The following is a 72089-nucleotide window of genomic DNA, read 5'->3' on the forward strand; positions in this document are numbered from 1 at the left end:
CTGCAATAACTGGTGTTTTGACAGACATTTTTTGAGCGTTTCTAATAGCAGAAGAGCAAATCAGACAGATGCATTAAATCAAGCCATTTTATGAGGGCCGTTACTGAGAGACCTGCTAAAACCAGACAGGACGATCCGTCTTAGACCTCAGGGAGGAGAGACGCAGACATGAAATCTCTCGTTCATCTGAATCCTGCATGTGGTCTTCCTTCTGCTTCAGATGATTTAGAGAGATCATGACCTTAAAGTGCTTCATACCCCTTTTAAGGGGTTTTGGAGGTAGTGGAAGTCGGCGAGAGCATTGTGATCCTGCCGTAGACCGTGAGTCACTCCTTCAGAACAGCGCATGAGTTCGTATTACATGAGCTGGATGTGTAAGTCAGGAGATATGATAGTAATGCTGCTGATGAGGCCTGGCAGACATCTTCAGACACATCATCCGACCTCGAAGGACTTCGACACACTGCAAAAAGCACTGAATGTGTTTCACAATACTAGTATGAGACTGTGTTTGAGGTTTAACCCTTAAAGAGCAGTTTTTGTGCTCTACTAGAACAGGTTTTCATGCTTGAATTTTCCTCATATTCTCCATTGTTGCAGCTCCTCTCTTCTCAGTCTGTCAGTAACACTGTTTAATTGTTGAAGCCCATGAAGCCCCTTTGAAATGAAGTGTGCTCTGATTGGTCAGCTGGACCAGTGTGATTGGTCAAGCGCTTCCAGCATGTTTGGGAAATGTCCCGCTCCTTACCATAACCATGACTGTGTCCAAAATTGCATTCTCTTTTGAGTAGGTACTTATTTTGAATAAGTATACTTATTACTTTCTCAATGCATGCTCCAGGTTTATTGCAGAAAGTGTTTCTAAAACAGCAGCTGTATTTGAAAACCAGATTATTTTTTATTCTCATTGTGTCACAGAAATGGAGTTAAAATAGAGTTTTAGTCTGGATTGCTGCATTTATTTATGTGAGGAGGAAATTTCAAAGTCATAAAACAATCTCCGAACTGAAACAGGACCTGAAGGAAAACTAAACGACATGCTCAGTGTCACATTTCATCATATTCCATATTACGGCATAAAAATTCTGGCATCAAGAACATATTGTGCAATTATGTGCATTATAAACTGCAGTTTAGATGAGCAGCTCAGACCGCTGATCATAAAGTTCACACTCAGTTCATGCAAAAGTGAACTGTCGTGTTTAATGGGAAAGCCTCCCCAAACTTTTCTTTTGAGTTCCAGAAAAAGAGTATTATTGTTTTGCAACAACTTCAGGGTCAGTACCTTTATTTTCTGATTAATTATCCCTGTTAAAGTCAGATGTACTATTCAATTCCAGTTTTAAATTATTTGATATGATAGAATTTAGTAATGCAAGAAATATACAAATATTTCACTACACATAATGGGCAGTGCTATTATAATATCATTAAGATACTAAAAATATAATAGTTTTAATTAATATTTTGAGCTAGTCTTTATTTCTTTTATATCTTTCATTTTCATTTTATGAGTTTATGTGTAAATCAATACAATATGATTATCAATGAACTGACAAAAACATATATACTCATTTCAGAGTTGACACATAAAAAACAAAAAAACAAAAACAAAACAGATTTCATACAATATGTTAAACTTTATAGCACATAGTCATGAATAACTTTTCATAAGTCAGAGGTCAAAAGTCAGATTCTTGGTAACTCTGGTAAGGACTGATTTGTCATTTGTGATTGACAGCTGCCCTCTAGCGGTGAGATCTGGAATCACTGACACTCTTCACACTACTGAGATGAACAAGTAAGTGCTTTATCTTGTCAACAGGGGGCGTTATAGTACATAAAGAAAGTTTGCTTATATTAATCTAAAAAGTAGTTAATTATTTGACTTATTGGGTCTTTGATTATAATTTTTGAATCTGAATGATTTTCATATTCATATACCCCAATGATACTTCCAGGTATTTCGAAGATCATGGTATGACCATAGTATAAGTCCAAAGTGTGTGTGTGTGTGTGTGTGTGTGTGTGTGTGTGTGTGTGTGTGTGTGTGTGTGTGTGTGTGTGTGTGTGTGTGTGTGTGTGTGTGTGTGTGTGTGTGTGTGTGCTTTATCATTAATGACCCAATGCAAACCCTGTGAATCTGTTTTACTAGTGAAAGTCTTGTTAAAATAAATATACCTCCACTGTAAATGAGACGTTTTACACGAAAATAGTGTAAATTTCATCTTAGAATAATATAATCAGCAAAACAAACAAAAAAATGAAAGCACAATTATATTTAAACTAAGGCTTCAGTGTGTATGTTTGACCCCATTATATATTATTATAGATATGATGCCAAAGATTCTTTGCCAACAAATCCCAAATGAATGTTAACAGGAGACACAACATCCTACCGGATAAACTGAAGTTCTTGAGAATAATAGCATTAGGCCTACTTTAGGGTGTTTTGACAAGTGAAATAAAGAAAATAAACTGCTAAAAATAGATTAAATTATTCTAATATATATTTTTCTGCTTAAGAATACAAGAATTTAACTGATGCAGAAAATTCATATATAAACAAATTCAATATTTCCAGTTTAAACCAAAAATCCATAATTAATTAGCCTACCTAATTTAAAGTCATAAATATACCCTAAAAGATATTATGTATATATGTGTGTGTGTGTGTGTGTGTGTATATATATATATATATATATATATATATATATATATATATATATATATATATATATATATATATATATACACATCCTTTTTTAAAAATACTGAAAAGTGAAACGTGAGAAGCTTTTGCAAAACTATTTCAGCGTTTAGCATCACAATATTTAAATCTTCACGCTAAACACAAAGACTAAAGCGACTAACGCAGTTGTTTACGTTACGCTTGTGATTGACAGTTGGGTCGGTGAATGTAAATCTCACATTTGATTTGCTAATAGAGCCCCACTTTGAGCATGCTGGCCACGCCCCCCGCTCACTTTCACCCAATGGCTGAAGAGCGTGAAAAACACTCATTGTTTGGTATAAATGCCGTGAGCAGCAGCAGGTTCACAGTAAATAACACACGGACGACCCGCTGTGCTCTCTGTACTGGGATCTTTAACTTACCATTATTTATTTAGTGTGTACTGTAAAATTTAAATTAGTGATTTATTCTGTACTATGGGAAAAGAAAGTTTCTGGCTGCTGGTATTGGGATTTTCTCTTATTGCGAGCGAACCAATTTCCAACTCTACTGAAGAAGTGTTTACTAGTAAGTATTGGAAATAAGATAGATACTACTATTTACATTCGTGTTTAATTTTCAGTTTACATTTGTATTGTACATTTGCATATATATATATATATATATGTGTGTATATTATATTATTTTTATATTATATTATATTATATATTATTATGTATGTATATTATTTTATTTATTTATTTTTATTTATTTATTTATTATTTATTTTTTGCAAGTAACTGTAGTTAGATAAACCTTAATCTTAAACATTTGGAACAGCATGTGGAAGTGACTAAAGCACAGGTCCGAGATCAGTGTGTTCCTATTTCTCATGGTCTACTTAATCTGGTCATTGTATATACCCTGATTCTGGATCAGTGTGTTCACAATGCACATTGTTCCTTAGCAGCTGTTCAGAGATAATGGCTTACAAACCCCAGTAAGCACAGCAAAGCCAAAAGCGGTGAGGAAAAACAAAACAGTTTTGGTGGGATGAGGAAATAACTTTGGGAGAGACCCATCCTCCTCTGCCTATAAAGACTATAATAAGGGCAAAATAAACTTCTGAACATTTGTAATTAGTCACATGCTAAATGGTGATAAATGCATAAATATTGATTGTTTCAGGTAACTCCACTGAGCAGACAGTGGACTACAGTGACATCCAGTCCAAGTTCTCCATCAGGAGCACAGAAATCCCTGACGAGGATCTTTGCTACCTTGTCCCAGGAAAACGGGACTCTATTTTGGACTGCAACTTCAAAAATGATTCCCAAACCTTCCTTATTATCCATGGATGGTCGGTGAGTCGCTGATGCCAATTAGTCAGATGGGAAAAACATGCAGTCTGTTTTCAGTGCCATTGTCCACTTGTCCACTTCTTTTTCCCCTATGAATCCCAGGTGTTTTATGTTACTGTTACTACATTTACTTTGCTATATTACTATAGTACGTTAAATAATCACACCGATGTTGAATGTCACCTGTAGGTTGCAGGTCTGTTTGAGAGCTGGGTCTATAAGCTTGTGACGGCTCTGTTTGATCGTGAACCCAGTGCCAATGTCATTGTTGTGGACTGGCTGGATCGGGCCAACGAACACTACCCCAAATCAGCAGAAAACACCAGACTGGTGGGGGCAGACGTGGCCAAGTTTGTCAACTGGTTGGAGGTATGCAGAGAAACACGCTGTTAGCATTGTTGTAATGACCGTCAGCTGAATGTGACCCTACAGCACTGCTGTTGCTCTGGGGCTGTAGTGTTTTTCTGAGCAAATCTTACAAAAAGCATTTTCCAGATCAAAAAACTTAAATGACAGATAAAGTCAATCTGTCCGTCCATCCATCCATCCATCCAATCCAATCCATTCATCATTTCATCCATCCTTTCAATCCAATCATCCATCCCTCCCTCCCATCCATCCATCCATCCATCCATCATCCCAATCCCATCCCTTCATCCATCCATTCATCATCCCTCCTTCCCATCCATCATCCCAATCCCATCCCAACCCTCCATCCATCCATTATCCCAATCCCATCCCATCCCAACCCTCCATCTATTCATTCATCATCCCATCCCATCCATCCATCCATCCATCCATCATCCCAGTCTAATCCCATACCTCAATCCATCCCATTCCAGTTCCATCCAACCATCCATCCATCCCAATCCAATCTAATCTAATCTATCCATCATCCCAATCCCATATATCCTATCCAATCCATCCATCCATCATCCCAATCCAATCCATACCTCCATCCCATTCCAATCCCATCCATCCATCATCCCATCCCTCCATCCATCCCAATCCAGTCCAATCCCATCTCATTCATCCATCCATCCATCCCAATCCATCCTATCCTATTCTATCCTATCCTATCCTATCCTATCCTATCCTATCCACCCATCCATCCATCCATCCATCCATCCATTCCAATCCAATCCCATCCCTCCCATCCAATCCAATCCATCCATTCATCCATCCATCCCTCCCATCCAATCCAATCCAATCCATCCATCCATCCATCCATCCATCCATCCATCCAATCCAATCCAATCCAATCCATCCATCCATCCATCCATCCATCCATCCATCTTATTCTATCCTTTCCTATCCCATCCATCTATCATCCCAATCCATCCATCCATCCCAATCCAATCCATCCCATCCATCCATCCATCCATTCATCCCAATCCAATCCATCCATCATCCCAATCCAATCCCATCCCTCCCATCCAATCCAATCCATCCATCCATCCATCCCTCCCATCCAATCCAATCCAATCCAATCCAATCCATCCATCCATCCATTCATCCATCCATCCAATCCAATCCAATCCAGCCATCCATCCATCTTATTCTATCCTTTCCTATCCCATCCATCTATCATCCCAATCCATCCATCCATCCATCCCAATCCAATCCAATCCAATCCATCCATCCATCCATCCATCCATCCATCCATCCATCCATCCATCCATCCATCCATCCATCCATCCATCCATCCATCCATCCATCCATCCATCCATCCATCCATCCATCCATCCATCCATCCATCCATCCATCCATCCATCCATCCATCCATCCATCCATCCATCCCAATCCCATTTATCCATCCATCCATCCCAATCCCATTTATCCATCCATCCATCCCAATCCCATTTATCCATCCATCCATCCCAATCCCATTTATCCATCCATCCATCCCAATCCCATTTATCCATCCTATCCCATCCATCCCATCCATCTATGGTCATGGCAAATTTGATGTTTCTTTGTCCCTTCAGATCTGGTCTCGAAGAAAAACTTGCAGAGTCTAAGTTTCATGTCTCAGAAGTATTTAACTTTATTGTCAGGCAACAAAGTGAGATGCCAGCTCCGCATCTGAGGCTCCCTTAGATGGGGCACAGTTTTATACCTTTTTCTTATCTCTTAAAAACACACCAAATTAATATCATTGGCTTTTTCTTATCTCTTAAAATACACCAAAGTAATATCATTGGCTGGTAATTTTCACCCTAACAGTTATTTTCCATGATATCATCTACGGGGGCTCTTCTCCCACACCTCCTTCCCATGTACTCCCCAACCTTTCTGCCATAGACACTTCACTAATATAATTGCAGGTGTTGCTTATGTAAGAGAATTTTCTTAGTAAGGGTGACCAGCTTCCAGCTACTGTACGTCTTTTGACTTCATTTCTCATGGGCCTTCTGGCAACTGATGGTCAACCCTTTTCCCACTGGCCAAATGAAACATTGTATCAAAACAGTCAACACTCCCCAGAGGCAAGAAGCCTTCATGTGACACCCTTAATAATGGTCTTGTTCATTTCACAGCCACCTGTTGTCTGGTGGAAAATTACCAACAAAATATGCTCAAGTAAACTTGTCTGACCCTTGCAGTTACAAAGGCCAAGAGGGCCTCACAACACTTCTAGACTTTATAATAAGCAAATAAATTCTACAATTGTTTTCTATTGGATGGATAAAATACTCCATCACTATCCATCCCAATCCATCCATCCATCCCAATCCAATCCAATCCAGTCCATCCTATCCTATTCTATCCATCCATCCATCCATCCATCCATCCATCCCAATCCAATCCAATCCAATCCAATCCAATCCAATCCAATCCAATCATCCATCCATCCATCCATCCATCCATCCATCCATCCATCCATCCATCCATCCATCCATCCATCCATCCATCCATCCATCCATCCATCCATCCATCCATCCATCCATCCATCCATCCATCCATCCATCCATCCATCCATCCATCCATCCATCCATCCATCCATCCATCCATCCATCCATCCATCCATCCATCCATCCATCCATCCATCCATCCATCCATCCATCCATCCATCCATCCATCCATCCATCCATCCATCCATCCATCCATCCATCCATCCATCCATCCATCCATCCATCCATCCATCCATCCATCCATCCATCCATCCATCCATCCATCCATCCATCCATCCATCCATCCATCCATCCATCCATCCATCCATCCATCCATCCATCCATCCATCCATCCATCCATCCATCCATCCATCCATCCATCCATACATCCATCCATCCATCCATCCATCCATCCATCCATCCATCCATCCATCCATCCATCCATCCATCCATCCATCCATCCATCCATCCATCCATCCATCCATCCATCCATCCATCCATCCATCCATCCATCCATCCTAATCCCATCCATCCATCCATCCATCCATCCATCCATCCATCCATCCATCCATCCATCCAATCCCAATCCCAATCCAATCTAATCCAAATCCCAGTCCAATCCAATCCAATCCATCATCCCAATCCCATCCATCATTAAAATTATTTCACTTGGATATATGTCACAATAGTGAAGCAAAGACGATCACAACTTCCACTTCATGTCGACTTCTCATGTTTTGGAGTCTCATTTTATGACCCAGACATGTTGTTTACAGGCTTCATGAGATTAAATGTGATTGTTTGTGTGTTGTTGTTAAGGAGTTGGACTATCCGCTGGAGAAAGTGCATCTTCTCGGCTACAGTCTCGGTGCACATGTGGCAGGCGTCGCAGGAAACCTCACCAACAACAAAGTCAACAGAATCACAGGTGGGCAACCCTTCATTTAACAGTGCATCTGCTCAACTCAATCTCGTTTTCTGTCCCAGAAGTATCTTTGTCAGATGTTTGTATCCTTAGTAAAATCTAAATAGACATGAATGAGTCATACAGTAAAAATATAGAGTTATAAGATGCAGTTTGGTGCTGTTTTCTGATGGTTTTGCAGGTCTCGACCCAGCGGGTCCCAGCTTTGAGAATGCCGAGAGTCTGAGGCGTCTGTCACCCGATGATGCCTCCTTTGTGGACGTCCTGCACACAAACACCAGAGGCTCACCCGACCTCAGCATCGGCATCCAGAGACCCGTGGGTCACGTGGACATCTACCCCAATGGTGGAACGTTCCAGCCCGGCTGCAACATCCAGAACACTATGAAGCTCATCGCCACCTACGGCATTTACAGTATGTTTGAGTATTACAGTGTTTGCTTTGTATTACAGTTTTTTACGATTGCTTAAGCACAATTTTGAAAACAGGGCCCGGTTTGTCATAACACTACACACAATTAACACAACCCTACACTGAAGTAGCACAACACTTCAGATCATTTGCAAAATGAAACACTTCATTCAAAACTTTACACTAATTTAACAAAACCCAACTTTGACACCGTAAGGAACACACATGGTTCATACATTCTGATTCTGTTTGATTCATTTACACACTGCTGTGCTCAGTCTTAAACACTTGTAACTTTTATACTTTTCTAATTATATAGTCTGGGTTTGATTTTTTTCAGAGATATTGTTAGAGTAAAGTACATGAATATATATATATATATATATATATAACACAAGATCAGTACTGCACATTGATGAAAATATTTATTTCTCACCACACTGTAGAACGATTCAATACATCAATGCCTTTCCAAAGGTTATATTTTGCACTGAAAATTAGAACATATTCTAAATATAATATATTACACAAACAAAAATATTTGTGGAGACAAAACACCAAAGCATCATCTCTTGGCCTAGCTGGATCTGGCCATAGCGCTTCATCCACATCTCAGGCGATGTCCTTTCACGCAAGACAGCGAGGGAAGAATCTTTCTTGAAAGGTGAATCCATCCTTGCACAGATCCTGCATCAGTTTGGTCAGGCCTTCTCCATGGCTTGAATGAGGCACATCCTGACATGGGGCTGGAGATTGTCCATGCCAAAAAAAACAACAAACAAACAAAAAACTCCTCAGTGGGTTTAAGGAAGGGACTGTATGGTGGGATGTATTGGAATGAAAACTGTGGATGCTAATGAAACCAGTTTTTTGACCAGGGCAGATTGACCAGGTGGAAATTTATATTGTCCCATATGACAATGTATCTCATCTGCTCTGCATCCATTTGGTCTTCTGCTGTGACGATTTTATGCAGTCTGTCTAAAATGGGAATATGTGGACCGTGTTGTAAGAGCCTAAGTTAGCATGCAGGTGGAGGACCACATTCTGCATGATTGCAACATACATTGGGATGCGTTGGCCCGGGACATTCAAAATGATTCAAAATGATGTTTCTCCCTCTCCCTCTTACTGCAACATTGCCTTTCATTTTGTTGAAGACTCATAAACTCACATTTTGCCTTTTTATAGTACTTGCACCTGATAGTTGAGTTTACAGTGAAGCACCTGAGTGTCTTCACACCTGACGGCTGTGTTTGATCAATTGGTTTATAGGGGTGGTATTTTGGAAAGCAGTGTCTTGAAATGGCAAAGAAGTGATTATTATGTTAGATTTCTGTGTCTAATGTAGAGAAGTGTGTTTAGTGTTGTGCAAAACAATGTGTGTAGTGTTTTGCAAAAAGTGTGAGGCTGAGAATGTGCTTATAGTTGTGCAGATCTAGCCTTGTGTTTTGCTCCTTGAGTGTAAGGTTTTGCTAATTGTGGGAAAAGTTTAATTTAGTGTGTAAGCAATCGTAAAAAACTGTATTATAGGATCTGTTAATATTTTGATTTAGCTTTATTTTTATATTTTCAGTTTTCATTTTAGTTTAGGTTTAAGGTTTTTGTTTGCTTTTGTCATTTTTTTTTTTTTTTTTTTTTTAGATTACAATTTAGATTTATTTCAGTTTTAGTCATTTTAATTATTCAACTTAAACTTATTCCAGTTAGTTGAAAAGGCCATGTTTCTAGTTTTTTAAATTTAAGTTTTCCATCTAATATTTTATTTTATTTGAGCCAAAAATGATTTTTAATAGTTTTAGTTAAAAAATAACAACACTGTTCCTAAAATACTAAATCTATTAAAATTTGTTTGCATTCATCATTTATGTTATTTTTTGATATTTATGTATAGTTTTGATTTATATTTATTTCAGTTTTAGAAATTTTACACTGTTAGTAAAATGTTCACTCTATTAATCTATGTGAATTTTTTATTATTTTCATATTATTTTTATATTTATTATTAATTATATAATAATTATTATTATATAAATATAATATATTTATTATATATTTATATGTTATTTTTGGTATATTTATTTCAGATTTAGTAATTTTCATTTCAGTTTATATTATTTTTTTTTATTTCAACGTATTTCAGGCAAGTTTTTCAAGTTTAAGTTTAAAATGCTATTAAAATAAATTTTATGTGCTTCTGTCATTTTTATTTTTATTTTTTATATTTCTTTTTTGTTTTTTTTTATATTTAGTTTTTCATCTAATATTACATTTTATTCTATTTGGTTACACTTTATTTTAAGGTGATGTAGTTACATTGTACTTACTTAAATAAGTAATATTAATTAACTACACGTATTTACTAAATAGTAACGGTTAGGGTTTGGTTTAGCATTAGTTACTATAGTAATAACAGTACATTATGGATAATAACAAGTAAGTGCATGTAGTAATGTGCAAGTACATTACCTTAAAATAAAGTGTTACCTTTTATTTCATTACTGAAAATGATTTTTAATGGTTTAAGTTTTCAGTTAACAATAATAACACAGTTAGTAAAATGCTTACTCTGTTCAAATCAGTGCGTGTGTACAGTAAACAGTAAGACAGTAAGCCGTCAGCTTAAACCCTCACCCTGTGTTTTTTCTCTAAACATTTGACCTCTCACCTCCCCCTTGACTTTTGTCAGACATGGACCAGATTGTCAAATGCTCCCATGAGCGCTCCATTCACCTGTTCATCGACTCGCTGGTGAACCGGGCGTACCAGAGCTGGGCGTACCGCTGCAGCTCCAAAGACGCCTTCAACAAGGGCCTGTGTCTGAGCTGTCGCAAGAACCGCTGCAACAAACTCGGCTACAACGTCAACAAGATCCGCAGCAGCAGGAGCGCAAAAATGTACCTCAAAACCCGGGACATGATGCCATTTAAGGGTGAGCGACCACCTACAAACCTGCAAAAGATTTTGTAAGCATATTGCGTAGTTGGAGTCGATTGTTCTATTTGTGATTACATAATGAAACATGCCAACATCATTTTTGGCCAGGCTGTTATACAAAGAAATTATGAACACGTGAAGAGCTTATAAAATGAGTCTGGTGATTTTTATATTCATCTCTCTTGTTCTATTGCAGTGTTTCATTACCAGATTAAGCTGCATCTTTTCAGCGACAAAAACGTGACTTTACTGGAGCAGCCAATGAAAGTGTCTCTGTTCGGGACGACCGATGAAAAGGATGATATCTCTGTCATTGTGTGAGTTTAATAAGTTTACTAATTCAATGGCCCCAAAATTATTTGGAGACTGACGCCACACTTAAAAATGTCTGAAATGATACAAAATATCAAAACAATTTTAAATAAAGTTAAACATGGCTGCTAAAACATGGACACTAAAATATGATCATATGTCCTGTCTTTTGCAACCATGCAGGCCCAGCCTGATCACCAACAGCACCATCTCCTTCCTGGTGACATCTGACAGGGACATCGGAGAGCTGCTGATGCTGAACATCCACTGGGAGAAAGACTCGTATCTTTACGGCTTCTTCAGCACCAATCAGTTCATGATTCGCAGAATGAGGATTAAATCTGGAGAAACACAGTCCAAGTGAGTCATTTTAGGCTGGATTTGTTTTTTTTGTTTTTATTTAGCAAGGATGCATTAAATTGATCAAAAGTGACATTTATAATGTTACAAAAGATTTGTATTTCAAATAAATGCTGTTCTTTTGAACGTTCTATTTATCAAAGAATCCTGAAGCATCAAATCATCTTATCAGAATGATTTCTGAAGGATCATGTGACACTGAAGACTGGAGTAATGATGCTGAAAATTCAACTTTGATCACACATTTTAAAATACATTACAATTGAAAATAGTTATTTTAAAATTGTAATAATATTTCACAATATTACAGTTTTTTCTGTATTTTTAATCAAGTAAATGCAGCCTTGGTGAGCAGAAGAGACTTTAATAAGAGACAAAATCATTAAAAAAATCTTACTGACCATGTTTGAATGGTATTGTATATACAGTAGAGGCCAAAAGTGATGTATTTATTTTTAACGACCCTATAAGTTTGATTAAACCATCAAAATTTTGGAAAATATTATATATATATATATATATATATATATATATATATATATATATATATATATATATATATATATATATATATATATATATATATATATATATATATATATTAAATATAAGGGAAAAACAAACCACTAAACTTGGTTAAGGTATTTATTTGCCAAAATTATTTGGTAAAAAAAGGCTACCGGTTTCATTTTACTAACTATAGAAAAGGGGAAAAAGCATACATTGACTTCAATATTATCAGTAATTAATTAGTAATTCATATTTGGTTGAGTCTCTCTTGTTTTGTCATGTGTTCATAATTTCTTTGTGTGACAGCCTGGCCAAAAATGATGTCGGCAGAATTTGGCATGTTTCACTCATTATTATCAAAAAATAAAACAGTCGACTCCAAGCACAACTATGCAATATGCTTACAAAATCTTTAACAATTTTGTAATAATACTTAAATAAAAGGGTGAAACTGCAAAACATACAGTGGTTATTATAGTGAAAATAAGACAAAAACTGATGATTAATAATTGAAAATGAATAATAATGCAATATTTTTTTCTTTTGTTATGCAGGATAATATTCAGACCCAAAGCAGGAGAATTTGGTTCTCTCATTCAGGGTGGAGAACCTGTTGTGTTCGTGAAGTCCACTGAATCCCCTCAGAGCAGGAGAGAGGAGAGGTAAAGCCAGCTTCACTTTCACTGAAAATTAGATATCAGGCCTTCATATACAAAACTTTCTGTCTCTCTTTCCATTTCTGGATTTTCAGGAAGCACAGACTGAAACATCACGGAAGCTTCTTCAAACAGGGCGTCAATGAAGCAGCCGCAGATATGAGTAAAGAACCAGCGTCACTTCATAATGAATCGACAGAGGTCATGACAGAAACCACCACAAAACCACACACAACTTCATGAGGTCAAAGAGAGAATTAAAGGGGCTTTATGAAGAATTCAGAAACCCTTGTTATTAGCGACACCGGTGGCCGTTACGTGAACTGCAGCCAGCAATTTACTGCGTGTTCTCACACTTTTGCACACGTAATGCAATGGTGACGTTCTTTTTCACTCTTTGCTTAGAAGTAAAGAGAAGTACCTTTGCAGTGATATACGAACATCCAGATGCCGTTCACGCTGCTGAGAGCGACGTTTAGATGAATATGTAAATATGTGCTGCACGCTTTCCTCTAAATAAGAAAATAAACACAACAAAAATGACAGCAGTGAGAAAACAGCAGTTAAGAAGACATCTGATCGTAATGATGAATCACACCGCCATCATGTCGACAGATGAGGTTACACTGTTATGATAGTAGATTATATAGTATAATGAGGCTATAGACTATTTATATCTAATAATCCCTTTTCTTTGCATGACACATTGACATTATAGCTCTTTCGGCATTATCCTGAACATTGTATTCATCTCATGTGTCAGTGAACAGAAGAAAGTCTCTCGGGAGCATAAATGTCACATCTTTTTGATTTTCCCGGCAAAAACGTCCCGAGTCCTTTATATAAAAGTTTTGTTACAAACTGTTCACAATAAAAAAGTGATTAATGCATAAATTCTTACATATAGCCCCTTTAAAATGTTTTGTGATTTTATTTATGCTATTTGCACCAGATTTATCTAAAAGTACTAATTTGATGAGAATGTAGGCTTGTGAATTTCACATCACAATTCATCCCAAAATCAAAAGAAAAGAAAAAACTATATATTCATGGATAAAGATGATATAAAAAATCTTGCATATAAAATTCTAAATGCTCATGACTGCAATGCATTCAGAATGATTCACATTACTGTTATACAGTAATTTTACTTAGATTTTATTATGTACATCAGCATAAATGAAGAGCATAAAATAATGACAATTAAGCATTAAAAAAAAAACAATGTTCCTAAAAATAGGTTTCCGTGCAAAAAAATACAATTTCTTATTTCTTTCTTTTGATTTCGGGGGAAAATAGCAGGTTTTGTGATTTTCACCCAAACATAGATGATGTTTAATTTTTGGCCTGTAGACATATTGTGTGTTAAAGAATATTTATCTTCAGATTTAGTAGAATAGATTTTGTAAACATAAAACACAAGTCAAGATCAAAATGACTAAAAGTGAACTGAAGCGAAGCTGTAGATGAACAATATCATCAGTGATCTGTAAAGCTATACTTCACTCAGATGAAATCAATAGAATTTAACATTCCAGTCAGGGATATAAAATTGCCTTTGAATATATTTTCTCCTCAACATATCAATGCAATTTGTATATTTTGGTGAATACCTTTTGGTTATTTTTATGTTTTCCTTTTATGTTTTTAGTGGAGGGTTCAGTCAGTTAGTCCAGACAATAATTACTAGATTTAACCTGGCATATCATCTACAAACTTTAAAGGAAAATGTTTAAAGATATTTTTATTGTGCACAAACTGAAACGAAATCTCTGGGAACACACAGGTCCACATTTGTTCATTGGTCTTTAGTATTTATATATGTCATGATCACACCAGGCTCTCATTCACGCTCACCAGAGACTACATTTCCCATCATCCTCCCTGGCAGTCAATCACACAAACCTTACATTCATCGGACACACTCAGTCATCATCTGAAGCTACAGACCTCTCACCTGTTTGATGGTCCTGTTTACCATCAACACTAAACCAGTTTCCTCGTCCAAGTCAATCTTCAGTCAACTACAAACTCACGAGCACCTCGAGCCGTTCATCAGTCTTCCCTTGTTTTGTGTGTGTGTGTGCTCTCCACTGAGTCTGTAATGTCCATTCTCTCCCTCAACAATCTGCAATATTATTACTTACCTGGTTAATGATTGTGTTCCTGTTAATAAACACTTTGTTTGAGCTTTAACTTGTTTGCTGGTCTTTATGGAAAGTTTTGTTTTTATCCAGTTTTCTTAGAAGACAATGTGTATGTGTGTGTGTGTGTGTGTTGTTCAGGTATTTGCTATATGTTATGAGGACAAAATTTCATTTTTTGGTCCTTATGAGGAAAACAGCTTATAAATAATTCAGCATGATGTTTTTTGAAAATGTAAAAAAGTGACGAGTAGTTTTAGGACAGAATATACAGTTTGTACAGTATAAGAATCATTATGACTATGGAAAGTCCCCATAAAACATGGAAACCCAACATACGTGTGTGTGTGTGTGTGTGTGTGTGTGTGTGTGTGTGTGTGTGTGTGTGTGTGTGTGTGTGTGTGTGTGTGTGTGTGTGTGTGTGTGTGTGTGTGTGTGTGTGTGTGTGTGTGTGTGTGTGCTTGTGTGCACACATACAGTAGAGGGGTAAAGTAAGAATGCAAGGTATTGCATAGCCATCATATCTGAACACGCATACTGTACAGCGGTGGAGTTGCTGACATGCCATACGGCAGTAAACAGTATGAGATTTTAGTAGATGAAGCTGGAAAGAAAAGTCATGAATGACATTTGGATTATTTCTCCTCCACATGAGTTCATAGTTATCTGGTGTTCTTATAATGAACACATCATAATATTAGCTCAAAAACGTTATTTACACCATTAATGGAACTTTTTTTTCTGAAACATTTTAACTCATCTACTGTTTTTTAAATATTACAACTTTCAACAACAGAATTTGCATAAAAGTAACGTTTCCATAATGTTTGAACAATTATCAAATGCAATGTTCCCTTTCGTATAACCAATAAAAACGTGCACGTTCAGGGAACATTCAAAAAAAAAATAATTTACAACTTAATGATAACGTTAGTTCTACTTAATGTTCTTTTGTTAGCTGGAAGTCAGAGATCTCAATAATGAACTCAAACATTTCTCATCACATGATCCGAACTGCTGTTCACATTCATTTTACAGCTCTACTGGATGACATACTGGATGCTATATGGCATCAATGTCTTTTTAGCTGTTGTATCTGTGCCATAATATAACAAGCCATCCAGCTTTGTTTTTATCATTGATAAATCTGTCATGTAAAATGTGATCAATCAATTGCATCTAATAAAGCATGTAAAAAAAAACATCACACAATGCAATAATGTCTTTAGCAGTTTGATTTCTTCATATTTTATCAGAAGTCACCATCTCTGCAGTTGGATATAACTGGAGGTACAAGCAGAACTAGTTTTAGTTCTACCTGATCACTGTTGATAGTAAAAAGCCCACCTTCAGCTCTTCAGTGAAATATTTGCTGATTTTTATATAGTAAACATAAGAATTACTTTTATATTGTTAGTAATATTAGTAATAACTTTAGTTATTTTTTAGAAAAATCAAATGTGAGTATATCAAATATAATCATCAGGCTTTTGCGGAAATTTTATTTGTTCATCTCTCAATCATCATTGTATTACATTACATTATATGTTTTAAAACTAAAGAGCTTTGATCCTAAACTAAGCACTTAAATATAGACATATTATTGGCAGATATAGAGTGACTGATATTTATATGCATTTTATGTCAGTATTTTGTCATGGTATACTGTTATAAGATATAATTTATTTACATTATTATCAGAATTTTAGCTTACATTTTGGCCATATAAATATGAGCATCTGAACTAAACTGCATAGTTTTGCTCAGTTTGTGTCTCTGAATAAAATTAAAGTGTTTTTCCTCCTCGAGTTTGAGCTTCATATTCTCACTAAATCATCACATATGCAAAATTATTTTATTTTATATTTTGTCAAAAGTTCACTGTTCCATTTAAAAAAAAAAAAGAAGATTTTTCTGACTATTATTTCACATGTCAGGCTTTACAGGGTTAACAAACATAGTTCAGGAGCAGTGTGCAACTTGAGAGTCTGTCAGATGATTTTGACTGGCGCACTTTCACATAACGTGCAAGAAGGTTCACGCAAACGCAAGGTGATATTTTGAATATGTGTCTAATTTTAGTGCAAAGGCCGTTCAGACGATGCAGCACAGTCTGTTGCTCATAAATCAACACAGGCTCTTTCCAAAACCTGCTGTCCTGAAAAAAAATCACCAAAAAATCAACCTCTCATTCACAATTAATGAATTCCTGCCATTTATTCAATGCAAAACAATACATAGAATGCATATATATTTTGGGTGAAACAGAGCAAAAACTACTAATTTTTGTGATACAGATATTAGAAAAATGGACATTTGTTCAATGATTTGCATGTCTGTTCTTTGTAGACACACAGAGTTCACGAGACTGAGGTCTCAGTTCTGTATTAGGAAACCAGGACAGAACAGCAATAACTCACACCACGAGTCTGGAAACAAGTGAAGAGGTTAAAGAAGACAGAGAGACAAAGAGAGACTGTGAACAATGTTATGTCCTCTGATGGATGTCATGTGTCTCTGTCCTCCTGTTGGTGATTGGTCAGATGAAGGGGTGTTGGTGTGACCCACAGTACACTCTGAAAATAAAGGTTCTTTATTACGCTTTCATGAAGAACCTTTAACATCCGTGGAACCCATTATAAGGTTCATTATAAAGTGGAAAAAGGTTCTTCAAATTTTTAAAATGTTCTTTAAGTCACCATGAATTTTTTATGGAATATTGCAGTATTATCATTATTTTTGGTTAAATTCATGTTCCTCTTAATCTTGAATTAATATCTTCCCATCCCTCTTGATACATCTCTTCTCTTCTGTTATGATGAGGGCGGGGCAACCTGTCACTCACATGAGATCCACCAATAGAAAACCACAACAATCCAATCAATTCCTCACACTAAATCAAGCCCCGCCCTACATTTGTTCTTGTTTGAGAAGCCACTGTTGTGATAAATTGGTGCTGAAACCGGGTCTCAATTAGGACCCCTTGCGATCCCATTATTTAATCCCCAAATGACGCACTATGTCCATTTAGTGTGTGAATTGTATAAGGTTATTTTGTCATTTAACATTTTGTCATTGTGTTAAACTAAGTGTTAAATGACCAAATATTTCAGTTATACTTAAAAATCAATGATGTTTAATTATTCACTTATTATTATTATTTATTAAGTTAATCAAGTGTAAGAAATTGCATTCAGATGGTTTTATTATGCACTCATTTGTTTTCTTACGCATTCTGCAAAAAATGCTGTTCTTACTTAGAGTTGTCTTGTTTCTAGTCAAAATATTTTAAAGTTCTTAAATCAAGAAGCATTTTCTTGACAAGTAAAAATTATTTTCTTGTTTTTAGAAAAAATAAGTCCAAATTAAGTGAGTTTTTCCAAAAAACAAGCAAAATAATTTGCCAATGTGGTAAGCAAAATAATCTTATTTCAAACCAAAAATAAGATATATAATCTTGTTTTCAATTTGGATTAAGATTATTTTGTTTACCCCATTGGCAGATTATTTTGCTTGTTTTTAGGAAAAACTCACTTAATTTGGACTTATTTTTCTTAAAAACAAGAAAATAATTTTTACTTGTCTAGAAAATGCGTCTTGATCTAAGAATTTTTAGATATTTGGACTGGAAACAAGACAAAAATTCTAAAAAGAACAGCTAACTATATGCACATTTTAAAAGAATATCATTCATATAAACTTAGGATAATCATTAAAGCTACAATATGTAGATTTTTCACTGCTAGAGGCCTATTCAAAACAAAGGCGTAGCTTGATGACGTCGAGTTTGAGCGCAGAATCTTGGTAGATGTCGTCTTCACATCACAGCCGGTGGAAAAGAATCCGACGGGACTCGGGAAGAAATCATGTTAATGGATGCGATTATTAACGTTACTGTAGTATGAAGCAGAGCAGGAGCGAGTGTTGTGGAGCTGAACGAGGAGCTGGTGCGATTGCGCATCACGAGCAGCGGGACTTTTATTATGACACAGTCGGTGGTGCCGCTTCCGCTTTTCCGGTCATGAGTATGAGGTAACGCAGCTCTGTTTATCATATTAGATACATTTGAGAGTGTTGAAAATGATGTTATAACGTTACTCTGTGCGTTCACTCGCCGGCTGCTGTGAGACACTGTTACACACTGCAGTAAGATAGATCCATTTTACAATATCATATTAAATACTGGATGATTGTGTTGATGAATGGCATGCAATTAATTTTAAAACGCATTGTATGATGGAGAAAATTCTGTATTACTGTTACTAAAAATAAAGCTGCATCTGATTATGCTATGTTAGCTACTTCACAAAATAGTGTTTATCTCTGAGGCATGGTAAAGCATGAGACTCACAAAACATCAAGAAAATTAGATTTAAACAATAAAACTAAACGTGTTGAGCTATATAACAATAATTATTTTTTTGTCTATAAATATATCAAAGCAGTTGTTCCCTTGTCTATTAAAACATGTAAATATTAAAGCGTCTTTGGTGTTTCCATGGTTTCTACAAAATAAAACCGGAAACCGAGGGTAACGCGGGCATGACGCAATTGACAGGCGACTCCTCACACGTCCCGCAGCCTTGGTTAAAATTGCAATTTTCTCACGATTTACAAATAGTTGGAAACATTTGGGATATTGTTAATACTCAAGTGAACAAAATATATAACACTGGCCTAGTGGTGTTGGGATATTTTACTGCAAAATTCTGACATATTGCACCTTTAACCAGTCAGTGTTGCATCATATAGCCTAATAGAAAATCATTGCAATAGAATCTGAAGAACATTGCTGGGTTTGAGCAAAGATTTCACCAGTCCTGACTTTCACTGGCAGTTCACTACATTGTTCACCACAGCCACTTTTTTTTTAAGAAGCGATTTCACATTTTTATGTCTCTCTTGAGGGGCATGCTCCTCTCAACCCTTATACACAGTAAAATTGGCATCTGCATCTCAAGGGTAAAATGTGCCTGTGGACCCGCGTGTCTCATAAATAAACGTCTGACGTCAGAGACGCTCTGAACAATGGCATGCAGAACATATAGACACACGTATGGCCTAAATTCCAGATCATCTCATGCACGTGACTGTTGACATGAGAAAAAGCTGGAATGAAATACAAATACATTAGATGAAAAACTGTTAAATTAAAATGTTGCCTTGGAATTAACTGAAATAAGTTTCAGTTAAAAATATAAAAATAAATTAATCCTAAATAATGTCATTTTAAATAATAAGAAGCAAGAAAAAATTACTAAAAATCAAACTTGAAATAAAAAAAATGTTAATTCAATATATGACCAAATCAGAAACACAGCAAAAAAAAAAAAAAAACAGAATATTATACTTTAAAACTAAAATACTTGGATTATCGCTTAGTCTCAAGCGACATCTAGTGGAAAGACTTTTAATGGCTGTATGAAGTACACACACACCCATGTCACACCCTTCACGCAGATGTCGACCCCTCTAGTGAAACTGCAGTTCTCTGATTCATCCAGTGCGGCAGGTGGCGCTACAGTCTCACGCTCCCACCACAGCAGCGCCGGGTTCCTCAAAATCTCTCCCATCCGCAATTTGATGATGTTTGAGATTCTTTGAGCTTCTAAAACCGATGACAGCTCTTTATTAAACTAACAAATGTGCCAGAAGTGAGCGGGCTTCTGTAGATCAACGATAAAAGCGGTCAAGGAAGGCGCAAACATGTCGGCCAGCGCTGTTTATGTGTTAGATCTGAAGGGGAAGGTAAGATAACGGTTCACTAGCACTGAAGGCTAAAGCTAATCCACATCAAACATGAACCTGAGGGATTTAAATAGAGTTATTCTCAGTTAAAATCAATAAACGCGTTTCTCCTGGTCTGAAAGATAAGAAGATTTTGAACAGTCCAGATTCTGATGTATTAGTTCACGAAAATGAGATTAAAATAATTAAATTTAAATTCACTCTTGAAACAGCTGCTTATTAACGAATATATTTATATATATAGTGACTCAGTCAAAAGTCAGTTATTATCAATCACTAATTAATAAAGAGCAGTTATTTGTCTCCATCCTTATTCTGTAGTTTAGTTGTCGTGTTTTAGTTTGTTTAATGAAACAAAATTCATCTGTCACTTATGTAAAGCATTTTGAGTTCACATATGCTTGAAATATGCTTTATAAATGCAGTTTATTTTTGTTTTTGTTTTTTCATTCTTGTTTGCGGCTCTGATAAATGCATTTTTTTGCTGGTTCAATGATTTTTGCCACGGTAATTGCAAAGTACATGAAATAACACTATACTATTACCTTGCTACAATATTCGTGTAATGTAAAAAACACAAAAAACTATGTATATGTATGAGTGTGTGTAAAGACAGATGTTAATGTCACCGAAAAATATACCAAAACTGTTATACCTTATTGTGTAATATATATAATGTGTATATATATGTGTGGGTGTATATATATATATATATATATATATATATATATATATATATATATGTATGTATAGTATATAATATAATATAATAATAATAATATATATATATATATATATATAATGTGTATATATATATATATATATATATATATATATATATATATATATATATAATATATATGTATGTGTGTGTATGTATATGTATGTATATGTGTATATATAAATCATTATATATACAAAAATCATTACCTTTTCAAAATCATTACCTTCATCTGACAGTATAATCTGAATATGTTTACATTGCAGGTATAGTAAAGAAATTGCTGTATAGTGAAAATGGTGTTACGCGATGTAATTGCAAAGTACATGAAATAATACTGTAGTATTACCCAAACTAGTCAGATCGTTTAATCTGGTAAGTTGCTCGTTACTGTAGTGTATCTGCTTTAATGTAGTTGCATCTGGTCTGTTAGCAGCCCGTATTCAGAAAATATCTCCGTCTCAGTAGAAGAAAATCAGCAAGTATTGAAAATGACTCTTTGAATTTAATTTGCTGTGTGTGTGTTCAGGTCCTGATCTGCCGTAATTACCGCGGTGATGTGGACATGTCCGAGATCGAGCATTTTATGACCCTGCTGATGGATAAAGAGGAGGAGGGCACGCTGTCGCCCATCCTGGCTCACGGTGGAGTTCGTTTCATGTGGATTAAACACAACAACCTGTACCGTATCCTTCCACAGTGAAAACCTGCAGACTGCTTTATTATTGAATGTAATAGAGTGTAATAGTAGAGTTCGAAAAGTTAAAAATAAAGCATTGCGTGTGAAATAACGAAGTCAGTCTTCATGCACTCTTATACTAATATATTTGAATCTAAAATATTTCACCATAAACTTCTGTTATTATTTTAAATACATATTATAGTCAATGACTCAATAGTTTTATGTTGTACCATTATATGTGTATTTGATTACATGATTTGCATTGCATTTGCGACTAAAAATAGATGTGTGAACCATAAAGTATATGTGCGAATAAAAAAAGGCCTCACCAGTCCTTAAGTCAAAAGTATAATGTTTAATGAAATTTAAAATCATCATGTAATCACAAATGGCAATTCTTATTTTTTTTATGGAATATTGCAGTTTTTCTAATATCTCAAATTTTACCAGAAAAATGTGATTATGATTTTTGCCGAAATCAAGCCACCCTATTAACTAGTTATTTAATTTATAATTATGACACATAGTTTCATCTTTTAAATCTGGATCACTGGATGAGCCACAATGTGGAAATTATAAAACTGTTACAAAATAATTATTTTATTGTTTAATCGTCTCTTGTAATCATGTTTTGTCTCTTAACCTGCTGACAAACAGTTGTTGCAACATCCAAAAAGAATGCTTGCGTCTCCCTGGTTTTCTCCTTCCTCTACAAAATTGTTCAGGTACGTCATATGTGAATTGTACATTTCTCTTTTGGGATTAAAGTGATTTCTGTGTGGGAGAACCACACAGAAATTATTAGGGCCAGTAGATTGTGGAAGTAACACAAGGGGGCGCTATAACCTCTGTTACAGTTTTTTCCAATTGCTAACACACAATTTTTCAAACTAGTCTGGTTTTATCAAAACACTTAACACAATTCACAAAACCACACACCCAAACTGCAAAATACCTCATATATCCTGCAAAATGAAGCACTGCAAACGAAACTACACAGAGCATTATCAAAATCAAACTTTTGCATGAAATGGCACACACTTCATTCATATTACCAGATTTTTGCCTAACCACCTACACACTGTTGGGCATAATGAAAAGCACCCCCATCTTTAGTATGCTTTGCCATAATACTAAAATATGTATCAGATTGTTCACATGCACAGAAATATTTGCAGATACACACACATGCTGTTGCAACATTTTTATTTTTTTTCCTTCACTACAGTAAACAAGTCAGTACAACATAAGCACAGCAGATATATTTACATGGGACTGAACAAAAATATTCTTACAAAAAAAGTAAACTGAAAAAGAAAATTTCTGAAAAAAAAAATATTACAGTAAAAAAAACAAAAAAAAAAGGCAAGAAAAATAATTAGGCAGCATCTTGCCGCACAGCCGGGTCTGGCCACAACGCCTCGTCAACATCACAGGCAATATCTTCCCTTGCCAGACATCGAGGGAAGAAGCGCCTTGAGTGCCTTATCCATCCCTGAATTGCACCCACATCAATCTCATCACATGCCTCTTCCATGGCCTGCACAAGAGGCATGCGCACAAAGGGCTGCCGGTCGTATACCTTCCACCGCCATGCCGAAAAGAATTCTTCTATGGGGTTCAGAAATGGTGAGTATGGTGGGAGGTATTGCACGAGAAATGTTGGGTGGTCAGCAAACCAGTTTTGGACTGGGGCTGCACGATGAAAGCTCACGTTGTCCCATACTACAACGTACCGGTTTCTTTGATGGTCTGCATCATTCATACGCTCTGGTGGTATGAGAATGTTGTGAAGTCTGTCCAGAAATGTGAGAATATGGGCTGTGTTGTATGGTCCAAGTTTGGCATGACGGTGGAGGACACCATGCATATTGGAGATGGCAGCGCACATTGTGATGTTCCCACCACGTTGGCCAGGAACATCTATAATGGCTCTGTGGCCAATGAGGTTTCTCCCTCTTCTTCTGGTCTTTGCTAGGTTGAACCCAGCCTCATCTATAAAGATGAACTCATGTGGGATTGCATGAGCATCCATTTCCAGTACTCCCTGAAAACAAAGAACAAAAATCACTCAATATGGTGTTATCCAGTACACTGGGAAACAATGTTGTGTGTAGTGTACTGCAGTCAATATAGTACTTACATCCACATATGCTCGTCTGAACTCTTTGTTTCTTTGAGAGTTTCTCTCAAACGGCACCTTATAAAGTTGTTTCATTCTGATTTGGTTTCGCTTGAGAATGCGAGCCAATGTGGACAGACTAACTCGTTGAATGTTGTTGAATAAGGTGTTGTCTTGGATGATGTGGCTTTGAATTTCTCGTAATCTGATTTCATTATTTTCCAAAACCAAGTTTACAATGGCAGCTTCCTGTACCCCGGTGAACATTTGGCCCCTTCCTCCACCATGGTGTTGTCTCTAAGTCCTTTAGAAAAAATAAAATAAAAATATATATAGGGCTTGGACAATGCAGCCTAAATATTTTCCCCCACAGTAGGGTACATTGTACAGGAAACTTGTACAGTTCATGAATGGCTGATGTCATACACTAAGTAAACAGGTGTCACCCAACTGATACACTATGACATGGGGTATACTACATGTGTACTACATGAAATTTTGGTTACATACCTGTTCTCCAGTCTAAAGGTCCGGATGACAGAGGCGACAGTAAAACGGCTCAAGTTTGGCTGCACTCTCTGTCCAGCCTCACGCATTGTCAACCCATGGTTGATGACATGATCTACTAAGGTTGCTCTGATTTCATTTGAAAGTGTTTGTCTTCTTTGGCCATGAACTCCTCTACCTGCTCTACCCCTACCTCTCACTCTTCCTCCCCCTCTTATTCTCAACCTCCCTCTTCCCCTTCCTCTTCCTCTTCCTCTCTCTGCAATGTCTTCCATTGTTGTTGTAAAAAAAAAAGGTTCTCACCTGTGGTCTTTTCATAGTGCTTACATCCTGATTGAAGTGTTAACAATTAACCACTGAGGTGTTTGGCCAGGTGGCACATGTAATTGGCCAATTAGCTCATGTAGTGTCATTTTGAATGGCAGTGTTTTGAAATGGCAAACATGTGACTTTATGTCAGATTGTTGTGTCTTATGCAGAGAACTGTATTTAGTGAATTTAAAAAGTGCTATTTTGAAATGCAAAATGTGTGTAAAACAGAAAAGGTGTTTAGACTTTTGGAGACTTGAGAAGAAGTTTTGCTCTCTGTGTGTCAGTTTAAATAATTGTGCTGTGCATGTCATTTTAGTGTGTTAGCAATTGGAAAAAACTGTAATCGGATCAGTATCCGCTTGTTGCATACTACATTTCATGATCACTTGCTTTATTCTAACTGGTTTTGATGTGTCTGTTTTTCAGGTTTTCTCTGAATACTTTAAGGAGCTGGAGGAGGAGAGTATCAGAGATAACTTTGTCATAATCTATGAGCTGCTGGATGAACTCATGGACTTCGGATACCCTCAAACTACTGACAGCAAGATCCTTCAGGAGTGAGTTTGTGATTGAGTTTCTTTTGAAACATTAAAGGAATAGCAACTCAGAACTAACAGTTCTGTCACCATCTACTCGCCCTCAATCCAAATGACTGACACTCAATGCAAAGTTTATATAATCATTAAAGTGCCTCTATTATTCTATTTTGAAAGGCTCTTAATTTTGTTTTGGAGTCTCCTACAATAGATTTACATGCAAAAACACTTTCATTTTCTCTTAATATATACATTGAAGTATCCGCTCTTTTCAGTGTCTGAAACGATTTCAGTCTTTCTAAACCTCGCCTTTCTGAGAGCCTGTTCTGCTCTGATTGGTCAGATGGCCCAGTCTGGTCGGATACGAAACGCCTATTAGCATATCTGAATTTCAGCTCTTCCTCAGCACTTGATACACAGCAATACGATGGTGAGGAAACAGCATCTTCTTGACATGAACAACAAACCAAACTCTTCCAGTCTCAGCTGCACTGTTTGAGTGCGGGGCAAAGGAGACCATAGGTTGGCATTATGCAAATTTGTTATGAACCTATGTAGGTTCAAGCTGGAATTACTGCAGTTTCAGGCAGTTCTGAATTGCTTGTTTCTTTTGGGAATCAGTAACTCTATTTATCTGTTCTTTGATCTTTGAAACTTTACATACTTTTACATTCACTAACAGCTATATTACACACTACGTGAAATGTAATATCTGAAAGGGGCACTTTCAAAAGTTGTATTTCAAGAGAGATAATATATTATGTGTCTCAATACTGAAATAATTCCATGTCTTTCTCTGATCCAGCAGATGTCACTCAGTCATATCATTTTGCAGAAATTTCCAGCCGTGTGTTTATGTTGCCCATGTCATTGTGTCAATACACAGATACATCACGCAGGAAGGTCACAAGTTGGACACAGGAGCTCCGCGGCCCCCTGCGACTGTAACCAACGCCGTCTCCTGGAGGTCAGAGGGCATCAAGTACAGGAAAAACGAGGTTTTCCTGGACGTCATCGAGTCTGTCAACCTCCTGGTATGTTTTTCGAAACACCTCGTTTCTTTAATGTCTCTAGACGTGCTCAAAATAAACACAGGAATCCATCATAACAAACAGGACGCAGTAACAGCCGTGACATTGTGCTTCGGCTGTGTAAAATTATGTACCTGCTGTTTTTGTAACACTTTTTAGCAGGATCAAAATAACGTGTTGAAAGCGGTCCAGGTCAAGAGCTCAAAGAGGTCATAAATTGAGAAATCATCTTTTTCTTGATCTTTTAACATGTAAGAGCTCATTGTACTATAAAAACATCTTGTAAGTTTCAGAACTCAAAACTTCCTTGTTAGTCCAAAAACAGCTTTTATTGAATCCGAGTTCGGTAAACGACCCGTTTCAGATTAGGGCTGCACAACGATTAATTGTGATTAATTGTTTGCAAACAAAAGTCTGTGTTTACGTAATATACGTGTGTGTTCTGTATATATTAATTATGTATATATAAATACATGCACATACATGTATATATTTAAGAAAAAAATGTTTATATGTAATATAAAAAATATATTTAAATATGTATATTTATTTATACATGTATATATTTCTTAAATTTATACATGTATGTGCATGTATTTATATATACATAATTATTATACACAGAACACACACATATACACTACCGTTCAAAAGTTTGGGGTCATTTTTTTAATGTTTTAAAAGAAGTATTTGATTAAAAATACAAACAAAAACAGTAATATTGTGAAATATTATTCCAGTTTAAAACAGCTGTTTTCCATGTCAATATAAAGTAAAGTGTAATTTTTTCCTGTGATCAAAGCTGAATTTTTTTGCATCATTACTCCAGTCTTCAGTGTCACACGATCCTTCAGAAATCATTCTAATATGCTGATTTGATGCTCAAGAAACATTCATTATTATTATCAATGTTGAAAACAGTTGTACACATTTTTTTCAAAATTCTTCGATGAATAGAACGTTAAAAAAAACAGCAGTTATTTAAAATGGAATATTTTCTAACTTTATAAATGTCTTTACTGTAACTTCTGATCAGTTTAACTCATCTTTGATGAATAAAAGTATTGAATAATTTTATTTCTATCCCCCAAAAATAAAATTAAAAATCTTACTGACCCCAAACTTTTGAACGGTAGTGTTTAATGTTACAAAAGATTTAGATTTCAGTCAAATGCTGTTCTTTTGAACTTTCTATTCATCATACCTATTCATCATTTCTTGAGCATCAAATCATCATATTAGAATGATTTCTGAAGGATCATGTGACACTGAAGACTGAAGTAATGATGCTGAAAATTCAGCTTTGATCACAGCAATAAATTACACTTTACTGTATATTGACATGGAAAACAGCTGTTTTAAATTGGAATAATATTTCACAATATTACATTTTTTGTTTATATTTTTTAACAAATAAATGCATTCTTGGTGAGCAGAAGATACTTCTTTAAAAACATTAAAAAAATCTTTCTGACCCCAAACTTTTAAATGGTTGTGTATTACATAAACACACTTTTATTTTGCAAACGATTAATTGTGATTAATCGTTGTGCAGCCCTATTTGTCATAATATGACATAATAGTGTGACGATAGATCAGATCAAGGCCTGCTTCTACACATCACATCATCACATCTTTGGCCCCGCCCACTGGTGCATTAGTGAGATGCAAGGAAGAGAAGAGAGATCAGAATCACTGGACCAAAAATAACATTACCTTCCAAAGGATCCTAATGCTAGGAATATGGTTATTTATTTTCAACTATGTGAATGTCTCAGTAGAGCATTATTTGATTGTTCGGTACATTTTCACTGTGGATTATTTGGTAAATCAGTCACAGTTTTGATGCAGGCTTTGCAAATGACTTTTACTGTAAAATATGGACCCAACAGTAATGTTCCACATGTAATACTTATTTCAAATGCAAAGATGTTAGCCAATCACAGCAGTGTGCGTTTACACTAGTCTTAGAGCAGACACGTGTTCAAATCAGAGGGATAAAATTGGGGTATAAAAAATTGCCTTTTTGTAAATTTTGACTATTTTTAACTTAAAAATCGTACTAACATTGTAAGTACTCCTCAGGAAACATTATAAAATTAAAACTAACCACTAACTGTTATGAAAACAAGATAATTTAGATAAAACATTTTTTGTGCCATATTTCTTTTTGCAATGATGCTCTCGCTATGCTATTTTTTTTTTTTTTTTTTGTCTTATATTGAATAAATGTTTAGTAGTTTTCAGTAGGTTTGTGGAACTACAATATAGTTGATCTTTTTATTTAGTTTATTTATTGATTTATTTTAATTGGTCTGACACTGCTGACTCACGGGTCCTGATCTTTCTCCAGGTCAGCGCGAACGGTAACGTTCTTCGCAGTGAAATCGTTGGCTCCATTAAGATGAGAGTGTTCCTCTCAGGAATGCCGGAGCTGCGTTTGGGTCTGAACGACAAGGTTCTGTTCGAGAACACTGGCCGTGAGTCAATTTCCTCAATTTTCTTTATTTATATGCATGATAAAAGACCTCATACAATCCGAACTGGATTTTGTGGCTTTTATTCCATGTGTATTTGCTCTGAGACCTCTATATGCTAGCGTACTCCTGAAATTAGGGCTGCACGATTAATCGCATGCTATTCTCATGCGCATTTCGTCAGTAAAGCCGGTTCCCTGATTACCGCTAAATCGCCATCACCTGCTTTCAAATGAAGCGGCATTTAATAGACAGAGCCGTAGATCACTGAAAAGCCACGCAATATCGCGTTCATATCGCAGATGAATCGCCTGCGATAATGAACGCGATATTGCGTGGCTTGTCTGTGAACTACGGCTCTGTCTATTAAAAGGCGCTCCGTTTAAAAGCAGGTGATGGCGATTTAGCGGTAATCAGGGAACCGGCTTTACTGACGAAATGCGCGTGAGAATAGCATGCAATTAATCGTGCAGCCCTACCTGAAATCCAATAAAATATCTCCACCTGCTTATGAATTGCGATTAGGATAAATCTTGGCTTTACCAGACTGTGATCTAAACTAAAGTAAAAATGACAAGCCTTTGATACTGTATGTTCCACCCCATCTTCCTCAAGTAATTTTATCTGTTCTTTGACACTTTTTACATCCTAAATATTCAACTGTTCTCACTTTATCTTTCGTCAATGTAGATATCTATATACTGAAAAAGTTTTAAACTTAAAAAAACCCATTTAATAAGCTTCAGAAACAGAGATTTACTGTGAATTCTACAGCTGAGGTGTGTGTTTTAGTCAGTTGTTCAATCGTCCCTCTCTTCTTCAGGTGGTAAGAGTAAATCCGTGGAGTTGGAGGATGTGAAGTTTCATCAATGTGTGCGTTTGTCTCGATTTGAGAACGATCGCACAATCTCCTTCATTCCTCCGGACGGAGAGTTTGAGCTGATGTCGTACCGCCTCAACACGCATGTGAGAGTCTAAACTCATTCATACTTATTAAATTCATTTTCAGCTTTGGGATTTTGGGGCTATTTTGCTTCTATATGGTGTGTTTTGGATGGTGTGCATTCAAAATACACCTTTAAATGTTCATTTTATTGCACTTTATTTATTTGCATTCTGTAGATTTCAATTACAATTAATTCCCACTTAATTATTCTCTACTTCAGCAGCTTTGCATACACCAAACTTTACAGTTTTATTTCTATCGATATTCTGAAGGTTTTTACAGAGTTGTTTGTTCATATATCATTTGTTTGTTCGGACCCACTTTATATTAAGTGGCCTTAACTACTATGTACTTACATTTAAATTAATCATTTGATACAATGCACTTAATGTGTAAATACATGTTTTTACATTGTACTTATTTTTTAAAAACACCTGCATGTAATTACATCTGTAATTAATTTCTGTAATTACATTTATAATTACACTGTTGACCCATTCCTTACACCTTACCCCTACCCTTAAACCTACCCATACCACCAAAGCTTTCCCTAACCTTACCCGTATCTCACCTCAATAGCAGCAAATGTGTTTTGCAATTCAATATGACCCCAATAAGTACATTGTACTTATTTTTTTTATGTAAGTACATAGTAGTTAAGGCTTGTTGCTTGTTTCTGTGGTTCTGATGGGGTTTGATTTTCTGTGTGAACAGGTGAAGCCGCTGATCTGGATTGAATCTGTAATTGAGAAGCATTCGCACAGCAGAATCGAGTACATGATCAAAGTGAGAATACGTCCATCTATGTGAAGTTCGGTTGATCTACATCTGAATTGACCCTCATGTTTCGTCTGTTTTACTCTAAGGCCAAATCTCAGTTTAAGCGCCGCTCCACTGCCAACAATGTGGAGATTCATATTCCAGTCCCGACTGACGCAGACTCGCCCAAGTTTAAGACCACAGTGGGCAGCGTGAAGTGGGTGCCAGAAAACAGCGAGATTGTTTGGTCCATCAAGTCTTTCCCTGTAAGAAAATACATCCAGTCTGTTATGCCATTATAGATTAATGGTAACTAAAGAATAAAATTAATATCAGCAGAAACTCATGAGTGTGTCTCTGTCTCAGGGAGGTAAGGAGTACCTGATGAGGGCTCATTTCGGGCTGCCCAGTGTGGAGGCGGAGGACAAGGAGGGAAAACCACCAATCAGTGTGAAGTTTGAGATTCCCTATTTCACCACTTCTGGAATACAGGTAACTAACATCACATTAGCTCTGTTTCCTTCCAAAGTTGCAAATTTAACTTGGAATGTTGCATAAAACATCTGCAAATAAAGCACCGAATCTACCCCATGTGTTCACAAAATCATTCCTGGAAAATTGGCACAAAATATCTGCAATAAAAATGGAAGTTGCTGCACTTGTGGAAGCCACTGTTGATCTTTTTTCCATACATCATAAATTACTTGCACCTCAGTATAGAAGCTTGTTTCTGATGTGAGACAAGCTTTCTCAGAATTAACTTACCATTGCGAGTTATAATGTCAGAATTGTGTGATATAAACTTGCAATTGCATGTTATAATGTCCAATTGTGAGGGGGAAAAATAATGTTTTCTCTCAGAATTGCAAGTTTATATCATGTAATTGTGAAATATAAAGTCAGAATTGCGAGTTTATATCTTGCAATTCTGAGAAAAAAGCCAGAATTGTGAGGGGAAAAAGTCACAATTACCTTTTTTTATTTTTTTATTTAGTGGTGGAAACAAGCTTCCATGCCTCAAAGTGCTCAGATGTAAATATATTAAATCAACGTTACTTAAAAAGTAGCTCCAGTATTATAGTGTAAATTCACAAGGTTTCTGCAGGTCTTACAATGGCTTAATTTGCTCCGACACAAAATTAAGGCCTTAAAAAGGTCTTAAAGGTGCCCTCAAATTAAAAATTTAATTTATTTTGGCATAGTTAAATAACAAGAGTTCAGTACATGGAAATGACATACAGTGAGTCTCAAACTCCATTGTTTCCTCCTTCTTATATAAATCTCATTTGTTTAAAACACCTCAGAAGAACAGGCGAATCTCAACATAACACCGACTGTTACGTAACGGTCGGGGTGTACGCCCCAATATTTGCATATGCCAGCCCATGTTCCCAACATTATCAAAGGCATTACACAAGGACAGCCAGTATTAACGTCTGGATCTGTGCACAGCTGAATCATCAGACTAGGTAAGCAAGCAAGAACAATAGCGAAAAATGGCAGATGGAGCAATAATAACTGACATGATCCATGATAACATGATATTTTTAGTGATATTTGTGAATTGTCTTTCTAAATGTTTCGTTAGCATGTTGGTAATGTACTGTTAAATGTGGTGAAAGTTACCATCGTTTCTTACTGTATTCACGGAGACAAGAGCCGTCGCTATTTTTATTTTTAAACACTTGCAGTCTGTATAATTCATAAACACAACTTCATTCTTTATAAATCTCTCCAACAGTGTAGCATTAGCCGTTAGCCACGGAGCACTATCAAACTCATTCAGAATCATGTAAACAATATAACAGTGTACAATACTCACATAATCCGACGCATGCATGATGAACACTTTGTAAAGATCCATTTGAGGGTTATATTAGCTGTGTAAACTTTGTTTACGAGAATTAAAGGGGCCGCAGCATAAATCGGCTCATATTTAATGATGCCCCAAAATAGGCAGTTAAAAAAATTAATTAAAAAAAATCTATGGGGTATTTTGAGCTGAAACTTCACAGACACATTCAGGGGACACCTTAGACTTACATTACATCTTGTAAAAAAAACGTTCGATGGCACCTTTTAAATCATAGCAGAAGGTCTGACATTCATTAAGTTATAGCATTGTATAATAGCATTAAATGTTGCATGCATTGCCAAAAATATATATCTTCCTCAGTATATTGATGTTTTTCTTTACTTAAAACAATTCTTAAAACCTGCAGAAACCCTGTTACTTCAAGCATTACTCTCTCTGTCTTGAACAAAAAAAATATTTAATCATTTAACCATAAATAAATCTGTATCTGATGAATGTAAGAGCCTGCCTTACCAGAGCAGATTTCTGTCGTCATCATAATACGCTTCCTGTTTTTGACATAAGGTGGCGCTGCTGTTTATTTAATGAATTGTATTTTCCCGGGTGCTGAACACCTGTTGCTCAGGCTGTGGCAGATGAAATGTGCGCTGGTTTTTCCTTTGATCCTGATAGATGGCGCTATGAATCTGCATTTTGCATTGATAAACTGACAGTGACAATCAAGTTTTTTTTGTAATGCATCTGTAGTGTTGTAACATTAATATATGTTTGATTACCAAATCACACACCCCTCATTGAAATTCAGAGAAGGTTTTGAGCACACATTTCCCTTCATTACTATTCTATGATGAACTCAAAAGAGTAAATTAATTTCACAAAATAGCATGCTGTTGATCTTATCGCTGTGTTGTCTTGTTGAGATGCTCTTTAGGAAATCTCGGTATTGTCTGTGTACTTTTGCTCATCTGTGGTTCAAGTAAGCAAACCAAGTAAAAGTGATAGTCCACCTAAAAATGAAATTTCTTATGATGAACAGATTTAATTTAGGCTTTTATTTACATAGACACATAGAGCACTCATAAATGGTCAACATGCTTGCTTGGACTTTCAATGCGGGAACAAAAGGTTTCATTAAACATATCTTGATTTGTCTTTTGAAGGTGAATTGTCTTATGGGTTTGGAAAGACATGAAGTTGAGTACATTTTTGGGTGAACTACACTCTTTTCATGGTAGATGTCTTGTTTATTTTCTTGGGAGTGTAAACAGCTGTGCGGGTTAGACCTTTGTTCAGCTGTTTTTATCTTCGCTGTTGATCGTTCAGCTGACGCAACATTGAAAATGTCTTTTCAACACACATTCCTGTTTACAAATGGCTCTGGTAGGCATGTTGTGTGAACTGGATGTGACTGCATCGTTTAGACTGCATCATTTTCATTCATGAAAAAGTAAATAAAGCATCTGACCCCAGTGTTGTTATTAACTAAATCTATTAAAAAACATTTTTAAGTAATATAAGGCTGAAATAAAACATAAATGTGAATGATGAAAAAAAGTGTTGCCTTGGGCGCATCACTGAAATAAAATACATTTTATGTTACTAAAGTTACATAAAAGTTAGTTAATAAAAATTAAAAATAAATAGGAATGTCTAAAAAGCAAAAAAACAACCAAAAAAGCACTTAAATTTATTAAAACATAAATATTAAAATTTAAAAATAAAGGCTAATAAAAATATATTAATATATAAATAACACTAAAATATCACTAGTCTGCTAGTTATATTGGTCTATGAAGCAGAATATTTGATAAATATGAATTCTGTTGGAGCTCTGCTTTAAAATTCATAAAATCCAAAATTGTTCACCCAAAAATAATAATTCTGTCATTTACTCACTGTCATGTTTTTCAAACCTGTTTGACTTTTTTCTTCTGCAGAACACCAAAGATATTTTGAAAATGTCTTGGTGTTTTTTTTGTCCATTATGTGAAAGTCAGTGGGGTCCACTGTTGTTTTGTTTCACTGTATGGACAAAAACAGAAACATTCTTCAAAATATCATCTTTTGTGAGGGTGGATAAATGATGACAGGGCTGTGGGTGAAGTGTCCCTTTGAGACAGTTCAGAGAATCTTTATCATGCGTCTCGTACAATTGCAGGTTTTAATCTTGCTGCATTAGAATAAACAGTTTAAGTTGAATGCACTTGAAGCACCAACACAGTGTGTGTGTGTGTGTGTTGTGGCCGTGACAGTGGCCTAATCCAGACGCTGGCGGCCGGTCAAAGCCAGGACAGACAGAACAGAACCGCAGCTCCTTCTGCTGCTGCTGAATCTTGTGTTTTAGCAGACGGTGTGTTTATTTGTTACGGTCAGTCGTGTGTTTCTCAGGCCTCAGCACTTTATCAAGGCGGGCAGAGAAGACGACAGCTGGATAGGACTACAGTTGAGCTGTAAGAGAATGTGGGACGTGTTTGTGGAAACTTTCCTCTGCAAACATCAGAATCTGACTGATCTTTGTTGACCTGAAGATGTTTCTCAAACAGGTGCTGTGCGCTGCGGTTTTGGTTTGAGCTGGATTCAAAATCATGCCGTGTTTTTGTTAACATGATTTTAAATGAGCAGAAATTTAAAATATTTATTTGCTTCGTTCAGTTTGAATGCATTCAGATTCTCTTTTACAGAACTAAAGCAAAATAATTCTGGGCTCTAAATATGGATCTCTCCTTCAATTTGCGTCTGTGGGATTAATAAATTAATCGCAATATGGTTTAGTGAGATTATCAAATCGCAAATGCTGTGTTTCAGTTAAATAAATGTAATGATTTATTTAATAAATAATGTATGAAGCACGGCACCGTGTTCATTTACACGCGAGCAGCTCATGATCCGCCTATGTTTTCAGTGTCTCGGACCAGCTCTTCTCTGATGACAGGAGGGCGGGGCAACCTGTCACTCACGTGAAATTTACCAATAGCGAACCAAAACCATCCAATCAATTCCCCATAGACAAAACAAAGTCCCGCCCTACATTTGTTCTTGTTCGAGAAGCTGTTTCACTCGAATATGTCACAATAGAGAGGAAAAAAGATTGTTTCATGCCGACTTTAAGGCTCCCGGCAGTTTTGTCAAAATAATTTTAATGTTTGAAAATGTAAAAAAAAAAAAAAAAAAAATTCTATATTATTAATATTAAATATATTATTTTATTATATCATTATGAAATTTTATATTATTTTTCTTTTTTTTTATATTTTACCGTGAAATATTAATGTACTAATAATAGTAATATTTATTAGTTTTTTTTTAGTAATTGTTATATTTTTTTTAGTTATAACAATAATTGTTATTATTAGAGTAGCACTGTGTAATAATAATAATAAAAAAATGTCCTCTTATATTTGTTTTTTAGTAATTTTTATATTTTTTGTTATTATTAGAGCAGCACTGTTTATAATAATAATAAATAATTCTTCTTCCTCTATTATTATTATTATTATTATTATTATTATTTTATAGCAATATTGATATTTAATCACAACAATTTCCATTTTTTTTTTTTCTCATTTTAAATTGCAGTTGCAATTTTTATCAGGAAACAAAAAGAAGAAGAAAAGAAAAAAATAGCTTTTTCCCCCCAAATTGTGCAGCAGGTGAGAATTGTGCATCTGTCCACTAATGCACAACGCACATTATTTGAGGAATCGTTCATGTCTTTTTCAAGACTTTTTCTTTTCCCATTGCAGAAGCTTCATCTCTTCTATTATGTCGTTGAGCGCGTGTGGTGTTTTTGTTGGTGTTTACAGGTCAGTGACGTGTGCTGACTGATGGCCATTGAGGTTCAGTCAGGTGTGATTCTCAGAGCGTGTGGAGTGATGAAATGCTCTTTTGAGCTGCTTTAAAGGAGAAATTCCTCCTTCAGTTCCCACAGATGAGAGATGTTTTCACCGGAGGGACTGTGAGACACTGTAAATGTTAAAATAAACAAAACGCACCCGAGTATATACTTGTTTGTTCTCTTAAATCAGGTAAAGATTATAAACATTCTCAAATTACCACCAAAAATAGTTTAGCTTCATCTCACAGTTTGGTAAAAATAAAGCATTTGCAGAAATGTAAACTGTAATATGCAAATAAACTATTCAAAAATGCTGCTTGTAAGCTAAAAACCAGATTACTTGTGCTTAAAAGGGTTAGTTCACCCAAAAATGAAAATTATGTCATTAATGACTCACCCTCATGTCGTTCCAAACCTGTAAGACCTCCGTTCAACTTCAGAACACAGTTTAAGATATTTTAGATTTAGTCCGAGAGCTTTCTGTCCCTCCATTGAAAATGTATGTACGGTAGACTGTCCATGTCCAGAAAGGTAATAAAAACATCATCAAAGTAGTCCATGTGACATCAGTGGGTCAGTTAAAATTTGTTGAAGCATCGAAAATACATTTTGGTCCAAAAATTACAAAAACTACAACTTTATTCAGCATTGTCTTCTCTTCCAGAATCCTTTACATTGAACTGTTTCCATTGAATTGATTCCATTGTGCTGTTTCCATTGAATTGATTCCATTGAATCCTTTCATCTGTCGGCGTTGGTAATGCACTTTTACGTTTTTGGCGATTAGGACATCCGCAACATTTTGAAGCATCGAAAATACATTTTGGTCCAAAAATAACAAAAACTACGACTTTATTCAGCATTGTCTTCTCTTCCGGGTCTGTTGTCAATCCGCGTTTACGACTCCGCTGCTGCTGCTTCTTCTTTCCTCTTTTACGACAGTTGGCATCCAGCTTATTGGGTCATTACCGCCCCCTTCTGCTCTGGAGTGTGGTTCACGACTCCACAGTGACGCTGCTGACGTGTTATCCAGTGCGCCCGAGCTTCGTTTACAGTCTGAGGGAGACACACGCTGTATTCAAGCTATTCTACATTGTTTGTATTTTGGTATTGCTCTATTTTTTTTAAATGGTGCATAAGTGTGCATGTCACGAATGTCCTAATCGCCAAAAACAACCCCGGAGACGTAAAAGTGCATTACCAATGCTGACAGATGAAAGGATTCAATGGAATCAATTCAATGGAAAGGATTCCGGAAGAGAAGACAATGCTGAATTAAGTCGTAGTTTTTGTTATTTTTGGACCAAAATGTATTTTCGATGCTTCAACAAATTCTAACTAACCCACTGATGTCACATGGACTACTTTGATGATGTTTTTATTACCTTTCTGGACATGGACAGTATACCGTATATACACTTTCAATGGAGGGACAGAAATCTCTCGGACTAAATCTAAAATATCTTAAACTGTGTTCTGAAGATGAACGGAGGTCTTACAGGTTTGGAACGACGTGTGGGTGAGTCATTAATGACATCATTTTCATTTTTGGGTGAAGTAACCCTTTAATATCTGTGAGGATTTATTCATTTAAAATGTTTTCCAGTAGCTGGTCCTTTACAGTTTCACATATAATGTTGACATTGTTTGATATTCAGCTGTTTTTGTCTATAACCCACAAACCAGATGAACAATCGACAATAAAATCCGCAAACCGCACACTTAAATAACAGGCTGACTGCTGTGACATCAGATGAATCGGGCAAATTACAGAGAATCAACAGAGTCTGAAGGTGAAACGGCAGTTTTTGAGCTGAAACTGAACTCTGTGCGACCTCGAGTATGATATTCATGAAGAACTACTCCAATAAAATTACTTCTAATTTTAAACGGGAGACGTTTGAAAGGACGGGAACGCTAGATTTCCTCTATATAATGGTAAGTTATGTTCGTCAGCCCACGCGGATATCAACGGCAAAAAACCATCTGAAACTCAATTTCCCCCAAGAGTGAGGATGTTTGGGCAAAAATGATGAGGGGAAAGTCAATCGTGTGTCTGATCTAATTAAGCGCTGAACTTATGTGAAATTTCCTCTCTCCCATTTTTGTGTCGTTTTCATTTAGCGCTGCTGCTTTTCATCTGCTTCCCAGCTGTCCTGCGGGGGGTTTTGATCTCCCCCGAACGTCTTCCTCTTCTAAAAAACCAAACAATTACAGCTTTGGGAAAGTAAAATACATGTTAGTTCTTTCATAAATCTAGACTATCACGAATCAGCCACATCTGATCTTCAGTGGGCTTCAATTAGAGGAGCATCACAAAAACTCAAGTCTCTTGATAACCTTTGATAACACTTATTATTATAGTATAATATATAATAATAAGTATAATAATACATTTTAGTGAAGGAGAGTTTTTCTAAACAGTTTTGGTCTGACAATGTGAACTTTGACTCTTGAAGCAAAACCATTGTTCTGAGTTTTTTGTTTGGCGTTTGTCTTTTTGTCTTGCGCTTTATAGTACATTACAAAATATTCACAAATCCAATTACACGTTGTACTATTTGACTATCATGTAACTAAGTTCACCTGTTTCACTTTCTGTGCAAATGTATGTTGTATATATAACCACTACATTTCACACACAGTACCGGTCATAAATTTGGAAACATTACTATTTTTTTAAGTTTTTGAAGTCTCTTATGCTCAACAAGGCTGCATTTATTTAAACAAATATACTGTAATATTGTGAAATATTAGTTTAATTTAAAATAATGGTTTTCTATTTTAATACACTTTAAAATGTAATTTATTTCTGTGATGCATCATTACTCCAGTCTTCAGTGTCACATGATCCTTCAGAAATCATTCTAATGTTTTTTTTTTATAACCTGTGATGCTTATTTCAGGATTCATTGATGAATAAAAAGTTAAAAAGAACAGCATTTATTCAAAATAGAAATCTTTTCTAACAATATAAGCATTTACTATCACTTTATATCGATTTAACACATACTTGCTGAAAAAAAGTATTAATTAAAAAAAAAAAATGACAGACAAAAATTACTTTTGAATGGTAGTGTATATATTGTTACAAAGGATTTCTATTTTAAATAAATGCTGATCTTTTTTTTAACTTTTTTTCATCACAGAATCCTGATAAAAGTATCACAGGTTATAAAAATATAAACATTAAGCAGCACAACTGTTTCCAACATTAAAAAAATAAATAAAAAAAATCAGCATATTAGAATGATTTCTGAAGGATCATGTGACACTGTGAAGACTGGAGTAATGATGCTGAAAATTCAGCTTTGCATCATATTATTTCTTTCTTTATTTTTTTATTATCTCCCCTCCTCAAAACACCAAACGATTACTGCCTCGGGGAAGTAAAATGCCTGTATGCCTCTTCCATAAATCAAGACCACCACAAATCGGCCACATCTGATCCCTAGTGGGCTTCAATTAGAGGTGCATCACGAAAACTCAAGTCAAGTCAGCTCAGCTCCACAGTGAACTTGCTGACTGCGTGGTTCCCGTGAGAGAGGCAGTCTGGGTGCTGACCTGGTCGGAAACCTCAGGAAGGCTTTGATAACCTCTCCCGTCTCTGTGTCCTCCCTCCCGTCACGGCCTCCGTACACCAGCCTGTCTCCTGGCCCGAGCGCCAGGCGTCGAGTCCCCTGCGATTAGCGCCGCCAGCTGATTGTGCGGCAGTCCCACGCTCGCAGATGCAGGCTGCGGGTTTGGTTGCGCGTCAAGCCTTGGGCCGTTTGTCTAAGACTGGCCGACCGCATCTAGAGATCTGCAGTCTGTCTCGATGCACTGGACAGTCTGAGCGTGGCCTTTGGACTATTACCACCAGTCTGTCCTAGTCACAAATAGACACGTGCATGTGCTGAAAGCATGCTATTTTTAGCATGCATGGGTTTTATATAAAAACGGGAATAGTTTTCCCAGCAAGGCTATATTTATGTTCTGATGAACCTCGTGTGAAAGCGTGAACGCTGGCAGTTTTCTGATCCTCGGCTTCTGCAATTAAAGTTGCTTTTTGTTGATAAGTGTTTGCACACTGTTATTAGGTGTAACGTGCAGCATCTCGCTGCCAGTTCTGCAGTAAATGACCGTTTCTCTATTACCGTCAGGAGCTCTTCGGCTCTGAGGGCACAGACTTTGTAGACATGTAATTTTCTCAAATATTTCTAAAACACAAACAATCTTTAACTCTCTAGGCAGTGGCTTTGAGCTCTTTAGGAACGTGCTCACATGTCAGAGATGACATGTTCGAATCTGGCTTGCAACATTTTCTGAGGTCATTTCTAACCTATTTTGTTGTATTTATACTGGCGGCATCCAGAAATATACCATAAAGGCCTAAAATAAAATGTATTTCACTATTTAAACAACAGATTCAGGATATGATCTCAGATCATGTTACAACTTGTTTTTTGTCTTTTATCATATTTTATTTTATTTTATTTTAGGCCTTTTTCTCAGGACTCTTTGGTGCAAATTATTATAATATGTAATAAATATAATAATACATTTTAATTATTTATTTTTTTTTTTTAAGGACATTTTTTTCTCAATGGTTTTGGTTTTGAGTCACCACTTTTTCCAGTGTAAAATCTGACTCTTGAAGCAAAACCAGTGTTCATGTTTTGTTCGTTTTAGTCATAGTTTTTTGCTTTTTTGTCTTTCACTTGAAGTTTACTCACTTGAAATGTACTTAATATTGTCATGCCATATTATTTGTACTGCATTTTATTATCACTAAAATGGCATAACATTTTGGTCAATGGAAATTATATTAGAGCAATGTAATGACAAAAATATTTGCATCATAATAAATATATATATATTTATATATAACTAATCAATTTTTTTCTGTAATTAACTGCGATTAATCATGTTGTATTAATCATAATTTAAATAAATGTAGAAACTTAAAGATAGTATATTTTAAATATTTGTTTAATGGCATCTTTTTATGAATCAAGGCCAGTATCACTGATATTAATACTGCTACTAATACTTTTTTTTTTAAACATTAATTATAGACATTCAACATTACAGTATAACTTAATTTTCAACATTTATTAGAATCCCCATAACAAGACTTGATCACCTCCATGTTTGACCATGGAGATTGTGTTCTTCTGCTCATAAACTTTGCCTTTTTTGCACCAGATGTACCACTGATCCATGGGTCTAAAAAGTTCCAGTTTGGTCACATCCCTCCATAAAACATTCTTCCACAACTCCACAGGTATATCCAAATGAATTTAAGCATATTCAAGTCAGCCTTTTATGTTCTTTTTGGTCAAGAGTGGCATCCGGCAAAGCTTATAAGCAGAAGAACACCATCTCCATGGTCAAACATGGAGGTGGTCCAGTCTTGTTATATATGGGGTTCTTTGCTGTTGCAGGAAGTAGAATTATTGACTGTATAAAGGACATCATGAATTATTTGAAGTATCAAGCGAAAGATGGTGATGCCTTAGGTGCAGAGACTAAGCTTTATGATCAATGGACTCTCCTGCAGGACAGCCGACCCAAAGTACAAATCCAAATCTACTCAAGGGATCAGTCGTAGAGTGGCCTGCACAGTCTTCAGATTGAAATCTCATTGAAAATAGTTGGTGGAATTTGTAGAAAGCAGTGGTAACACGGAAACCAAAGACTAGCAATGATCTTAAAGCTTTTTCAAGCGAGGAATGGGCCAAGATTGCAGTAGAGAGGTGACAGAAGCTTCCAAACACTTACAGGCAATGTTTATTGGAGGTTATAAACAACAAAAGATTCTGCACAAAATTTGATATTTGGGGGTTGAATAATTTTGTACACGTACAGTGCTTCCCACAGGTTTGAAATATACTTGCGGTGGTAGCCGGGCAAAAAATCCTACTATTACCCACGGCACAAAAATGGTCTACTACATGTGACAAACAAATAATGTGTGATTTTTAACAGTATTTTTATTTATTGAAATTTATTTTAATTACATAGCATGCTATTACATTTAATTACATACTAATATTATGCATTATTATGCATTGTGAATTATGCAAAATTACAGCATTTAAATGGTTATCCTTTTCCTATGTTCTCCTTGCTGTCATATAGTGTCTCTCTCAGTGAATGGGACATTGATTTTACTAGTAAAATTTATAAAATGAATAATATATGTGTCAAATAATGTTCTTAGTCTTTTCTTCCTGTGGGGGAGACTACAATAATTTACTATGAATTAAATGGAAATCAAATTAAATACAATTTATTGTGTAACCAAAATACCAATAATGCCCAAAAGAAAAAGAAAAAACTTTTAATTACTTTGACTTTTGACTACTTGACTTTTAATTATAAACAAGCCCGAAATACACCAGGACTCTTATTTTGAAATGTCTGTACTATTGCAGGCTGATCCTTCAGATTCTTACAACCGTATAAAACATTTTATATAAAGGCCATGAAGTAGACATTGTAATAATTCATCAACTTGAGTTCATTAGCAATCGCTTGGCATAAATCTGCACTTTTCACTGATTGAGAATCACTTTGAAGCAGTCTGAACTTAGAGTCTGAAGCTGATTTTGCAAACTCATAAGGAGGCGCTGTTGCGCGTTCTACAAGCTCGCGCAACAGCGCGCCTTGTGACTTCGCAAAATGCAGCGCCCGTGGGAATGTCAGCGGGAGTAAACAGTTCTGACGCACACATAACGAGCAGGTACAAAACGACTAGTTTTTGATCACGGATGGTTTCATTATCTTGTGCTGATATAAAAGTATAAGACGATAAAAATAATAAAACCAAAAATGTCTCCAAAAATATACTTGGGCGGGCCGCCCACGTATAATAACGGCCGCCCAAGTATATTTTTGGAGACATTTTTGGTTTTATTATTTTTTAAAGTCTATGTGTGGGAAGCACTGACGTACGTTTAGAGCCATTTTTATTTTATTATTATTATTTTTATTTTTATTTTTTTTTTTTCATTTTTCATCAACTTTACATTCTCGTAATTGCTCAAATATGTATTAATAAACTTTGTATAATAGTTTATTGATGCCTTTGATGAATTGTTCTCATAAAATTTTGTTCTCAGCAGCAGATTGTCTTGCATTTTAAGGGGTTGAATAATTTTGATTGCAACTGTATGTCTGCTCTTACGAGGATACTCAACAAAACTGGCATTTTGGCATAATTCTGTGTGTTATTGTTTGTTCAAGCGTGAAAGAGAACTCGAAACTGGCGCGCGTCTTTCTGTGCACACGAGTCATGTGTGTGTTACACAGAAACGACATTCACATTGCGTTCTCTTGCGTTGTCTTGTGGCGCTTAAAAGCATTTGTGTTAAGAGCGTGATCATATAATGTAATGCTACTCAAATGATGATAGAAAAACTGATGCTGTGTTGTTACGTATTTTTAACATGTTAAACTGATAAAATTATCCATATGCATTAAAGTGTTAATTTTGACAGCTCTTATATGTATGTTTTAATTTAAAATGACTGTAATGATGCATCTTTATCCATCTCATTATCGTTCTAAAACCCTCAATCACTGTCCTTCAGCAGCACTTCACTTCACTTTACATAGTGAACAAGAAAACAGAATATACAAGATGCAAAGAGCTGAGTCAGCGACATGTCAAGGATAGACGTGTGTGTGTCTGTGGCCGTTTATGTTCGTGCAAGTCTGACCCATCTCCGACTGTGAGCTCACTCCACAGGCCAGATAGTTCATGCTAATGAGAGACTGGTGACCACGCAAATCTCAGCACTACCCACACGTCCAGTGACGGCTACAAATATACACTCGTGTTCATGAAGGGCTGACCGAGTCAAAGACGACCAAAAGCATGACATAAACTCAACCCGACAAGACTGAATCGCTACATTTACACAAAACAAGCGTCGCACAGTAACTCAAACGGCGCTGCATTTAGACCTTTACAGTCTGGCTGTCTCGTCGTGCCCGTCTGCTGTTCGCTCCGGCCCGCCAGGCTGGGCGCTGATGGTGGCCTTGTAAGTTTGTGTGAGCTGCACCCAAGAGTGGCACATTACCGGCCCACGGACGCCAGGACGCGGTGTTCCCAAAATACCTCCCGAAACGTGCCCGCGCAGGCGGACGGCAGGGTTGTCCTCGTGTTTTAACTGGACCAAGTTCTTTTTAAAATCTGCATTGATACCTAGAATACATCTTTCATTCTGCGTAAGTCTATTTTGCATCTTCAGAGCTATTTCTGAACGTTTAGACAGGGAGGTTTTCAGAGAGAATAGAGTCCATGATTAGAACAAACGCTCGGCAGATTAAAAACCCTGCAAAATCAACAAACACAGAGATGCTGGAGGACTTGCTTAGACAGGATTACTGTAATTCCATTTGTCTTAAATGTCCACCCTGATTTCAGGTGACATTTAAAGGTGACTTGCAACATCAAATGGAATTGCAAAAATAAAGATAGATTCCAAAAAAAATTCCTAAACACTCCTACCGCCTCTTCCACCCCTGTTTTTCATTGTTCTGTCAAACAGGTAGTAACTAACTCATTGACTTAATTTTGAAGTGTTTATATATATATATATATATATATATATATATATATATATATATATATATATATATATATATATATATATATATATATATATATATATATATATATATAATACACACACACACACACACACATACAATGGAACAATGTTGAACCGGCAAAGACTGGCCCGTGTAGTCAAGAAGTTAATGCTGGTTCTGATAGAAAGGTGTCAGAATACACAGTGCATCAGTTTGTTGTGTATGGAGCTGCATAGCTGCAAACCAGTCAGAGTGTCCATGCTGACCCCTGTCCACCCCCGAAAGAGCCAACAGTGGACACGTGAGCATCAGAACTGGACCACGGAGCAATGGAAGAAGGTGGCCTGGTCTGATGAATCACGTTTTTTTTTTTTTGTCATCAAGTGGATGGCCGGATGCATGTGCATTGCTTACCTGGGGAACACATGGCACCAGGATGCACTATGGGAAGAAGGCAAGCCAGCTAAGGCAGTGTGATGCTTTGGGCAATGTTCTGCTGGGAAACCTTAGGTCCTGCCATCCATGTGGATGTTACTTTGACGGTCGCATCAGCACCAAGCTTCAGACACGCCATCTGTGTCAACGCTTGACGGAGGGCATGTCTGAAGCTTGGTGCTAACGCGACCGTCATAGTGACAACAGCCAATCACATTACTTTCCGGTGCTGCATGAATGCATTTGGCTAGCGTCCGCCCCAGGGTATTTGCATAAGGTGATCCGATTGGCTGACGCCTGCATTAGTGCTTAAAGTTGAGAAGTTTTCGACTTCTGCCTCAAGCAACAGGAGTGAGAGTGAGAATTTTGAGGGGAACAGTGTGACAACAACAGTGTACACTTGCATCACTGGTAGTTCCTTTTATGCAGGGTTAGAGCGTTTACACTCTGAAGTAGTCGTGATTCATCTCTCACAATGCGACATGCTCATAACACCTCTTAAACAAGTGGATATTTTTCCTTGTAATCCCTCCTTTTAACGATTACAGAATTGTGGCATCCGTAACCGCGATTAGAAATTAAATTAATTGTGCAGCCCTACGTTATACCCCTCAGAAGTGAGTACATCCTTCACATTTTTGTAAATATTTTATTACATCTTTTCATGTGACAACACTGAAGAAATGACACTTTGCTAAAATGTAAAGTAGTGAGTGTACAGCTTGTATAACAGCGTAAATTTGCTTTCCCCTCAAAATAACTCAACACAATGCCATTAATGTCTAAACATTAATGTCTAATATCTGGCCACAAAAGTGAGTACACTCCTAAGTAAAAATGTCCAAATTGGGCCCAATTAGCCATTTTCTCTCCCCGGTGTCATGAGACTCGTTAGTGTTACAAGGTCTCAGGTGTGAATGGGGAGCAGGTGTGTTAAATTTGGTGTTATTGCTCTCACTCTCTCATACTGGTCACTGGAAGTTCAACATGGCACCTCATGGCAAAGAACCCTCTGAGGATCTGAAAAAACAGAATTGTTGCTCTACATAAAGATGGCGTAGGCTATAAGAAGATTGCCAAGACCCTGAAACTGAGCTGCAGCACGGTGGCCAAGACCATACAGTGGTTTAACAGGACAGGTTCCACTCAGAACAGGCCTAGCCATGATCGACCAAAGAAGTTGAGTGCACATGCTCAGCGTCATATCCAGAGGTTGTGTTTGGGAAATGGATGCATGAGTGCTGCCAGCATTGCTGCAGAGCTTGACTGGGTGGAGGCTCAGCCTGTCAGTGCTCAGACCATACGCCACACACTGCATCAAACTGGTCTGCATGGCCCAGAAGGAAGCCTTTTCTAAAGATGATGCACAAGAAAGCCCACAAACAGTTTGCTTAAGACAAGCAGACTAAGGACATGGATTATTGGAACCATGTCCTATGGTCTGATGAGACCAAGATAAACTTATTTGGTTAAGATGCAAATCAGCAACCAGGTGAGGAGTGTGTCTTACCTATAGTCAAGCATGGTGGAGGGAGTGTCATGGTCTGGGGCTGGCGGCACTGGGAAGCTACAGTTCATTGAGGGAACCATGAATGCTAACATGTACTGTGACATAACGAAGCAAAGCATGATCCCCTCCCTTCGGAGACTGGGCCGTAGGGCAGTATTCCAACATGATAACGACCCAAAACACACACACAAGATGACCGCTGCCTTGCTAAAGAAGCTGAGGGTACCTAAATCCTATTGAGCATCTGTGGGGCATCCTCAAAAGGAAGGTGGAGGAGCGCAAGGTCTCTAACATCCACCAGCTCCCTGATGTGGAAGAGGACTCCAGTGGATACCTGTGAGGCTCTGGTGAACTCTGGTGAACTCCATGCCCAAGAGGGTTATTGACATTTTGGGCCCAATTTGGACATTTTCACTTAGGGGTGTACTTACTTTTGTGGCCAACGGTTTAGACTTTAATGGCTGATGGCTGTTGAGTTACTTTGAGGGGACAGCAAATTTACTTTACTAATTTACTGTTATACAAGCTGTACACTAACTACTTTACTTTGTAGCAAAGTGTCGGCTTCAGTGTTGTCACATGAAAAGACATAAAATAATTACAAAAATGTGAGGGGTGTACTCACTTCTGTGAGATATTTTGTACATATATATAATGTTGTTTAATGTAGAAGCAAAATACATTATAGTCAAGAGGTACTTGAGACCATAAGAAACCACCCAGAACGGCATAAGACTTTAAAATAGCTGTCTCATCAGCACATTGAACTTGCTAAACTGTATTTTAACATGGGAACATATTATACTTTTCTAATTCTGAGTATCAGGGTATCTGTGATCTCTTACAAAACGTGATTGTGCCCTTTCAGCATGTTTGGAACAGTTGTGCAAAAGCTGCTGTTGTGAGCAGTGATGCAAGGCCCCGTTGTAAAGATGCAACGAGTGACTCAATAGCACTCTGCACTGAAAGGTGCCATTTCCCCAATCTCACTTCTTCATGCGTTTCCGCCCGTGGCGTTACACTCTGCCACTTTCCCAGGCTGTGCTCTGCCCGTTTGATGCCCTCATTGGCCTGACCTGAAGCTAATGCAAAATTATGTTTAGATGCCACAAGCCTGGGATGTTTTTGCCCTTGCGAGATCTTCCCAAACCCCATTTCTTTTGTTGCATCATATTGCAAACTATCAATGAACAATTTAACGAAGTATTTGATAGATGTGTAAGACAAAGGCAATTATCAAAACCCAATACAATAAACTAGAAAAAGTGTGTGGGATTATTTTTTTCTAGTTGATCATCATATTGCATACTAAAATACAATATTTTTGTTCTTTCTCTTTTAAGCCATCTGTAGCCAGCTTTGCACTGTAAAGATGTTGTGTGCAATGGGAAAGCAACTTTAATGTTGCATTTCGCAAGGCTTTAACACTATTGTTTTGCATCCCTTGAATGGGTTGGTATTTCTATTGTGTTGTTGGCCATAAGCAGATGTGGTTGAGTGAATTCACACACAATGCATTGGCTGGTGTAACAGCAATGGTCTGTGTTTCAACAGGTGCGTTACCTGAAGATCATCGAGAAGAGCGGCTATCAGGCCCTCCCGTGGGTTCGATACATCACCCAGAACGGAGGTAAGAAACTCTCTCATCCTTTCTCATACTCTTTCTCTATTTTTGTCTTTGTTTTTCACAGCATTGCAGGTATTTGGCAACAATTAAGCAATGTGGTACAGAACGATGGGAGATTAGTGTTAAATGCGGAGGTGAAATTGTTCTGTGGAAAGAGGATGTTCAGGACAGACGCGTGCAGAGATGGTGAAACGGAGATAAAATTAGAAACACTGGTACAGTGTGTGGTAAATAGTGTTGTGGGAGATTTTCTTTCTTTGAATTTGTATTTTAAAGTTTTTAACTTTTAACAGCCTCCCTTATGTTTCACATATATTTCATTTAAAATTATTTAAAATTGTTTCGTTTTATAATAAAGCAATGTATGATGAAATATATATACAGTTGCAAGAAAAAGTATGTGAACTACTTGCAGAATCTGTGAAAATGTGAATAATTTTACTGAAATAAGAGAGATCATACAAAATGCATGTTATTTTTTTATTTAGTGCTGTCCTGAGTAAGATATTTTATATAAAATATGTTTACATATAGTCGACAAGACAAAAAAATAGCAGAATTTATTAAAATAACCCCATTCAAAAGTTTGTGAACCATTGATTCTCAATACTGTGTGTGGTTACCTGATGATCCACGACTTCATGTTTTTATGTTTTGTGATGGTTGTTCATGAGTCTCTTGTTAAACTGAGCTCTGTTCTTCAGAAAAATCCTCCAGCTCCTGCAGATTCTTCAGTTTTCAAGGATTTTTTGCATATTTGAACCCTTGACAGCAGTGACTGAATGATTTTGAGATCCATTTTATCACACTGAGGACAACTGAGGGACTCAGACTCTATTAAAAGAGTTTCAAACATTCACTGATGCTCCAGAAGGAAACCCGATGCATTAAGAGCCTTTTTTAATTTATTTTTAAGATCAAGGTAAATTGTATTTAGTTTGCCTTCCGGGGAACATGCAAGTATCTTTTGTTGCTTATGAAGGGCAGTTCTAAATGAAAAAAATCATATTTCAACAAAAAAATAAACATTAGGACTTGTTCCTGTTCAAAAGTTTTCACCCCCCCCGGCTTTTAATGCATCGTGTTTCCTTCTGGAGCATCAGTGAATGTTTGAACCTTTTTAATAGTTGAGTTTGAGTCCCTCAATTGTCCTCAGTGTGAAAAGATGAATCTCAAAATCATTCAGTCACTTCTGGAAAGGGTTCAAATATGCAAAAAATCCTTGAAAACTGAAGAATCTGTAGGAGCTGGAGGATTTTTCTGAAGAACAGAGCTCAGTTTAACAAGAGACTCATGAACAACCATCACAAAACACAAAAACAGTCATAGATCATCCAGGTAACCACACAATATTAAGAATCAAGGGTTCACAAACTTTTGAATATATATATATATATATATATATATATCGGTTTAGCTATATATAGTTATGTATATAATATATTAAATATTTTATATATATCCACTTGAAGGAACTATAAATTTAAATAAACCAACAGTCATTGTAGGTAATAAGAACTTATTAATTAATTATAATAATTCAGGTATAGTTACAAATAATCAAGGTGTTTAATGAACACAAGAATAGGTTTAATAATGGTCATTTATATATCGAAATGTTAAATTGCATTTATTTTTTACATTTAAACATGAAGTTATATATAAATAAAATGGTACATGATGGCAAACAAATTATTAAATCATTTTATCCATCCAAGGAAAGTTTGAATTGATTCACACAAGTCAATTGAACTGTAATGCCATGTTTAAAGTTTAAATCACTATTAAAACCTCTTTGTCTTGATGCTCTCAGGATTGTGAAACGAGTCTAATGACACAAACTTTAATGGCCAAATGTGGAGTGTTCGTATTGCAAAATTGTTGCTTAACTTTCTATAATCATGTAAACTAGATTTAGTAGAGTTCCTCTATGTGTTCTGTGTTCTTGATCACAACTGCAACACCGAATGATGAACCAATCAGCATCCAGCAAGTTGTATAATTATAATTTGTTAATTTTCTGAACTTGCGTCTCAATTTTATGGATTGATTTAGTTTTTGATTGTGTTTTAATGGGTGGAGAGAGAAAGTTCAGCTGTCACAATTAACTTTCCCTCGTGTTTTCATTTTTTCCTGTTTCCTGTCATTCTGGGCATTTAATTAAGCTTGGCTCATTTCCTCCTTTGCAGACTATCAGCTGCGGACTCAGTAACCGTGAAGAATTGGTCCAGTGCATCATGGGTCAAGGATGTGTCTGTCTCTCTCTCTCTGCTGTATGTAGGCTCCACGCTCATCTGCAGTATTCACAACACTTTAGTGCTGATTTAAAATAAATACAGGTCATGTTTTGGCTAGATCTTAGATTTATGGATTGGAATTGAATCTTTTATACAGTGTTACTTTGATTTTCCCAAGTACAAAAACCCCGAACATTAGAAAATGCAATTGGATGAATCTTACGAAACTCTCCAGAACATGTGAATCATATGAATCTACTTGATTTTAGAATCATTAAGATATTTTTGTTAGTATTGCTACATTATTATAATGATAATTAATCACATTCCCTTCAAATTCTCATTGATTCTTTTGATTTTGTGTTGAAATATGACAGGGTTCATGAGATTCACCTATTTTCACATATAAATGCCTGTATTTGAGTCATTTCAGGGTTTTTCCTCATGCTTTAATTCAAACTGCAGATGTGCGTGTTCAGTTCTGGACCGTCAGTGTGTGTTTGACAGTTAACGGGAATCATGTTCCTTTTACGTCTCGTGAAAAACCAATGGTTTCACGTCACATCTCAAAGGAGGAAGCGTTCATACTTGTTACATTTCAGAAGACGATGTTTCCATACTGTAAACGCTTCATGTTTGCGGTTATTTATCAGTTGGATTCGAGGTCACAGAGATAGTATGTTACAGAAGTGTTCATTTTTTTTATGTTAATAAGTCCAAAAAGGTCAACCGAATAGAATATTATAGTCTGTAAATCCAAATTAAACCGTTTTCCATGAGGTAATCCAGTAGCAGTTGTTGGGGACGTCCTCAGATATTGTTGCACATTGACTCTTTTGTTGCTATTAATATTATTTTCTTGATTATCTTGGTTGTAGTATTCATGTAATTCAGTATTATTGGTTACAGGAGTAGCAGCTGCTCTGGGATCTGTTCACAGTACCTCATATGAGTTTACTACACGCTGCTAAAATGCAGAATTACACTCGATTAGAACTATTCAACACAATCTAAAGTCAACCACTGTGCCATTTTGAAAATAGAAGAATAGTTGTTTTCTTTTGTATTACTAATTTGATAGGTCTTATTCATTTCATTTGCCTTTTAAAGGATTGAATGTGAAGGTTACCATGTTTACTATGGTACTGCATGCAGTGTATCTGAAATGTGACAATTGCATTCCTCTCGAAATGTTCCTGTAACTCATTTAAATAATTCACCTGTCTGTACACGTCAAGGATCATAAAGTACCTGTTTAGAAAATACCTCTTCTGTTCGGTCTCATTTATACTGCTGTTTGAAATTTGTAAATTATTCTGTCCAAGAACTGCCACTTACACAGAAAGAGACCATATGATAGACAGTTGAGTCTTTAACACTCAAACATGTATTAAAATGCAAAAATTATCCTGGATTATCCAGACCAAGTTGATCCAAACCATGCTTTGTTTACTTATACAACAAGAGCTGTTGAATGCTTGATTGATTGACGAATGTTCTAAGTGTGCAGTTATTTTTAAGGAAATGCACGGCTAAAATAGTTCCAGGCAGGTCTTGACTGCATTGCAGTTGCTATCACTTTGCCAAATGATTTCAGTTATTTCAAAGGTCCTTAAGCTGACAACAGCAAAAGAACCAAAACCCACAACGACACCGACCAACCAAATAAATGTTGTAAACAGTAGGATAAAAACGACAAATTATTTCCATGTTTTTTGCCACAAAATTAAGGTTTTTTTTATGTATAGAAAGCACATACTGTTGTTGTTTTTTTTACCATTTTATCATTAAAATAGTTTTGCTAACTAAACTAATGGCTAATAACACCGCTGTTCTTGAAGCAGATAAACTTAGTTTCGCTATTAGTAGAGACGCTGTTGAGAGACGCACAGACTCACACACTCATTTCACACACTCTTGATCTCTCTCGCTCTAATAACTGCATTATTCTGCTATCAATGACTCAAGCCTCCGTTACTAGCTCTAAAATGATGTTTTGAAATTAGTAATGGAGGCGTGGGCTTAAATGTGTAAGAAAATAGTCCTACACGAGCGTTTTAAGGATAAAAAAACTGACTATATCCTGAAATACATCTAAACAATGTCTTGAGGTTGCTTCACGTCCTCGGGTGTGCATTATTTTCTAATAATTCTACACCCGTTGTTTATTTTTCCTCACATCTTTGTCCTGGGTCAGAGTTAAAACATTAAATGTTAAGATATAAAATGAATTTTATAGTTGATTTGGTAAGTTAAATGTCTCAAGGTTGGTGTGTTCATGGTCTCCTATCATTTCATGTGATGGTTTTGGTTGAAGAGATCCTCTAATGCACCAGTCCTTTGATGTGAACTAACTCCAGGCTAAGGTGATGCGCTTCCCCTTTAAAAACACATTTAAATAGATTTCTTTAAAAATACTGTCACCGCACAACCTACACATTCCCGCATAAACGCTCCCGATAAATTTTCATTCACAAACCACTGTTAATTTTTACAGAAAGTAAGCTGTCATTCATCTTAGTTCATTGCAACCTCACAAAGTCCTTTTATAATCAATGAACCTGACTGCACAATAAATCTCTCCTTAGTTTAGAACGGCGATTAACTTACGTGTACAATAAGCTGGTTAAAACATGCATTCTTTAATAGGTATAGTTAAACATATCTTGAGAAGTGCTCTCTGAGTATGCATTTATTTGTCATTTTAACTGTTGGAAACGGAGCGTAAAAAAAGTGGACGACTTATCCTGCTGCGCCCTCTATAGGCCATGATCAGATCAATTAGTCGACTAGTCTGGGCAACCCCTAGGCAATGCAGTGCCAGGCAGGATGCAAGTGTTTTTTGCTAGTTTCAGCCTGATGCAGTTATCATTTTCACATCCAGTGCACACGTTGTTTAAATAGCAAATGCACTTGCACTCATCTGTTCGCCCATGGGCGTGCTGGTTTGAAAACAAGGGTTCTCATTCATGAAACATGAGCAGAACGAATTTTTGTGTAAATCGTGTGTAAAGTGGTTCTAGCGTAAATTTTCGGATTCATTAAAATGTTCATATTTTCCAAATGTTAGTTGGTACGAAAGAAATCTACACCTGCTCCCAGCCACGCGTAAATAGTGCGTTTAACATCCGAACGTTTTGCTCATTATTAAGGCTGCATTTTAATTCACCTTAATAAGGTACATATTTACACAGCATTTTGAAAAAATATTATATATAGTAATTACATACGTTTTTTCTTTTTACTTTTATTGTGAGAGCCAGTCTGCAAACGGAGCACTTTAATCAAATAATGAATTGATTTCAATAGGGCTGGGCAAAATAATTGCCCCTTAATTGTTATGGAAATAGTTTCCTATAAAATGGCCAAAATCCTTCGTTTGGTGTCATAATATGATGCCCATATATAGTTGTCAGCCGGATTTAATGGGCGGGATTTATGGTAATTGAGAATGAGCGTGCACGCGCGTCCCATTTACGACTGATTGGAATTCATTAACACACACACACATTTCACTATCACTTCTGACGTTTACGAAGTATTTGTGAATCAGGAGAAGAGTTTTCGGGAAGGTCTCTTTACGCGCAAATCACTCACATATTTACTCGTATATTTATGATTGTTACATGAATGAGACCCAATGTGTTCAGGTGCATTGTTGGCGTGTTGCTATTTTGAGGCAACTGAAAACTACTGCGCCATTGACCAACAAAAACCTGCTCTAAAGTCAATGGCGCAGTCAAAGGGTGCATTAGTAATTTACAACTATAGGCGGGTGCACAATGGTCGCACACTCTGCTTATTATACACACAGGGACACGCAGCAGCACACAAACATGCCAAATATTAAAAATAAAAGGATTACAATGTAAAAGATTATTATTGTGTACATAAAGATAAAAATGCCTAATGGATAGTCATTGCATGTATCAGAATTACCTATTTGCAGTAATGACGAATGAAATTGGCTAATTATTTGACCAATCAGGTCAATACACACATGGTCAGGTTGAGGGTTTCTGTATTCCACCAGGTAAACAGCAAATCCGCCATGGTGCAAGCGCACCTGGCTTTTAAAGGGAATAGAAGATGAGACTCTGATCCGTTTATTGCACGTTACAGCAAAAAAGCACCCATGACTCATTTAGAGACTAGGTACAACCCTTTTGAACCATGGTGACCTTTTTTTTGTTTTTTTCGTCGTTAAACAAGCAAAAGTGGATTCAGCATTAAGTGCACCTGCGCCATTCGCTTCAGACCATGTGCTTAGATTGTTAAAATAGGGCCCAAAGTGTGCAGAACTCAGAATCTGCTCAAAACGCCAGAGTTTTTTTGGTTAACTTAAACACATCTGATTGGCCGCTGTGTCCAAGAAATCAACAGATATGTCTGTGATTGGCTACTTTGCTCAACATTGCCAAAACACGTTGTAAATAGAAACCTTTGATGTTCTCCAGACCTCAAATATAGATACACACTGGATCATTTGCCAAATCTGTTTCGCCAATATGCTTTTATTACGGAGAAAACTGATCCTAGACCAGCAGTTATGGGCAGCTTTTCCCTCTAAAAGACCAGAAGCAGCAGCAGTCAGTGGTTTGCGTGAGAAAACTCCACCGTACTCTCGAGTCCGTGGTCAGAGGAAGGTAATCCTTGGTGTATGACTCTACTTGCCCTTTTATTTGGATGCCATTGTCCTTTTATCATGCCCATGTGCGTGATTCAACCTGCATAAGCAACGTCTAATACATAAGCCGCCTTATTTTTATTTAAACTAATATTTGTTTGTTCCTTTTTTCCCCACTATAGTGCCATTACTCTCATTATTGGTTCTGTTGTACAAGATCGAGCAGCAAAAGATTATAAAAGGATAATCAGATATATGGCAGTTTCATCATTACGCCCACATTTTAACATTAATTTCTCCTGGCATTAATCGACAGGGCTTAGTTTTATTGTTCTGAGAAACGTTCCCTACTGTGGAGGTGGAATATAGTCACGAAATCAAGTTTCGGTTATTCCGTAATGCTTGTTAAAATTTATATCCTGTTTATTTCATAAGCATGCCGAATTTCCGATCGCCGGTCAGTTTTTTTATAATTAATTCTTTTATTCAGAAAATATGCATTCAATTGATCGGAAGTGACAATATGTCTCTTTGTGCTCTTTTAAACTTTTTCTTCATCAAAAATATAAATAAAATAAAAAATATGAAGCAGCACAACTGTTTTCAACATTGATAATAATCATAAATGTTTCTTGAGCAGCAAGTTATCATATTAGAATGATTTCTGAAGGATCATGTGACACTGAAGACTGGAGTAATGATTCAGCTTTGTTCACAGGAATAAATTACATTCTAACATGTATTCACAGAGAAAAGTTATTTTAAACTAATAATATTTCACTGTTTTTACAGTATTTTTAATCAAATGCTGTTTTTGTGAGCAAAACATTAATTTCAAAAACATTAAACTATTTTAACAACCCCAAACTTTTAAACAAAAAATATTTTTGAAGATTTAATGAGCTTTAATAGAAAATGCTGCATATTTATTGAATGTGTTTGACTATCCTGACACACAGTAGGAATGTGTTTATTGCTGGTAAAAAGGGTTTAAATGTAATTGATAGTATTATGCATTTGTCATGGTTACTGTTTGGTGCTCTGGCCAGAAAAACATGAGCACTTCCTCTGGCTCATCAGGTTTGTGTGGGAGTAGAAAAGGACAAAAGCTTTTGTCTGCATTTCACAGGGAAGAAAGTATGAACAGGTAAAACACACTTACACGCTGCACATTTACGTTTACAGCCTTCATTCATACCGATCACATTCCTCAGAGCAGGTTCTCACAGCATACGCACACAGAAAACCACAGGAACGCAAAACCGGCTGGATTCGCCACAGGTTTAGTCCTCGATGGGGATTGAATCACTGACCGGAACTTTTCCTGGCCCCTTTTCCTTTGTGATGTTTGGCACATACAGTGGGATCTGGCAAAGAAAAGAGAAAGAATTGGTGTAACTCGACACTGGAAAAAAAGAAACCATTTTCATTCAGACATTGCTTGTAAATTTCACAAATGATCACATGCAATTTACAAGTACACTAAACCTAAAAAAAGAGGTAATTAGTTAAATCAGTTTTTAAGTTAAGAAATTTAAAGTTTACATAAGCAGAACTGGCTCATATACATGATTTTGTACTTATACATTTTAATTCCTCTTAACTTCAATATTTGAGTAGACTAATTACATTGCTCATGTAATCTCTCAACTTAAATATTTTTTAGCAATGGAAACTTGGTAACAATTAACTAATTGTTAATGAGTACAGCAATATAACATTTAACATATATCTGTTCTCAAACCAAGTTCATGCTCCTCTCGTCACCATGATGGTAAACCCAATAAAAAACCCAACATAACAGAAAATCTTCGAAATTAGTATGGCAAAACATTAAACACTACTAAATGTCCCATGCACAAAAACATTATACAACACTTAATTTTAGCATTTACTCTCAATTTTCGAGTGTCATGACAAAGCATGCTGGGAAATAGAAATCAGTTAAATTTAAGTTTGTCTAAATTAAAAGAAACAAGTTCATAAAACTCAAAACAATGATGTGTCAGTTTTGTGAACTCAAAAGAAGAAAGTTCTAAGTACTCATAAAAGTTAATTTGATTGAACTAATTTAAGTTTACCCTACTCTAACAAATTATTTTGAGCATGTGAAAGAATGGAATAGTTCTCCAATAATCTGCTTCTGTACAACTAAATTGATCAAATGTGGTCCAAAAGCCTGAGAGCGCTTTTTGATTTAAATATGGTGGAAAGCGAAGCAGAGATATTTCAAATTTTACTCCATTTTTATGTGAGTCATGGTCATATTTTCTTGAAGCTCATCTCAAATCATGCTTGGATCACATGATCAGGTCATTAAAGCACACTAAATTCAACTTTTCGCTCCAATATGCTCATATAATCTGTACTGAGAACATTGCATTAAATTCTAAACGCAAACAGAAGTTTTTTCACCCGGTGGCCCCTAATGATTAAATTAACATTTTGGTTTTCAAAACAGGTGCATGTGTAATTGCACAACTTTTTTTGCTCTTTAATTTCATTTCCGCCGTGCACGAAATGAAAACAGGGCAGTGCATGTATGAATGTCAGCGGGTGTGAATATGATAAACCCACGGGGTAATAAAGCGTCTTGTGAATGAGTTTTACTGACTGTAATTTCACACTGTTATGAAACTGGAACAGATTAGCATCGTTTCACAATGTCAGACAGCGTGGCGTTTCACCCGGTCACACAAAAGGAGCGTCGCACGGAACCCCCGTGTTTTGTTTCAACACGGAGAACTGTTGCCAAGCAGCGCGGGTTGCGCGAGGGAAGCCCGGTTATGGCGCGGGGGAAGGACCGTATAATCGCTCGCGTGACGTCAAACACAGGTTGTTCTCTCGCGGAGGCGCATTGATTAAACGCGAGGAATTCTTTTAGATGCCATTGCAGAAGATAAGCAGTTAATGAGTCAGTGAAAAAAAGGAGCGGAAGGAAACCATCCTTTAATGTTATTATTACGCAATAGTAAGTGCAAGACGCAATCAAGCAGGTGAACTTACCCTCTAATTTACAATGACGCTCGAGGATTTTGCGTGAGGCCAAAACTCTCTGAAATGAGCTTTAATTACTGGCTGAAACTAGAGCTGTAAATGACTGTGTTGCAGGTGGTGGAGCTGAAGTGACAGGCTGTTCCTTCTCTGTGTTTAATGCACAATTATGCATTGATTTACAGCATCAGATTGATTTATCGCATCAGTGCTTTCAGCACAAACCTGATCTCCACACCTAGATTTTTACCTGCATTTGGCAAATGACTTTATTGGGGATCAGCAAACCGCCCACAAATATATATATATAAAAAAAAAACACAGAACTTAATGAAAATCTGAAAACAACCAGATTGGGTTGGGTTGTTTCAACACATGTTTTTGGGTCACATATTGACAAACCCAACCATTGGTTTAAATTTTCAAATTAAAATGGTATTGTTTGTCCATATACACTCTAAAAAAACGCTGGGTTAAAAACAACCCAAGTTGGGTTGTTTTAACCCATCCGTTGGGTTAAATGTTTGCCGAACATGCTGGGCAGTTTTATTAAACCCAACTATAGTTTAAAAATGACTGGCTTAAAATGAACACAAAGGTTAAAAATCAGACACATAATTACTAGAGGCAACAATAATAATCAAAAGGTGAACCTTTATTAATAAATGTTTATTGTTCAATTATTATTCCTTAAACATATTATGTTAATTTCAAAACTTTTTTGGGTTCATTTTAAGCAGCAGGTTGTGCAAACATTTAACCCAACCACTGGGTCAAAACAACCCAATTACTGGTTTTGTCCATTTTCAACCCAACTTGGGTTGTTTTTAACCCAGCATTTTTTTAGTGTACTGTTTGACTCAAACATGGGTTGAAACAACAAGTTTTGCCTTCTAATGTCTTGATATTGAAGCGTTAACAGTTGAGTATGTTGGATAATCTGACATGACACACTCAGACATTGTCAAAAACATTTTTTATTATCGTTTGTTAAACTTGTGCAAATGCTTAATGCATCACATTAAAATGGTTTAATGAACAATTTGCTCTACTTGTTTCATTAAGCCTAAAAGCTTAAAGTATGAGGTGATTTTTATGTAAGCATGACATGATATTTAATAGTGATAGGCTGTAACCTGCAAATAGTCCAGCTGGCACATGATTAACGTATCCGTGGCTTTTTCCATGGATTATTTGACAGGTCAAACAGCATTTCGCAAGTTTATGGTGACAAATACCAGGTTTACTCTCAGTGTGTGAAAGTGCGCAGTTTGGCCCAGTGTTGCCATATTTACCTCCTCCAGCATGTGTGTGTGTTTGGAAACACAGTTGCTGTGGCGATAAAGTCATTTAAAGCAGCTCAAGGTCTGAGGTGAAGACAGATGACGTGTGGAGGAGGACGGCTGAGATGGCAGGTATTGCACGAGATCAGTCTTTTGATGACATGATATCTTACGACACAACTTCCGGTGGTTAAACTCACCTTTCTGCACGACATCAACTGTGTTCTGGAAAATAATAGGCATAATAAAAATAATTCTGTATAGAGTTCAAATCTAATTATCTGCCACTCATCTATTCGTAGAATAGCAGATGAATTGAGAACATTCACCAGGCTTAAATATTTATTTTTTATTTTGTGGTGAACATAACACTCATTATGTTACTATAATATACAACAAACCTGATAAAAATGAGAGAGAATTTTTCACTCAAAAAATAAAACATATTTCAAAAATTAGCCTATACATCATGGTATACAAAATGTAATCAAAATAATGCTGATTTAAATAAATTTTAATATAAACAAATGCAATAATTAAGAAAAATACACAATATAATCTAAAAATTTATATCATATGCAGTTTTGCTTCTCAAGTAAATTTACTTTTCATATATGAACTTTTTTAAAAATGTACTATTGTATTTATTATGTAAATAATGCTGATTTAAATTGAATGTGTAACTATTTAAATTATAAAAAATACTTAAAATATTTTTATAAGCAAGGTTTATGCTTAAATCAAGAAAAAAAAATTGGGTGAGAAAAACATGAAATATCTTATTCAGTTAAATTTATTTTGATTTTTACACTGGAAAACTAGACAAAAATACTGATTGCTTTGAAAAGTTGAAGATCAGATTGCAATTTCTAAAAATGTTACTGGAGAATTTTTTTCATTTAGTTTTAAGTTTGCATTTCATGCTGCAAGTACAGTAAATGGACACAATAAAGTGTTGTTATCTAAGTTACTGCATGCATAATTTCCCAAAACAGAGCCGTGCACCAACATGTTGTGTGTGTTGTGGAAAACTTTACATCTCAGTGACAGTTGTTATGTAATAAACTCAGTTACTCAGTCAACATGAATGTACACAATCCATGAAATACCTCTGACTTGATATCCAGCTTTATCTGTGAGCTGTGAGCCACCGCAGGGACGAGATCCGGAGGGAGGTTTCAGTCAAACGCAGGTTCTCACCGCTATACATGACCTGAAACAACAGCAGACGGGGACCGAGAGACTGATGGATCGCATGTAAAGACCTGCCACAATACCTGTCGCCTCGGGTCTTGCTGTACGGACCACTTCCGGTCTGAAAGTCTGTAGGATCACGGTGCTCGAATTACGGATCAACCTTTCAGTTATTTTTAGACGTGTTGTTTGCTTCCGGTCAAATCAGCTGTTCATGACAACAGACCTGTTCTAACATTTAGGCATCATAAAACCACACCAATGCAATCAGATCAAGGCATCCTCCGCTGAGGAGATACCAAAAGCATCACAGAAAGTCATAATGCAGTGATATGAAAACAGCAAACGATGCTGATTACATTTATGAATTTAGAAGACGCTTTAGTCCAAAGAAACTTCATGTAATCAAGCAATTCATCATAGAACCAACAATATTTGTAATACAATTCCAGATTTATTATTACTTCTAGATTAGACGCAAGCTAGAGAAGAAGAGAAATGCTGAGAAGAAATATATATTTTTTTCAATTATAAATATATTTTTAGATTGTATTTACTATTACAAAGTATAACAAAAAATCATTCTAATTAAAAATAGACTGTCAGCCAATATTAAAGGGGACATATCATGAAAATCTGACTTTTTCCGTGTTTAAGTGCCAAATGATCAGTCTTTCTCTGCAAGCATGTCAAGTCAAGTCAAGTCAAATTTATTTATATAGCGCTTTTACAATTGGTAATTGTTTCAAAGCAGCTGTACATATTAGAAGCACAGAAAAAAGGGAAGTGGTTAAAAATAAACTGTACAAACAAGCGTGGTAATATGTAACATATACAAGATGGTGCTACATTAAGCCAATGTCGGCTGACTCCCAAAACCCCTAGGAGAAAAACCCAGCGTGCTAGCACTGGGAAAAAAGTCCTAGGAGGGAAAAAACCCCTTGGAAGATATATATAATATATGTAAATGTATATGGAGATCAAAATCTGAATTGTATATTTTTATTATAGAGATTAAAAATAGATTATATATAAATATATGTAAGCGGATACGGGGATTAAAAATCTGAATTATAGATGCAGCCAGAATTGGATCTTTAGGCCCATTGTCTCCTGGGCTACGTTGTAGTCAGGTCCAGGTTCTCCATCTGACCTGGATACGGCCTGGATCCAGCACCCGGCAAACCTCAGGATAAGCAGAGAGACAGATATTAGCATAGATGCCATTCTTATTCTGATGTACAGGTATATCTAGTGTTATAGGAAATGTTCTCGGTTCCGGCCGACCTAATTATTGCAGCGTAACAATCCTTTAACGGATTTGAAAAATGTTAATGTATTGATAATGTGTTATGTGTATGCAAGAGCAAAGAGATGTGTTTTTAGTCTGTGTCTATGTGAAAAAATGAGCCACTCAGATTTCACTCCCATAGTGACGCAGGAATAATCTGCGTGTTTCCACCCACGGAGCCGCCATTTTGTTTTTTATATGTGAAAATGGAGTACCAGTTCTAAGGCAAAAGTTTGAGCAAAGCATGTTAACTGTTCTGTCGTTGGCTGCACAGATGAGCACTGAACACTATTTTGGATAGTCTGCAAGTTGACCCTGGTAAGGTCAATTGCTAAAAAAATAGAGCATTATATTTTGGGAAAATATATTTTTGAAACATGGATCGTCTTTTAAAGGGGATTTTGTGTGTGTCCCTTTAAATGCAAATAAGCTGCTGCTCCCTGCCCCCTTTCCAGAATGGGCGGAGCTTTAACAGCTCAACAACAACAAAGCTGGAGAATCTCACACAGCCAAAATGAGGATTGTCAGTAACGGTGTTCAGCCTTACATTGTTTTAGCAATCAAGCTTGCCCGTGTCAACTTGCAGCTATCCAAGCTAACGAGACTCTAAATAGTCTTCTGTGCATGTAGGTAGCATGCTTTGCTCGAACTTTTGCCTTAGGACTGGTACACCATTTTCGCATGCGAAAACAAAAAGGAAGCTCTGTGGATGGAAACATGCAAATTAAGGGGTGGTAATATTATAATAAGATCCCCTTCCTACATCACAAGGGGAACTAAATCTGAGCGGCTTGTTTTTTCACAAGCTTGCAGTGAAAGGCTTGCCAAAGGCAGCCTTTTCACGTTTTCTGGGTTGGTAGATGCACCGGACCCACATTCTAAAAAGTGCTGGGTTAAAAACAACCCAAGTTGGGTTGAAAATGGACAAACCCAGCAATTGGGTTGTTTTAACCCAGTGGTTGGGTTAAATGTTTGCCCAATGTGCTGGGTAGTTTTATTTAACTCAACTGTTGTATAAAAATGACTGTATTGCTTGCTTAAAATGAACCCAAAATATGCTGGAAATTAACATTTATTAATATGTTTAATAAATGAGCATTTATTGAATAATAAACAATAAACATTTATTAAATTGCTTATTAATAAATGTACACCTGTTGTTGCCTCTAGTAATTATGTGTCTGATTTTTAATTTCGGATTCATTTTAAGCCAGACATATAGTCATTTTTAATCAGTAGTTGGGTTAAATAAAACTACCCAGCAGGTTGGGCAAACATTTAACCCAACCACTGGGTTAAAACAACCCAATTGCTGGGTTTGTCCATTTTCAACCCAACTTGGGTTGTTTTTAACCAAACATTTTTTAGAGTGCAATTATAGCACTTAAACAAGGAAAAAGTCTGATTTTCATAATATTGTCCCCTTTAAATGTCGTTTACAAGGTGGAGAACTGAAACCATTCAGCTGCGCGCAAGTTCAAGATAATTTGCGATTTATAGATTTCACATCTGAAAGAGAGGCGTACGAGCGTTTTCTGTGCATATGTTCATTCTATAAATCACACGTCATTGGGAACATTTCTATGCAACATTTTAATAATGAGGCCTCTGGTGTTTGGGAACTCAATCATTCTGATGACAGACTTCGTCTCAGGCATTTCAGAACCACCAAACCAGCGTTTGAGATGCTGCAATGCGATTGGTCCGCTGGTTAGTCCACTAATCCAATCAGAGCGTCTACTGAGGCAAAGACACATGAGTTTTTTGTTGCATCGAGGGATTTATTCGGTAGGCTAATTGTGTTTAGGGTTAGGGTAATGTCTTCTTATCAGAAACATCTTTTTATGTGTCTATATTGAGTGCATACGTTTTTTACGCACATTTTTAGAACATTTTTTGTGCATCTTGGTGTTTTCATCATATATCTTAAAATGCACATAAAAATATGAGGATGGAAAACATAGCTTGTAAGTGTCAAGGTTGAAAGCTCTAAGAGGCCATTCATTTTTGCTTTGAAAAATGTGACGCGAGAAACGCTTTCTTTTAAAAAGTCCGTCTAGCTAGTTTACACAGAAAAATAATGGAAAAGCATTGCAGTGGAATGGAGAAATGCATTCTGTGTGAACCAGACCTAAATCTTATAGGTTCCATTTCATTGGATGGTGCCTTAGTAGTGAGTTGGCTATGTAGGGAATATACAGCAAGAAAATAGCTGCCTTTACCTCCTCCAGCGGAAACTGTGATCATTTCAGCATCTGCGATTCACGGAGTCACTTGTCAGAGGCTCTGATTCACTGTGATGGTCCACGAAAACCTTTTTACATGCTGCTACTGAAAACAGTCGGGTTTTTCCTCCTCCCGTTTGGGAAAGGCGAGTGACCTTGGAAGCCGTCTGCATAGCTTCTTTCTGCAGATTTTCTCTGGGCTTCTTATTTATTTATTTTCATGCCGACTCTTTCACGAACCTCAGTGATATTTTAGCACATGTGCATGGCAACAGCAAAACAGAAAGGCAGCAGATGAATTCCTGCCCCAACCGCGTTTGTGAATTAGTGATCATGTAAAAAGCCACTGTGGCTTCGAGATTGCAAACAGGCCATGTGGAGACACCGAGAGCTAACCAGCCCTCGAAATAGGCCCGTTTGTTTGTGTGGAGAGAGAAAGAACGTGTGTTTGTCATCAGGGACAGTTCGACTGTCCTGTGAATATACAACGTGACGAGGTGTTGAGCGACTTCTGACAGAAAATGAAGCCATTATCGTTGCTTTAATGCAGTGCGCTCAACACACAGCAACTGGCTATATACACCACCATTAAAAAGTTTGGGGTCAGAAACATTTTTTAAAGAAAATAATCATTTTGTTCAGCAAGGATGCATGAAATTGATCAAAAGTGACAGTAAAGATATTTATAATGTTCCAAAAGATTCTATTTCAAATAAATGTTGTTCTTTTGAACTTTCTATTCATCAATGAATCCTGAAAAAAATATAAAGCAGCACAACTGTTTTCCTTGATTTTTTCCCTTGATTTCCTGAATTCTGATTACACTTTAGTTAGTGTGTAATGTTGCTGTTTGATCATAAACAACATCTGCAAAGTTATGATGCTCAAAGTTCAATGCAAAGGGAGATATTTTCTTTTACAGAAATCACTTTTTAAGGACTACAATGAGCTTCTTCCCGGGTTTGTGACATCACTAAGCCTAAAATTTACATAAACCCCGCCCCTGAGAACATGTAACTAAGGGGGCGGGGCCATGTTGGGCTGCTGTAGAGAAGAGGAAGAGTTGTTGTAGTCGAGTGTTGTTGTCATGCCGTCATTTTACGCCGGACTGCTTCACAAACGAGGGTCAATTCAACACAAAAGATGAACATGACGGCACATGCTAGTGGATGAGTTGAATCAACTCCACAGCAGCTACATCAATTTATCCACTAACCATTCAGAAACGTCTAAAAGTTGTAACTTCTTCCTGAGTCTCTCCATCAGTGTCGACTCCGGTTTGAACAATGTAAGGCTGAACACTTTCCTCATTTTGGCTGCGTGAGATTCTCCAGCTTTGTTGTTGTTGAGCTGTTAAAGCTCCGCCCTCTTCTAGAAAGGGGGTGGGAGCAGCAGCTCATTTGCATTTAAAGGGACACACACAAAAACGGCGTGTTTTTTACTAACACCCAAATAGGGGCAAATTTGACAAGCTATAATAAATGATCTGTGGGGGATTTTGAGCTGAAACTTCACAGACACATTCTGGAGACTCCAGAGACTTGTATTACATCTTGTGAAAGGGGCGTTATAGGTCCCCTTTAACATTGATAATAAGCATAAATGTTTCTTGAGCAGCAAATCAGCATATGATTTCTGAAGGATCATGTGATCATGTGACTGGAGTAATGATGCTGGAAATTCAGCTTTGCATCACGGGAATAAATTACATTTTACTATATATTCAAACACCTGTAGTGTAGTTTGTAATTTTCTGTTTTGTAATTTAAAAAATCAGTAGATAAAATTATATTTTTAATATTTCACACACAAATTAATGGTTTAATTTTGGTGTACATGTTTAAAAAAAATACCGCTCTTCTTTTGCCATATAGTATGTGTATTTTCTCTAAACACTAAAAGGAGATTTTGTGCAGAATTATTATGGAACTCTTTATATATAAAAACAGTTCATAAAGACACATCTGTGAAACTCTAAAAAGGACATCTTGTGTTTTATGGAAGGAATAAAATAATGCAGGATTGGAAACAACATGGAGGTTTTTAAATGTTCATTTTTAGGTGAACTATTCCTTTACATTCCGAGGCCACATACACTCTTAAATATAAAGGTTCCATAAAGAACCTTTAACATCCATGGAACCATTAAAGGTTCTTTATAGTGGAAGAAAGTTCTTTAGATTTTTACTTTTAGATTTCTTTTTGCACGAGTGTCAAATGCCACTATCCTACAGAGTGTAGCTCCAAAACACCTGCCCGGAAGGTTCTAGTAATCCTGAAGACCTTGATTAGCTGGTTCAGGTGTGTTTAACTAGGGATAAAGCTAAACCCTCTTTATTTTAGTGGCCCTCAGCACACATTTTCAGTTGTGTCTCATATGAGGAAGATGAGCCTGAGAAAAGAAGGAATGCGCTTCAAAAGAAGACTCTGACTGTTGAAACACTTTACGCTTTATACTACTAACCAACATAACATACAGCGTATTCCTGAAGTACCCTAACCCTCATAAAAGACACATTTATAGACATGCGGATGAAGGGGGCTCATTATAAACCCTCTTTTTTGTGGGGGTCTATTTAAGGCGATTCTCCTGATGTGGTTTGGATTTTGCTATTTTCACTTCACCCTTGAATTTTCTCCAACCAGAGGAATATCTGAAACCCCTCGGCATTACCCAAACCCAGCTCCACTATAATTACTCTACTCTGAGCATAATTACGTGGAGATGACTGGATTCTCTCTGGCTGGTATAATGTGAGGAGTGAGGGGTCATATGCCCACAGACCAGCCCGTCAGAGGTGTGCATCTCACAGAGTTATTTTTACTCGGATCGGTGGCACATGGCAGTGAAAGCGGTCCGGGACGAGAGGCCACGCTCCAATTATGGTGGGAGTTCACAAATCACTCAGGCAGTGAACTCGCCAGTTTTGTGGTGAGAAGATGGAAGAGGACTTGTACAGGAAACAGATGGAGAGCAGAGAAACAGAGAGAGAGAGAGAGAAAGCACCTCACCTGCTGCTGCTGAATTACAGCTTTTAACCCTATATTGTATCATACTCCCAAAAAAAAGGACAAAACAAGTTCCATTTAGAAGTCTAGGTCTTTTCTCAAATCTCAGATGTTTCACCTTCAATCAAAGTCAGAGATCTCTATATGAATGCAAATATTTCTCATCAAATAATCTGAGCTGCTATACACATATTTGAGCAACATCTGAGGCAGTGTTGATACTTCAGTGATGCTCTCAGAGATCAAGCCTTCAACACCTGCCCTCAGGTGACCTCGGGGTCAGATTGAGCAGGTAACAGAATCGCTCACACTGAAGGTGGACAGGAGCAGAAAGAGTCTGGGGTAATGTTTCAGGTCAGCAAACAGAGGGTAAACATGGTATTCAGTAATAGGGTGAGGTGTTGAGATTAAGGTTTGTCTGAAATTATATTGGAAAAGATGGATAGTCATATCAGTTTTCTTTGTCATTAGTAATGAATGTCGCTGAACAAACAAAATACCTCGTCCTCAAATCAATAAACCAACAAGACACTCATGAGAACCAGTGATTTCACCAGTGTTTCATACATACTACTTTACTTTTTAATCAGTAAAAAACTACACAGGCTGAAGTGGCTTATGGTTTAATTTTGAAAGAATTAAAATTAAGTATCATTAAATAAAATATTATAATATTTTTGTTTTTAAAATGCAGTCAAATTAAATATTATTAAAATATTACAAAATAAAATTATAATTATTTATTTATATTTACAATTTTAAAATACAGTAAAATAAAATAAAATGTTATTAAATATATATTTTTTTATATTTATAGTTTTAAAATACAGTCTAATTAAATATTACAATATTACTTACAAATGTTATATTTATTTATATTTACAATTTAATACTACAGTAAAAAAATGTCATTCAATGTTATATTTATTTATATTTACAATTTTAAATACAATAAAATTATTACTTTTTTACTAAATCTTAAATAAGATGTTATATTATTTTATTATTATGTAATTATATTTTTATTTAGACTTTTAAATAAGAAGTAATTTTATTATAAAACGAATATAATAAACACACATATATATATGTATCTATGTATCTAAATCTATCTATATATATATATATATATATATATATATATATATATAGATAGATCGATAGATAGATAGATTATATAGATACATACATAGATAGATAGATAGATAGATAGATAGATAGATAGATAGATAGATAGATAGATGTCTTCATTATATTCTTTTTTTATAATAAAATTACTTTCTTTTTAAAAGTATAAATTCAAATATAATAATATATATAATAATAATTAATAAGTATATATATATATATATATATATATATATATATATATATATATATATATATATATATATATATATATATATATATATATATATATATATATATATAGGACTATATATATATAGTCTTTGCTGAATGACAGTATGTGCAGAAACACCACCGAAAATCCATGGTATTCGGTAAATTTTTTTTTAAGTTTGTGATATCCATACAATACTATGCTATATATAGAAATATCTACTTTATCCTTGATATCTGATATTATATCAACACCTTCATCTCCTCATTAGGATGCCGGGGCTTCCGTGTGTGTGTGTGTGTGTGTGTGTGTGTGCTTATCATCCCCTCAGGCTGTGTTTCACTTGCTTTGATCCTGTAGATCTGATGTTATCTGCTCTTGCGGACCCCCGCCGGCGCTGTTAGAGTCTCAGATGATACAGATGATTATCTGTCATCAAGAGCTCTGAGACTCTAAAGACCCCCGGAGCTCCTGTCTGAGGTGTCAAAGACCTGAGGAGACAGAAGCTTCACATGCAGCTCTCACTCGCCATGCACGTCTGCTGCCTCACAAAGAGAGAGAACATTCAAAAACATGCGTATATGTATTTTATTGTATGCAGCTAAGCTTTGGCAATATACAAATGTAGTTTATATCTTATTGAACTGAAATAAAATGAAAGAATCGGAGAGAGAGAGAGAGAGAGAGGGAGAGAGAGAGAGAGATTTCCGAGATGCAAGTCTTTCAGAGCCAAACCACACTCTCCACTCTCTGCTGACCTTCGTGGTCAGAACGTTTAGCTACTGAGCCTCTATTAGTTTTATTTACCTGTGATTCCCACTCCAAAATCAGGATGATTATTTTTAAACTCATACTATTACAGTATGGCCCTCAAATATCACATTGCACATTTTATTATATAGTTTAGTTGCTTCAGTGAAGCAGGCACACTAAAAAATTCTGGGTTAAAAACAACCCAAGTTGGCTTGAAAATGGACTTGTTTAAACCCAGCGGTTGGGTTAAATGTTTGCTGAATGTGCTGGACAGTTTTTATTTAACCCAACTATTGTTTGAAAATGACTGTATGTCTGGCTTAAAATGAACCCAAAATAGGTTGGAAATTAAAAATCAGACACATTATTACTAGAGGCAACCATAATAATCAAAAGCTGAACATTTATTTATAAGCAGCTTAATAAATGTTTATTGTTTACTTATTATTTATTATACTTATTAATAAATATTCATTTATTAAAAATATTAATAAATGTTTTTTTTTTTTTTTTTACCATAATTTACGTTTTAAGCAAGAAATACAATAATTTTTAAACAATAGTTGGGTTAAATAAAACTACCCAGCAGGTTGGGCAAACATTTAACCCAACCGTTGGTTTAAAACAACCCATTCGCTGGGTTAAACTAACCCAATGGCTGGGTTAAACCAACCCAATTGCTGGGTTAAAACAACCCATTCACTGGGTTAAACTAACCCAATGACTGGGTTAAAACAACCCAATTGCTGGGTTAAAACAACCCAATTGCTTGGTTAAAACAACCCATTCACTGTGTTAAACCAACCCAATTGCTGGGTTAAAACAACTCATTCACTGGGTTAAACTAACCCAATGGCTGGGTTAAACCAACCCAATTGCTGGGTTAAAACAACCCATTGGCTGGGTTAAATCATCCCAATTGCTGGGTTAAAACAACCCATTCACTGGGTTAAACCATCCCAACTGATGGGTTAAAACAACCCAATTGCTGGGTTAAACTATCCCAATGGCTGGATTAAACCAACCCAATTGCTGGGTTAAAACAACCAATTCGCTGGGTTAAACTAACCCAATCACTGGGTTAAACTAACCCAATTGCTGGGTTAAAACAACCCATTCGCTGGGTTAAACCAACCCAATTGTTGGGTTAAAACAACTCATTCGCTGGGTTAAACTAACCCAATGGCTGGGTTAAAACAACCCATTCGCTGGGTTAAACTAACCCAATTGCTGGGTTAAAACAACTCATTCGCTGGGTTAAACCAACCCAATTGCTGGGTTAAAACAACTCATTCGCTGGGTTAAACCAACCCAATTGCTGGGTTAAAACAACCCATTCGATGGGTTAAACCAACCCAATTGCTGGGCTAAAACAACCCATTCGCTGGGTTAAACTAACCCAATGGCTGGGTTAAAACAACCCATTCGCTGGGTTAAACCATCCCAATTGCTGGGTTAAAACAACCCATTCCCTGGGTTAAACCATCCCAACTGCTGGGTTAAAACAACCCATTCGCTGGGTTAAACCATCCCAATTGCTGGGTTAAAACAACCCATTCGCTGGGTTAAACCATCCCAATTGCTGGGTTAAAACAACCCATTCACTGGGTTAAACAATCCCAATTGCTGGGTTAAAAAACATTTCTTGTTTTCTCCCTGCTCTTTTTTCCTGTATTTTTGCTGTCAGGTCTCTGGGAATTTCTTTTAGCAAACCCTATCCTCTCTGTCCATATAAAATGATAACTTCATTATATTAATGTTTTTATTTTGTCAAGACAAACCTTGCTGCAAAGTACAGTATGTCTCAACTAGTGGGATATAATTTAATTTAATTTAATTTATAAATTATATGTGTATTTATAAATAAATAAAATTATATATAAAAAACATTAATACATTATACATTTATAAATAAATTAATGTATGAATCAAAAATAATTTATAAATTAATAAAAATAAATTTCACTATTTAATATTACCTACTTTATCTGTCCTTTTAAAACTAATTCACTGCACTGTACATTACATTACATTAACTTCACTGTTTACTCAACTTAAAATGTTGTATTAAATTATTCTAATGCAAATCTTTAAGTTGTGAAAGCTAACTGCACCAAAACATTCTACAGTGTGTTTATTGTGACTTCAGCTGGTCAGAGACAGGAAAAAAGAAATCGCTGTCAAATCAAACCAGACATGGCTTTGCGTTAACATGTCTGACTCGCTAAGCATTTCTCCAGGGCGAGTTTAACCCCGATGCTTAAAAAACGTCTCATTTTCGGGCACGACGGAAACATCTTCC

The 72089-nt window shown here is 36.2% G+C and overlaps 2 protein-coding genes across 2 annotated transcripts; both read left to right on the plus strand.

Moving 5' to 3' along the window:
- The first annotated feature begins 3084 nt into the window (after positions 1 to 3084).
- Positions 3085 to 15237, plus strand: LOC137002865 (lipoprotein lipase). Its single transcript, XM_067362788.1, has 10 exons — positions 3085 to 3262; positions 3863 to 4038; positions 4225 to 4404; positions 7749 to 7857; positions 8036 to 8269; positions 10956 to 11198; positions 11400 to 11520; positions 11699 to 11875; positions 12940 to 13047; positions 13137 to 15237. The coding sequence occupies exons 1-10, from the start codon at positions 3172 to 3174 to the stop codon at positions 13282 to 13284; spliced, it is 1587 nt and encodes a 528-aa protein (XP_067218889.1). The 5' UTR covers positions 3085 to 3171; the 3' UTR covers positions 13285 to 15237.
- A 5471-nt stretch (positions 15238 to 20708) lies between these two features.
- ap1m1 (adaptor related protein complex 1 subunit mu 1) lies at positions 20709 to 52413 on the plus strand. The gene is made up of 12 exons (XM_067362432.1): positions 20709 to 20933; positions 22184 to 22340; positions 22994 to 23061; positions 25704 to 25834; positions 26700 to 26847; positions 29198 to 29324; positions 30145 to 30287; positions 30982 to 31053; positions 31134 to 31292; positions 31393 to 31518; positions 48760 to 48835; positions 51022 to 52413. Exons 1-12 carry the CDS (start codon positions 20892 to 20894, stop codon positions 51042 to 51044), a joined length of 1272 nt encoding a protein of 423 aa, XP_067218533.1. The 5' UTR covers positions 20709 to 20891; the 3' UTR covers positions 51045 to 52413.
- The last annotated feature ends 19676 nt before the right edge of the window (positions 52414 to 72089 follow it).

Source organism: Chanodichthys erythropterus, chromosome 16 (assembly GCF_024489055.1).
Source record: "Chanodichthys erythropterus isolate Z2021 chromosome 16, ASM2448905v1, whole genome shotgun sequence".
Classification (NCBI taxonomy): Eukaryota; Metazoa; Chordata; class Actinopteri; order Cypriniformes; family Xenocyprididae; genus Chanodichthys; species Chanodichthys erythropterus.

Coding starts and splice junctions, on each gene's coding strand:
- LOC137002865 (XM_067362788.1), top strand. CDS start 3,172: ATGGGAAAAGAAAGTTTCTGGCTGCTGGTATTGGGATTTTCTCTTATT. Junction 4,405..7,748: donor AGTTTGTCAACTGGTTGGAG/GTATGCAGAGAA, acceptor GTTGTTGTTAAG/GAGTTGGACTATCCGCTGGA. Junction 13,048..13,136: donor CAGAGCAGGAGAGAGGAGAG/GTAAAGCCAGCT, acceptor CTGGATTTTCAG/GAAGCACAGACTGAAACATC.
- ap1m1 (XM_067362432.1), top strand. CDS start 20,892: ATGTCGGCCAGCGCTGTTTATGTGTTAGATCTGAAGGGGAAG. Junction 23,062..25,703: donor TCCTCTACAAAATTGTTCAG/GTACGTCATATG, acceptor TCTGTTTTTCAG/GTTTTCTCTGAATACTTTAA. Junction 48,836..51,021: donor ATACATCACCCAGAACGGAG/GTAAGAAACTCT, acceptor CCTCCTTTGCAG/ACTATCAGCTGCGGACTCAG.